This window comes from Mixophyes fleayi, chromosome 6 (genome assembly GCF_038048845.1).
Source record: "Mixophyes fleayi isolate aMixFle1 chromosome 6, aMixFle1.hap1, whole genome shotgun sequence".
Taxonomy (NCBI): Eukaryota; Metazoa; Chordata; class Amphibia; order Anura; family Limnodynastidae; genus Mixophyes; species Mixophyes fleayi.
The window spans coordinates 45,705,300-45,775,921 of record NC_134407.1 but is presented as its reverse complement, the minus strand read 5'-3'; the positions used below and the strand labels follow the sequence as shown (position 1 = coordinate 45,775,921).

The 70,622-nt window shown below is 39.2% G+C and overlaps 1 protein-coding gene across 2 annotated transcripts; it reads right to left on the bottom strand.

Moving 5' to 3' along the window:
• Window positions 1-13,455: 13,455 nt before the first annotated feature.
• Window positions 13,456-67,448, bottom strand: A1CF (APOBEC1 complementation factor). 2 transcript variants are annotated; one of them, XM_075216378.1, is made up of 12 exons: window positions 67,367-67,448; window positions 52,817-52,960; window positions 44,730-44,864; window positions 43,085-43,215; window positions 42,382-42,620; window positions 39,581-39,745; window positions 37,353-37,450; window positions 35,534-35,810; window positions 32,107-32,324; window positions 20,511-20,647; window positions 16,840-16,964; window positions 13,456-16,489 (listed from the first exon to the last, which is right to left on the bottom strand). In XM_075216378.1, exons 2-12 carry the CDS (start codon window positions 52,913-52,915, stop codon window positions 16,338-16,340), a joined length of 1,776 nt encoding a protein of 591 aa, XP_075072479.1. In that variant the 5' UTR covers window positions 52,916-52,960; window positions 67,367-67,448; the 3' UTR covers window positions 13,456-16,337. The 2 variants fall into 2 exon arrangements, with proteins under 2 accessions (XP_075072479.1, XP_075072480.1); XM_075216379.1 differs by having other exon boundaries at window positions 32,107-32,300.
• Between the last annotated feature and the right edge of the window lie 3,174 nt (window positions 67,449-70,622).

Here is a 70,622-nt window from a genome sequence, read left to right as displayed (position 1 = left end):
TGTGCACCGCAATAGGATTGTGGAGTGGACATGCCCTGGTCAGACCAAGCAGACGGTTACTTTGGAGGAACACGGTCTCACTAGGTCAATACAAATTTCTGCTTGGACCCCTTCTCTGCTCCGTATAACTCATCCTACGAATATCCCGACTCTGGCTCAATGGACAAAACTGAGACAATTTGAACACTCTGTTCACTATTATCTCCCCTGACCCCCTCACACACATCAAAGACTTTGTTCCAGATCTGACTCCTCAAATGCTTAGGAATTGGTGCATTGCTGGTCCTCTCCGTGTCTGCTGGCAGGTCAGTAATGGGGGAATTCGTCCAAACCTGGATGTCAAAGAAGAGTTGGCACTCGCAGACAGGTAGAGCTGGACATGTACAGCTTACACATTATCTTAATAGTGTAAATAATAACAACGCCCTGGGTAGAGAGCTAACTCCCTTTAAAACACGCTGTCTCCTCGATATACAAACTTTGGGTGACTGATCTCTGTCTATCTCTGTCCATATACACCCAAGCCTGGGAGTGGGACTTACAGATACAGTTAGCTGCCCCACAGTGGGAAAAAAGTCTTCTAGTTTACCTAAACTTCATCAAGTAGTGTTTCAGTGTTGGAGATGCAATACAAGGCGATTGCTAGATGGAACAGATGTCCCATAATATTGGTTATGAGTGAGTTAATCAACCTAGCAGTGATAAAATATTAGCAGTCTAATGATAATGACACTAAATAGTATAAGTTTAACTATTGAAACGTGGCACAACTGTCATACAACCGAATCAATAATATATATTAATCCAGATGTACAGCAGCTATCCTAAATATTACAAACCTCCTTGTGTGGGTCCGTGTCAGTAGCAGCAGCAGCTGCTGACAGGTTCTCGTCCATCAATTTCTAATGGGCTTGTGACAGCCAGCTGAACCAAGTTGCGGTAAACTCTGTATTTCTGTCTAATGCGGCCAAGGTGATATCCTCAATCGACATATATAAAAATTGAATCTATTAAACCAAGCATTGATTGACAGGGGGTTGTGGATTTCCATTTAACAGGATAACCATCTTTGCCGCGTTATTGAAGTGCTTTAGGAGAGATTTATGGTATGCTATGGGCAATAAGTACTGGAAACAACTCTCTTCTCTAAATTATATTCAATGTGTATTACAAAGGCTTAAAAACCTTTGACAATAGCAAAATTATTAGGAAACTGTCAATGGAGAATTGGGATTATAAGGGCTCCTTACAATTGAACTTTTCAAGTTCCCGCATAGCAAGAAGCATTTATGTCTTTCTAGGTTGAAACACTGCAGATAGGTGGCTGCAGGATGCTACAGTTTTAGTAGACATAGTGTATCAGAGTCGGATGACTGCTGAATTAATTTTAGTCAGGGCATGTCTTTCTGAGACTAGCAGATATGTCAGTACATCTTGTTTAGTTACCTAGAAGCCACCTAATGACTGTTATCTATCCGATGAACAGATGTTTGTAAGAGGAACCATTAAAATAGATTTGGTGGAATACAGAGCCGTAGCTTAGAATTCTAGCGCCTGGGGCGAGAAGGACAAATGCCGCCCCCCTAGCCCTCAATTTTAACCAAATTAACCTAAAATATTTCTAAATTGCGCCCCCCTAGTTACGGCCCTGGTGGAATATGAAATTGAAGAATCCTGCCTCTAAATGGAACGGCAAAATCATCCTACTTGGCTTGCATAAAAAACAAATGGTTGACAGGGATAGAAGTATAACCAAGGGCATAACTACCATAGGTGCAGGGAGTGCAGCTGTCATGGGGCCCACAGCTGAAAAGGGCCCACCTTCCCTGTCACAGTGGTTAAAGTGGGCTGGTACATTGGGGTATACCATGATTCCACTTGCTACAGATTTGGTTCTAAATACATTCACTTACATTTTGTATATCGCCACTTCTAAATGTCCACTTTGACCACTGCTCATACGTATATTTGTTTTTCATCACTGTACAATACATGCGGCCTTTATAAAATGTTTCTATGGGGCTCCACAAATGTCTAGTCGTGCATCTGAGTATAATAATATTGTTATGGACATATCAACATATCTCTATCAGGCATGAGAATGACTTTAGTTTTACTATCAGCATTTCTTATGAGGTACCAAGTGGAGATGTATTTCCGGTGTGAGGCAGATATTCCACCTGCATTATATCAAGAAGTAAAAAAATGTTGGACAATGGCGTTGTGTGAGAACAGGAGACCATGGGCTGCTCCTATCGTACTAGCAAAAAACGAAAGATGGTTACTGGAATTTTGTGTAGTTTTATGAGGGTCACCAGGGATTCACTGATTAGTAACTGAGGGAACTAACAGAACTGGAGAGGATGGGCAGGTTGGGAGAGTGTGTAATGTGGACTTGTCCTGTTCCAACTAAATCCCACATAATCTAACCAACCATGCCCACATTCGCTCAATGTCACTGTCTTATAAACACTGTCACTTTAGAGGACCGGTCATAACAGTTCTGCCAAGTCTATTGGGCGTATTCTCATCATCATCATCACCAATGTAATCCATGCTAATATATTTACAAGGGGTTAACTATTTGAAATAACATGAATCTCTCATGATGAAAAATCTATTCTGCAAATTTAATTTTGGGCACAATAACATAAGCTTTATCCCTCCATTTATGTAAACCTTATAAGTAGTCTTATATGTATTATGTGAGGTTCAGTTTTGTAACACTCTATCTGACCCCGTTGTCGAAGTGGACATGTAGTAAAACGTAATGGGAATGTAAGTAAATAGAATTTGATAGTTTTTTAATGAAGGCGGTAGGAGAAATTTTTATGTTTTGCCATTAGTGACGATGGGCCTGATTCATTAAGGAAAGTTAAGCAAAAAGTTGAGTAAGTTTTCTTACTCAAGTTTTCTGGCCAAAACCGTATTGCAATGCAAGGGGTTCAAATGAGTTTATTATTTTGCACTTAAGGAAAATATTGTCTGTTTTTTCATGTAGCGCACAAATACGTGATAGCTTATTTGTACACTGAAATTTAAAGTTGATCTAGGACATGGCCTACCCCAAATATAAATCTGCCATCGCATTTTAAATTTACCTCCTCTCCAATGCAGCATGGTTTTGCCTTACTTACTTTTGCCTAACTTTCCTTAATGAATCAGGCCCTATATTATTAACAGGTGACAGTCATTGAATACTTTTTATGTGTATTCTGCTGGGTCTTTATATTCCAAAAATGTATTTTATTGCAGTGTATTGTGTCTGTCAAAGCAGAGCGCACTTAGACCTTAGCTGAGAAATATCTTCAGATGCGCTTGTAGTTGAATCCGAATGTGCGTATACCCGGAATACGCATGTTTAAAAACACAAACAAACAATTTATTTTGCATGCCTTAATGAGTCAGGCCCATTATGCTTTTGCTGCGTTCATTGCAAACTATAACAGCAAGGAATAAACTGTTAGTTAGACTAAGTAAATCATTATTGTATTGTTTTTCTGTGATGTGTTTCATATTAGTGGTCATCTGCCTAATGTACACAATCACATTTGCTGATATTTATAAACTGCTTTTAAGTCTCAAAAAACCCAAAAACATAATATTTTGAACAGCATGGAATGTACATGAGACAATTCTGGGCCAAGACCCTCAATATTTCATGGCCTTGTGTAGACGAATATACAAAGAAAAATAAGATAATCGTGTCTGAGTGTATGATGTAAAATACTGTTATCTGCTCTGATTTACAGTGTAGGATATGATTATCATTAGGAGTCAGTGACCAGATACTCCCAAATCCTGAGAAAATTAATTATCAAAAAGTATTAAATTAATTTATATTAATATTATATCATGACATAATACTCCTATTATCCCAGCCATTTCATAGCTGATTTTTGAAAAGGAATTTGTTTTGTTGCTTTAAAGCGGAAACCACTATTTCCATGTGTTGTAGAGTGCTGGACTGTGCTGTAAGTTGCCTGTTACATGCTGCTTTATTTCTGTCTTAATTAGCACTTTACTAACCATATCTTATAGCAGTGAAAAGTGAGTATAGAATGGCTGTCAATGCAAAGTGTAAGTAGCACTGTCAGTACCTGTCTAGGAAGAATGTTACTTTGACAATGGGCTAGCTGGCTAGGGGAAATATGAAGAGTACTAGCCCCCCTTTGTGAGTATGTAAGGGGACTACGAGTAATGGGCAGCCAATATCACTTGGAGTGTGGGATCCAACATCTATATGGTACGGATGCAATTTGTTTTATCTGGTCATTGAAAACTTTCAAAAGGTAATAAGTACTATCTTCATAATACTGCAGTAGTAATTATATATGTATATTTTTTATGTGCCCCATGGTTTTTATATCCCATGAGGATTCTTCAGTCAATTATCCTGAGAAAGTGAATTATTTTGGAATTGTGAAACTCGTCTGGTACAGGTGTTGTGATGTGCGCACACTTAGTTGGGGTGTTCTGATGTTGCTTGGTACCACACTAGTTGTCGCCATCCTTTACAGCTCCGGCAATGGCGTAGGTACGGCATCCACCACCAGAGGGTCCCCTGAATACTCAGGGATCTAATCACAGTTACAGTGGAGTAGCCACTAGTGGCGGTGCAGTGTAAGTGCACATAAATATTGGGCACCAGGCCATCTCAGTTCAGAATAGAAATAAACTTTATTACACTCCTTTTCCTCCAGCACGATAATTATAACGGTTACAAAGTGTATATATGTGGAAAACACCAGACTCCTTCAACACTCACTTAGCATCAAGAAAATAATTCTGGTAGTTCATGTACCCGGTGTTGTTGGGGTAATTGTTGCACAGCATCAGTCAGAGCTAATTATATACACAGTCAGACGGTAGGCATGGTCCAGAGGTTTGTGCACCACTCTCGTGCCCACCATCCCCTACATCAGGCAGGGACCCTCCTTTACACCTTGAGCCACACTGCCTTCATGCAGTGAATCCTCCTCACGGTATGGAGGTACTTTCCAAGGGGCTCTTACTGCGGCTGTACAGAGTAATTCCTCACTATCCAGGGACCTTCCTTCAGCCCTCTGCTGAAGCTGATATTTGGGGGAACACTCCCAGAATATTTTCCGGGTAACACATCCCAGTTATCAGGGATTCCTCCAATATAGACTGGTAGTCTCACAAAATTTCACAGCACTTCCACGACTGCAGGGTCCAACTGTGCTGCTGTACAGGGAACTGTTATGGGCACATGAATCAGTCTCACATGGCATCTGCCCATGAACCCTCTTCCAGGGTACTGACAATCGGTGACTATATCCATGGGCTCTCACCCCCATTTTTCTCATGCCAATGTTCCTTTGTGGCAGCTGCCATGCACTCACCCCTGTCTGTATGCCACTCATGCATATGTCTCGTCTCCAAGCTGTATCAGGCCATCCACTGCAAAGGCTCCTCTATTCCTTCCTCCTTTGCTCTGGGGACTCTCCCCCTCTTGTTGTGCCCCTATGCCTTTTGCTGTGGTGTCTCCTCCATGGTACCCCTGAAGGTGAGGATCCCCTCTAGCACTGCCCCTCTTAATGGACTCTCTTTTACTATGGGGCACTGTATCCCACCATTACAGGGGCTCTTCCTAATTGTGCCCCGGGCTCCCCATCACTTGTCGGGGACCTGGGATCACCCACCTCCTGCCGGGTCCTAGATAATAATGGTTGCTTCCCTCCAGGACGGGAGGTCAGAGTCAGTGTAGACTTTGGCTCCCACCTGACCACTGTATACCTGGCACTGGAGCTTTCGCGACAAACTGTTGGCTACGCCCGACCCATGAGGCAGCAAACCACGCCACCGGCACTGCTTGCAAATGGGGCATTGGTCTTTCTGTAGTTAGATGTTCCCCTCTGGTGACCTCATCTGCCGACACTCAGGACGGGGCCACCAGACTAATGCTCTCAACTGTTACAAAAGTACAAATCAATGGCAAAGCCCTGGCTCCCTCTGACTAGCAGATTTGTTCTGAACCTTTACAACAAAACACATCTTGCAGACTGTACATTTAGCTCATTCATTCCAAGTGACATCCTACTACCTAGCGATTTAGGGACATGAAAAAGAAATGAAAGTGTGCACCACAGCGTAGTGCCATAGGTTCAACGTCCATAGCAATTTTAAATTATTCAGATGAGTCTTGGGCGCCCCATACTTCAGAGCCATGCCACTGGAGTTAGGACATGGTGTCAGGTGTGGTAAATAGCGTTGGTCTCTCCTCATAAAAGAATAGATTAACACACAGCAAGATTCTACTAAATACGTCCCATAGTATCAGTAGTGGACATTTTCGAAAAGCAAAAAGGCTGAAATGTTGCACAAAAATCCCTTTTGGTGACCTTGTGCACTTTGAGTTACGCTGCTGGGCCCAGTTTTCCATGGATTTGCTAAGGGTTGTAGAAGGACAGAACTTTCCAACTGCTGATGGGAGTAGTTCAGCTGGGTGAGAGTATAACAATTATATAAAGGGAAGGAGAAGAGTACATTTTAGGGGCGTTTATTCATTTGTGGAAGGTGCACAGCCAGGCTCACTAACTGTGTAAAAGTACTAGAATAATACACCAGCTCGTAGATCAGGTCTTGTCCTGTACTTTTATTGGGACGCACTATGCACTTCAAGTTTTGCTCAATATAAAAAAAAGCTTCAAACTCACAAATATATAATACATACATGAGACTAAACTGAGTAGTATTTTAGGAAAAAATTGAAAAAGTTTGATTTATTGAAAGGAGTGGATCTAATGTTGTAGGAGGTTGTGCCCTTGATGGGCTGTTGATGTGACGTTTACACTTACACAGTGAGAGTACTCAGACATCATCCCCTTCCTGCACACCTACTCAGTCTGCAGAGGCATTTCCTAAGGATAAAGACTAATTGCAGACCGTCTAGCCCCCACCTCCCCATGCAAAACCAAAGTCATTTTCTCATTAAATTCAGGAAAAAGGTACAATTTTGCACCTTGGCAAAACCATGTCAGGGGAAGGGGGAACTATAATTAATGAATCGCATTTCCATCCCTTGCTTTGCAGCATGGTTTGTCTAGGTTCAAATTTGCACCCTTTGCTTACATTGCTCTTAAGTCTAAGGGGTCTATTTAACATTGGTGCTCTGTGGGCAGCAGCAAGGTTTATTTTCCACCGCTGCATACTACAGCGATACAAAATGTCCTGCCGCTTGTTTTTTTTTTATCAATCTAGGGCTCATTGGAGAGCCCTGGTGAACTCTCCCCATCTAAACTAACTAAAACCTCCTTGTCACGGGCACTAGGAGTTTTACCCAGAATTCACCAGGTGTAGCTACACTTACCAGAAGTGCGGACCTCTGGGTAGTGTGGTGAATCAGTAGAACCATACAGTAGAATAAAGGAAAGGAATGTCAATAGTATGAATGCTGAGTCTTGGCACCGTGGAACTGTGATGGTACAGCAGTTTAGAAAACAGGATAAAATGAGGAAAGAGTCCAAGTGCCTTAGCACGCAGGTAGCATATAGCAGGCCAGTACTTGATAACTGGATAACGTTAGGCAAAGACCAATCAACAATATAGTAGAAGAGTCAGCGACTTGCAGCTACAATACAGAGGCACTTGTAGACTTTAGTCCAGCTAATAGGTACCATACAGAGTAGTAGCTATATCACAAGGAAACATGAATGGTCTACAGCTGGTAAGTTTCACCACGGATATGTAGAGAAGACTTGTCCAGCGCAGGTGTGTAACAGAATAGCGTGAGTGGTCTGCAATTGGCAAGTTGTACCACTGATGTGAAGGGAAGACTTGTCCAGGCATGGAACGGAGTAACGTAAATGGTCTGCAATAGGCAAGTTTTACCACGGATGTGTAGAGAAGACTTGTCCAGGCGCAGGCATGGAACGGAGTAACGTGAGTGGTCTGCAATAGGCAAGTTGTACCACTGATGTGAAGGGAAGACTTGTCCAGGTGCAGGCGTGGAACGGAGTAACGTGAGTGGTCTGCAATAGGTAAGTTGTACCACTGATGTGAAGGGAAAACTTGTCCAGGTGCAGGCGTGAAACGGAGTAACGTGAGTGGTCTGCAATAGGCAAGTTGTACCACTGATGTGAAGGGAAGACTTGTCCAGGTGCAGGCATGTAACGAAGCAACGTGAGTGGTCTGCAATAGGCAAGTTGTACCACTGATGTATAGAGGAGACTTGTCCAGGAGCAGGCAGGTAACGGAGGTAGCGAGAGTAGTCTGCAGCGGGTAAGTTCTACTACCGATGGGGAGAGAAGACTTGTCCAGAAGCAGGCAGGTAACGGAGGTAGCGAGAGTAGTCTGCAGCGGGTAAGTTCTACTACCGATGGGGAGAGGAGACTTGTCCAGAAGCAGGCAGGTAACGGAGGTAGCGAGAGTAGTCTGCAGCGGGTAAGTTCTACTACCGATGGGGAGAGGAGACTTGTCCAGGAGCAGGCAGGTAACGGAGGTAGCGAGAGTAGTCTGCAGCTGGTAAGTTCTACTACCGATGGGGAGAGGAGACTTGTCCAGAAGCAAGCAGGTAACGGAGGTAGCGAGAGTAGTCTGCAGCGGGTAAGTTCTACTACCGATGTGGAGAGAAGACTTGTCCAGAAGCAGGCAGGTAACGGAGGTAGCGAGAGTAGTCTGCAGCGGGTAAGTTCTACTACCGATGTGGAGAGGAGACTTGTCCAGAAGCAGGCAGGTAACGGAGGTAGCGAGAGTAGTCTGCAGCGGGTAAGTTCTACTACCGATGTGGAGAGAAGACTTGTCCAGGAGCAGGCAGGTAACGGAGGTAGCGAGAGTAGTCTGCAGCGGGTAAGTTCAACTACCTATGTGGAAAGGAGACTTGTCCAGAGCAAACGGATAACACGAGCAGAAACAGGAAGCACCTCAGAGTCTCAAGGAATGAGAACCAAGAGCAGGCAAAGGTAATAGGGCAACAGGTGCCTTAAGTACTGAGAGGTGATTAATTAACCAATGAGACTAGAGGCGAGGTGTTAACAGTTCAGGGTTTCTGCACATGCGCAATCTTAGTCAAGATGGTGGACGGCAGCGGCTCAGGAGAGGCACCGGCAGGAGTGAGAGAGACCCATGTCCCAACCTAGAGGCACTAACAGTCCAGTGAGTGACACTCCTTCACCGACGAGTGGAGGATCTGAACCCAGTGGCTAATGGACATGCGCAGCTAAGGTTGCGCATTGCGATGGGACCCAGCACTGGGTGAAGAGAGACTTCTCCAGCGGCGATGGAATCCATAGGACTCCATTAACAAGGTAAGCTAACGCCATCTCATGATGGTGTTAGTTTTTTAAAGCTTTGCTTTTTCACCACTTTGGGTGACATCATAGTCCCCATAGAAGTCTATGGGGACTACAGTGACCAGCGTTGGACAGGTTAACTTTAATCTCTGATTTCTCTTACTTTAACCCCTTCATAAATGAAAAGAACAGCTGATGGCCATTCTCTGGAGAAAACATTGCTCATCGCAGCTTAGTAAATAGGCCCCTAAATGAGGGGTGTGGTTGTTTTTTTTGGCTTTCAAAATCCCGGTTTTAAAGCGGCAATGTCCGGACCCGCCACCTGTATAATGCAATTCAGGCGGCGGGTCCGGCCATTGCCGGTTTAAAACCATCATTTTCACTCTGGCTATTAGAAGTGACGTAAATTGTTCATGGAGAGATTTGTGAAAGTCGCATTTTACATGTGCCGGTCATTCAGCGTGACGGAAATAGTGGCTGTCTGTTAGATAGTAAGTCTACATTTTGTGCTTGTCGCTCTTATAGTTTTCACTATTGTAACGTTGCTGTAAGGTGTGTCAGAATTTTGAGAACAGAGAAAATGACTACCACCATAAATGAGACCCTAACTGTACTTTATAAAGGAGTTCCACAGTACATAGGGTCCTAGCTGGCTGGATAAGCTGAGACCCAACACACTAAACCAGTCCTGCGCGTTTGATACTTTATATTGAATGTTTTCCAAGATGATGTAACCCAAACGTAGTAGGAGGCAGGATTAGTGTAAGGCACTGGTGTATCCTGGGGAAACTAAATGGGGGGAGGGGTGATGGCTGGATAAAATGTTATTGGAGACCGGAATTATATTATACATTTTATAATTAGAACAATATTTTTTAAACAACAATAAAATGCGATCACCCTTGTGACAGTAACACAATAACAGCCCTTTTAAAAGAAATATTTCCTTTATAGACCAACGTGGCTTTCCAAGCCCTTGCACTTGCAGTTGTTTTTGTAATAAAGTGATCTTCACAAGGAGAACTAAACTTAGCAGGCAGCTGACATCAATTTAAAATTAGGCTTTGAACAGTGAATGTTGTATACTTTATATAAATACATACATGACGTTGCCTGTATTAAATTCACCACTAGATGTCAGTGTTGGATCACACAAATATAGACGTCATCTCAAAATAGAGTTCATGACATAAATTTGTTAGTAGTTGGAGCTCATTAAGGTAGCAGGTCAGTTTTCACTGTTTATCTCTGAATAAGCTTCACAAGGAATGCCTTTTTTGTTTTGTTCTCTACCTAAGTGAATTGTACATTGTTTTTTGGGGACATATAGTACTTACTTTAGGTACTACAGTTTTCACTTATGGGCAATAACTTAGTATTGAATAAAATAGTATAATTCATAAAAATACCTAAATCCTTTCACTGCACAACTTTTACACAATTCATTAAACGCACAAAATATACACTGCATTTTATTTACTAATGTGTAACAATTATAGACATACCAAATACTTTACTTTATTAGCCCTGGGATGTAAAAAAAAAAACCTGTGTACACATTTCTATGTGTTTTTACGTTTTTTCTATTATTATTAATGAGGAAAATCTTCTTTATTTATTGCTTTTTTTCTGTATTTTTTTTTTTTACTAAAGCATGTGTTAACATATTATAAAATAGCCTTGGACATCAGGGACATCTAAACTCTGCTAGAATATTAAAAGACATGCTGTAATACAAGAGACGCGGTGGGAGGACTGCTCTGAGCCCTCTAAGACCCAGGGGTATTTTTACTAAGCTGCGGGTTTGAAAAAGTGGAGATGTTGCCTATAGCAACCAATCAGATTCGAGCTGTCACTTTGTAGAGTGCACTAAATAAATGACAGCTAGAATCTGATTGGTTGCTATAGGCAACATCTCCACTTTTTCAAACCCGCAGTCTAGTAATTCTAGCCCCCAGTCTCCTTCCAGCAGAGAATCTCCACAGATGAGATTAAAGAGAAAGCATGAGGGCCCTATTTGTATACATGCAAGTTACACTATATAGCCCACACATTTCATGAAGAGAACCATTATCTCCATACTTATTCAGCTATGGTCAGAGCCTGCTTGATGAGATGACCGGTGTTATTTAGCACTCATTAGTTGCATCATCAAAGACTTGCACATGTAACAGTTAGGCTGGGTACACACTACAGGGTTTTCAGCCGATTGTCGGGCCAATCACATAATAAACGAGCATTCGGCCCAATATTGCATTACTGTGTATGCTCCGATGAATGATTATCGTTCCAAAGCACATAGTATTGTTTGATTTGATTTTTAAACCAAACTAAAATTCTTGTTCCAATTCTGCAGTGTGTACGCACTCACGTCCAACAGTGTCCATAGATCTCCATACAGTTTACAGAGTCACTATCTTTTCAGCTGACGGTTATGACAGATGAAGAGCACAGATCTGAAGGTAAAGCTTGTAAAACGTATATATAGTGTGTGCACATGAATCGGCATCCTGATTGGGACTTTCAGTCGTTGATAAAATTGTTAACAATATCACATTGGGAGAAACCTTCTGTGGTGTGTACTCAGCCTTACTATGTAACAGAGTGTTCTCATTCTGCATTGAAACTGCAAGCCCTGCTGAGTCACCACATCACAGGGGATGGGGGATATTCTAAAAACCGAGTTCCAAAATATTTATATTTAAATGATTGAATGCATCATTATATATACTGTAAATAAAAAAGTGAAGGTTCTTTTTAAGAATGGTTCAAGATTATTGGACAATAGTTTTAATTCTTATACCCACCCCATACTCTATCTTCTAAACAGATATTTTTCCCCCCCATCAATATTCTATCAATAAATGGCAATTAAATGCAATCACAGCTTTATTATATAGCCTGATGACAATATTAAAGCTACCTCTGTTGGATAACACACGTGTATTAAGCAAAATAGGTGTTATATTCTATGATTTTTTTTTTACATTTAATTAAGAAATTGTGTAAAAACATCAGCCCCTCTAACCTCAATAAACCTAGTGAGGCTGACGTTCATTGATTTAAATAGCTATTGTTCCCTGTATATACAACACCTTGTATTGGATTCAGTTATAACAACTATTAGAGCATAAAAGAGATGAATTACTGTAAAAAGATGCGGGAGTTGAAAACGTTCTGTTTTTCCAAAAGGTCACGGCTAGTTAGTGTTTGAACTAACACTATTATCTGATGTACTTAAATGAACCTGGTTGCATGACGGTGGATAGAAGGCTGTCTCTGCAAGTGGAATCTTATTTGTTAAATGTTCTGAGCTGCCTGCACCCTGCAGAAATGGATTTTTTTTTACCAAAATAGAAAGCATTTGGGAAATCACACAATAGTCAGTTGCTGGTGATGTCATTTCAACATAAAATACATATTAAATGTCTATGTAAGAAAACTGTATTGTATAGTATGAGAGCATTCACTGAGCAGGAAGATACAACTTGTAAATGAGTAATGCATACTTGGTGCATGAACGTCATTAATCTTTTCAGCATTTTCTATACAGTATTTTTGTCATTCCTAAATGTCAGGGAATAAGAGGAACACAAGCTTGAGAGTCGTAATACAAATAGGTATTGCTGTATCTTTATTTAATTAATATCTCAAAAGAATTTAAATACTGCACATAATCCAAATCTAGTTCTGACTGATGTCAAAATTACACTGCAAAATGCCTCAATTGCTTTTCACACTGCAGATCAAAGCTTATAGTTAAGAATCGATTGAATAAATAAGCCAAAGTTCACATTTAGCAAGTTGTGTCAGGGTCAGGGGTGTTCCTAAGGGAGCCACTGATATTACAGCCTCATAATTCCTTATAAAAATTACCGTAGATATTTGTATGCGAGTGATGTGCACTTTAAATGACAAATAATGTCATTTATCTTATTTTTAGATCTACCAATAGGAAAAAAACACAAATTGAGACTTTTGTATCAAGTATATTAGCAAGTGAATTTAATTTACTTTAGCTGTACTGTCCTAACAAAACTGGAGCAAATTGTGGAGCAAATTATGTAGCACTAGCACTTGCCCTATTAGAGTTTAGAACCTAAATGGTAGGTTAATTTGCCAGAAGCCAATTAATCAAATAGTAGTACAGTGACCGATACAGGCTGTGCAACTTTATTTAAAAAACAACACAAACAAATGGTTCGTGTAAGTATATACAAGTTTATTATACGTTCAGTAATTCATAGCTCTCCAATTGTGATAATCATCTATAATGAAACTGTTAACCAGTATTTACACATGCATTAGAAGTATTAAATTGGGCGCCAATTTTGTTTATCCCCATAGTAAGTGTTACAAGTTCCAAAGTAATTAAAGTCAACTGAAATTCCCTAAACCAGGTCCCCGCAAGTGGTGTCAGCAACACATCACACTGGAATGTCTGATAACGCCCACTTGCAGGGAAGAATTTATAAGCAAGCTATCATCAAGATACATTTTATAACAGTAATATTATAGTAACATTCAAATAGCCCAAATATTGCATTCATCAGTCTATTTTACACAAAGCTAATATCTGATTTTTTTTGCCATAGATTATAATGCATTTGTGCTATGTACACTGTTATTAAATAAGTATTATTATGTTTGTTTTTATTAGCAATATTATTGTGTTAAGTAAAGTATAAGCATAAATGAACTTTGTAAATTTGTTATACATCAAAAAAATATTTTTTGTAGCATCTACAGCATTTTGGTTAAAATATTTTGTATAGCTTGGATATGTCATTGCAGCTATTACTGTGCGGGAAAAAGGTAATTTTAATGGCTTAAAGCTCACTCACTATACAACATACTCAAGCAACAGATCATCATCACAAAGAATGTAAAATAATAATTAATATCACTGCTGTATTTATCATGTAGGCAAAAAAGTCACACAACTAGAGCAGCATTGTTCAGGGGTGATATATTAACAGATTTAAGATACTTGTATTTATTTTTTTCCTTTTAATTCCATTTATTTGCACTTGGTCTGTGTAATATGTCAGCACTTTTTAAATAATAATAATATAATTATAATTATTATTATATTTAGTGTTTTGCGTTAATCCTCCCTAGTCAGTCTTACGGGCTGTGCCCTCAAGCTGCAGAATTCCTAAACTACATTTCCCAGCATGCAACTTGTAGTTCTCCAACAACTGGAGAGCCCGAGGTTGTCCAAGTCTCAAATTACCATGACAGCAGTAACAACCTGTTGCAACTTGACAACTATAGGTTATAAAAACACAGTAACCAAGAGACACAACGTAATACTAAAACAATGCATATAGTTAAAAAAATTCATTTTTAGTAAGTAAATTTACAAAGCTCACTTATACTTCTCTTAACGCAACATATTAAAAATATACTTTTATGATCATATATATCCTTTGAGAGAATGTATCTTGAGGATAACTGCAGTAGCTTTTCATTGAATGATTGTCAGGTAATGAAATAATTACCTATTTATTCACAGTGTGACAGTTCTTTACAAACAGAAGTACTATCTGTACAAAAATAAGTGTTTCAAGCCCATTTGTTTTAATACTGCTGCCTATGCTCTTTTATTGGCATTAACACACGTGGACTACCTTACAAAGGTCACGTAAGCCTTGCAATTGGAAGAAGAAAGTCCAACCAATAACATTTTTATGTTGTTTTTATAAAGTTAACATTATATTACGACATGTTAAAATCAATATTTTTTTTTTACTTTAGACTGGTTGATTGTGCTCTCATTAATTCATTACTCAGTAAGTTCTCCCACCCTTCAAACAGTACATATAAACAGAGTTATATATAAATAAGTATATATAACATATATAATTTTTTTCAAACAACCAAAAAAAGATACAACAATTTGGTTTGTACATTTAATTTAGATTGTATCTATGTGGCATGTGTACTTTATGTGCTTATGTTGTTTTGTATCTGTTGTGTTTCTATAGTGTGTAATAATTATTTATTCTATTGTAGGGAAAGCTTATTTGTTGGTAAAACTTAAAAAATGGACAACTCTATCAAGATGATGTAGACATAAAAAACACAACCTAACACACAAAAATGTTAAAATATAGGATTAGCTTGGATAATATGGCTTATGGAAATGTTAGGGAAGCAATGTTATATACAGGACAAGGTGGTCACTGCTCTGGATGAATGGTGCAAAAAATGACATTTTATAAACATGCCAATGTTATCTAATGCAGGAAACTTTTTAAATCATTCCCTTTGTGAATGTACTTTTAAATTGTGCTATTCAACTTCTACTTTATTTTCAATGTTGTGATAGTTGTCCTTTATCTTTACTTTAAAGTGTGTATGGAAGCAGTGATTTAAGACTAACTAGTGTATTCATCAAGCAGCATAGGTCCGGGTATCCGGTAGTTGGCTGGGGAATGCACTCGGTGCTCTTACTTCCTGTCTTGGTTGGTTAGACTACAGTAGGTTATAATGTAATATTCATTTTTATGTTACCAATTTTATTGTTAAAAACATGGGCTTTTTTGAACCTTTTAGGAACTGAGAAAATTGGATCCTAGTTTTGCCTTTTAAGTTAAACAAATATAATTTGACTTAGCCATCCAGACCTATGTACTGACCCCTGGAAGTACCTACCGTTTATAACCAGGATCTGTTTACAATAGTTACATATTCAGAGAGAAGAAAAGAAGGGACAAAATACAGGTACAAATACTCTGTGATAAAAAAACAAAAACAAATTTCCTTATGTTTTCGATTTAAGTTTAAAGTCCTCTAAATGAATCACACAAGGCTTAGTCTACTGAATAAAAGTGTAAACTAAATCAACATTCTTTCAAGAAGACCCATGAACATGAACTAAAACAATGCTGCATTTTTGATAAAGCTCCTAACTGCTATGTCATTAATTACCCATTTTACCAGACTAGACTGAATATCTATGGTGATGTTAAACTATTAAAAGAAAACAACAACATCAGAACCCACATAACTTAAACCCAGTTCTCAATCGCGTTCACCATCAACAGAACGGAATTCTATCTGAAGCAGAGTGAACTCTTAGTATGTGCCGTAAGCGTCTCCTCGGGCAGCCACAGCAAAGGCCGGATAGGCTTCATAAGTTGCGTAAGCTGCAAGGTCTTGTCCCAAGGCTACGGCTTGTTTCAGTTGTGTGGCGGCCACCGCGGCTGGCGCGCTGGCAATGGCATATCCTAGAAGTTTAAATTACAGAAGTCATTCAAGACACAGAGATAAATATGTAGTACAAAGTCAATTTTAAAATTTGGATGAACATATTTTAAATGGGGAGGGAATGGGTAGAATAAGTAGAACAGGAGGGTGGGTCGCATGTAAGTGATGGTATACGGTGGGGTGTTGTGGTAGAAGCCATATTAATCACTCATAAGGAAAAGGAATGCAGATTGTGAATGAGAGATCAATGTGTAGTTTCCAGTGCCTACCATAGAATGATCAGGAGCCGGTGGGAGTGGAGGTGTGTGTAGCCTAGGCCTGAGACAGACTTACCAAGAGTATGATCTAGCCTTATAAGTAATGACTTTACCTGCAAAGGCTGCTGGGGGCTCTGCGGTCTCTGTTTGGATTCCTAAGGTCTGAAGCGTATACTCTGCTGCATAGTTCTTTGCTTCATCCACTGATATACAAAGCTTTGGAGGTGTAAATGGGTGACTAGGAAAATAAAATGGAAAACAACAGTTACAGCTCATTAAAAGATTTTGAAATGAAAAAAAAGTGAAAATCCTAACACTAATCCTAACAAATGTGAAAGTGGGTGTGGCCACCCACCAGGGGTGTGTCTAATGCTTCTTATGTGTGCCCCAGTGGCAGGTGCACGTGGCACCATTCACCACTGCTCTCTGCAGAGCAGCGGAGAATGGGACAAACCTCCCAAATGTCTGACCTGTGCGACAGGACAACAGGATAGTGCCCTCAAATTGGGACTGTCCTATGAGGGAAGCTAAACACTGATGTCCTGTGGAGCCTGCACTTGCAGCAGATATATAGACACAAAAGCCACATATTTGTATATCTGAACTCCTTAAAATTCTTTACATACATTTCACTAAATGTACACGGACCTTGTCATGTATGCAGTCATGTCGTTTTATTTGTAGAGTGTTACACAATAATAAATATGTGTAAAGGGACATCTTAAATCCCTGAGAAACACTGGGCTCCATAATACTTGACATACTTGAGAATATTTGGCCTACATTGAGGAAAGTCTGCTTTGATAATACACAGCGAGTCCAGAGTATTGATATTGGTGTTATCAGTGTGTATCAGGTGTGTGATACCAGTGTGACCTGTGTATAGTGATCAGTGTATGTGTATCAGGTGTGTGATACCAGTGTGACCTGTGTATAGTGATCAGTGTATGTGTATCAGGTGTGTGATACCAGTGTGACCTGTGTATAGTGATCAGTGTATGTGTATCAGGTGTGTGATACCAGTGTGACCTGTGTATAGTGATCAGTGTATGTGTATCAGGTGTGTGATACCAGTGTGACCTGTGTATAGTGATCAGTGTATGTGTATCAGGTGTGTGATACCAGTGTGACCCGTGTATAGTGATCAGTGTATGTGTATCAGGTGTGTGATACCAGTGTGACCCGTGTATAGTGATCAGTGTATGTGTATCAGGTGTGTGATACCAGTGTGACCCGTGTATAGTGATCAGTGTATGTGTATCAGGTGTGTGATACCAGTGTGACCCGTGTATAGTGATCAGTGTATGTGTATCAGGTGTGTGATACCAGTGTGACCCGTGTATAGTGATCAGTGTATGTGTATCAGGTGTGTGATACCAGTGTCACCCGTGTATAGTGATCAGTGTATGTGTATCAGGTGTGTGATACCAGTGTGACCTGTGTATAGTGATCAGTGTATGTGTATCAGGTGTGTGATACCAGTGTGACCTGTGTATAGTGATCAGTGTATGTGTATCAGGTGTGTGATACCAGTGTGACCTGTGTATAGTGATCAGTGTATGTGTATCAGGTGTGTGATACCAGTGTGACCTGTGTATAGTGATCAGTGTATGTGTATCAGGTGTGTGATACCAGTGTGACCTGTCTATAGTGATCAGTGTATGTGTATCAGGTGTGTGATACCAGTGTGACCCGTGTATAGTGATCAGTGTATGTGTATCAGGTGTGTGATACCAGTGTGACCCGTGTATAGTGATCAGTGTATGTGTATCAGGTGTGTGATACCAGTGTGACCCGTGTATAGTGATCAGTGTATGTGTATCAGGTGTGTGATACCAGTGTGACCCGTGTATAGTGATCAGTGTATGTGTATCAGGTGTGTGATACCAGTGTGACCCGTGTATAGTGATCAGTGTATGTGTATCAGGTGTGTGATACCAGTGTGACCCGTGTATAGTGATCAGTGTATGTGTATCAGGTGTGTGATACCAGTGTGACCCGTGTATAGTGATCAGTGTATGTGTATCAGGTGTGTGATACCAGTGTGACCCGTGTATAGTGATCAGTGTATGTGTATCAGGTGTGTGATACCAGTGTGACCCGTGTATAGTGATCAGTGTATGTGTATCAGGTGTGTGATACCAGTGTGACCCGTGTATAGTGATCAGTGTATGTGTATCAGGTGTGTGATACCAGTGTGACCCGTGTATAGTGATCAGTGTATGTGTATCAGGTGTGTGATACCAGTGTGACCCGTGTATAGTGATCAGTGTATGTGTATCAGGTGTGTGATACCAGTGTGACCCGTGTATAGTGATCAGTGTATGTGTATCAGGTGTGTGATACCAGTGTGACCCGTGTATAGGGATCAGTGTATGTGTATCAGGTGTGTGATACCAGTGTGACCCGTCTATAGTGATCAGTGTATGTGTATCAGGTGTGTGATACCAGTGTGACCCGTCTATAGTGATCAGTGTATGTGTATCAGGTGTGTGATACCAGTGTGACCCGTGTATAGTGATCAGTGTATGTGTATCAGGTGTGTGATACCAGTGTGACCCGTGTATAGTGATCAGTGTATGTGTATCAGGTGTGTGATACCAGTGTGACCCGTGTATAGTGATCAGTGTATGTGTATCAGGTGTGTGATACCAGTGTGACCCGTGTATAGTGATCAGTGTATGTGTATCAGGTGTGTGATACCAGTGTGACCCGTGTATAGTGATCAGTGTATGTGTATCAGGTGTGTGATACCAGTGTGACCCGTGTATAATGATCAGTGTATGTGTATCAGGTGTGTGATACCAGTGTGACCTGTGTATAGTAATCAGTGTATGTGTATCAGGTGTGTGATACCAGTGTGACCTGTGTATAGTGATCAGTGTATGTGTATCAGGTGTGTGATACCAGTGTGACCTGTGTATAGTGATCAGTGTATGTGTATCAGGTGTGTGATACCAGTGTGACCTGTGTATAGTGATCAGTGTATGTGTATCAGGTGTGTGATACCAGTGTGACCTGTGTATAGTGATCAGTGTATGTGTATCAGGTGTGTGATACCAGTGTGACCTGTTGTGTATAGTGATCAGTGTATGTGTATCAGATGTGTGATACCAGTGTGACCTGTGTATAGTGATCAGTGTATGTGTATCAGGTGTGTGATACCAGTGTGACCTGTGTATAGTGATCAGTGTATGTGTATCAGATGTGTGATCGCCACTTTTTCAAACCCGCAGTTTAGTAAATATACCCCATAGTCTGTGTTATCCTCCTTGTCTCCATTCATCACCTCACATCATGACACTGACCCTGTCACATGCAGCCCTTTCCTTACTAGTATAATCACAGAGTTGTAATTTCACTTCCTACCACAAGGTCGGCAACACTCGCTGTTGCTAATAACATTCCGATGACCAGACTCCAGGTTGTTCTAACCTCACGCAGTTCACTGAGTCACATGTCACTGAGTCACATGTCACTAAGTCACATGTCACTGAGTCGGATGCTTTAGAGACTCAATGATACAACCTACATAGTTAACACCCCAGAGGACACAATCCGGCACTAAACAGTACAAGTGAATATGACAAAAACCATCATAAGAAGAAGAGCATAGTGGTGATAGTGTGTAGTGTACCAATGGATGAGCAGGCTGAGTCTAACCTGTCTGACCTGCTGAGATTAGGCCGGATGAAATGGTATCTAGTGTGGGGATGGGGATGGAAGAACAGTTGGATGCACCCAATACACCGGGGTATACGATTGATGGAACGCACATACTCACATTGCAGGGTTTTGGCTGGCAAGGACAGGAATAGTAATCTTATATAGAAACAGCTGCCTTTGGTCTTGTCCAATTGCAGAGTGTAGCTGGTAAACTGGTTGTCCCCAGTTATTTTTTTGACAAATTTCTTCCAGGATCTAAAAAATAAAATATACTTTATATTCCATGCTTATCTACAGTAACATTTCATTATTTTAGTAATAATATTTTATTATTGCCCTTTAATAGATGTGCTCTAATCACTGACATGCAAAGGATATACTAAACATAGATATAGGACATGTGCATTGAGAAAATGTGTTAACTCGTTGTTTATATACATACATTGGTGGCATACATTATCATCATCTATTTATATAGTGCCACTGATTAAGCAGCGCTATACAGAGAACGCACTCACATCACTGCATTTAATAAATGTAAATAAGTAACAGTCTTTATGCCACAAAACAGGATTTTATAAAATAACATGATTTCCTTATGCAACATCAGGACTTTTGTCAAATTTCAATCTTTATTTGTACTAATATTATTATTTATACTGTTTTTGCAGTATTGTTTTGTTGCACAGTATAGACCTGATTCATTAAGGAACGTAAACGGAGATTTTGTGCGTATAATCTGCACAATTATTCTGAGCGTGTCCAGAACTGGACCATATGCCACAGGAGCAGGAATTCATTCATCTTCAAGCGCAAAGGACACTTACTACAGCCTATGATGGGGCAGGGAGGGATGGGGCAGGGGAGGGGCGTTTGGACTTTGTCAATGTACAGTAAGAGCCTGCCAATCTCAAGGGCCCGCTGCAGCGTCCGATCCAAGCTCTAGATATCTCAAAGATCCTTATATTTCAGCTGCGTCTCTTGCTCCAGCTACAGGTCTAGTCTAACTGCTGATTACTAGTGATGTATGTATGTATGTATGTATGTATGTATGTATGTATGTATGCATGCGAGGCAGGGCCGGACTGGCCATCTGGCACTTCAGGCAAATGCCAGAAGGGCCGATGGCAGTGTGGGCCGGTCCGGCTCCCTGCGATCCCCCTATTAAATTATATTAAATAATTTTTTTTAGCCCCGGTGGAGCCGTCATGATGTCACACGTCATGACGGCTCAGTGGGCTGGCCCGGCTCCCGTGCTGTAATAAAAAAATACACTTACCATAAGCAGATTTCAAGAATCCACTGTGCGCCCTCTACAGCCAGTCCTACACGCCCGCGCGTGACGTCACATCGCGCGGCCGCGTAAGACTGGCTGTAGAGGGCGCACAGTGGATTCCCGGAGGCTGCTGAGGTAAGTGTATTTTTTATTTTCTCAGGGAAAATGGTGCTGGGGGGGAGAGGAAGAGCACCCGACAATGTGTGCAGGATGGGGGGGGGAGAGGACCCAAAACTGTGTGCAGGGGGGGAGAAGAGGACCCAAAACTGTGTGATGGGGGGGAGAAGAGGACCCAAAACTGTGTGCAGGGGGAGGGGGAGAAGAGGACCCAAAACTGTGTGCAGGGGGAGGGGGGGAGAAGAGGACCCAAAACTGTGTGCAGTGGGGGGGAGGGGAGAAGAGGACCCAAAACTGTGTGCAGTGGGGGGGGGGAGAAGAGGTCCCAAAACTGTGTGATGGGGGGGAGAAGAGGACCTAAAACTGTGTGCAGGGGGAGGGGGGAGAAGAGGACCCAAAACTGTGTGCAGGGGGAGGGGGGAGAAGAGGACCCAAAACTGTGTGCAGGGGGAGGGGGAGAAGAGGACCCAAAACTGTGTGCAGGGGGAGGGGGAGAAGAGGACCCAAAACTGTGTGCAGGGGGAGGGGGAGAAGAGGACCCAAAACTGTGTGCAGGGGGAGGGGGAGAAGAGGACCCAAAACTGTGTGCAGGGGGGGGGGGGGGAGAAGGGGACCCAAACCTGTGTGCAGGGGGAGGGGAGAAGAGGACCCAAAACTGTGTGCAGGGGGGGGGGGGAGAAGAGGACCCAAAAATGTGCGCAGGGGGAGGGGGAGAAGAGGACCCAAAACTGTGTGGAGGGGGAGAAGAGGACCCAAAACTGTGTGCAGGGGGAGAAGAGGACCCAAAACTGTGTGCAGGGGGCGGGGAGAAGAGGACCCAAAAATGTGCGCAGGTGTGGGGAAAAGGACCCAAAAATGTGTGCAGGTGTGGGGAAAAGGACCAAAAAATGTGTGGGGGGGGGGGGAGAGGACCCAAAAATGTGTGCATGTGTGGGGAAAAGGACCCAAAAATTAGTGCAGGGGGGGGGGGGGGAGAGGACCCAAAAATGTGTGCATGTGTGGGGAAAATAACCCAAAAATGTGTGCAATACAGTAAAATTTTTGCATTTTCAATACAGGACTCCAAATTTCCAGAAGCCAGCGAGAAGACAACAAAGCAGCAAGAGAGATGAGCAAGAACAGGTAAGAGATAACAGCGCAATCAATCTAAATTTGAATGCTGGAGAATATTTCGGAGTATTCCTATACATTGGGGGGGGCAGGGGTAGGGAGGTGCTGTTGGTGTATTTGCCTACGGTGACCGAAACCCTTAATCAGGCCCTGGGTTTTCTGTAGTCGTTTTATGTTTTCGCACACAGTATGCTTCTGTAATTCAAGCAAACTGATTTGCACAACAAGGGAATAGATCAGGCTGGGCAGAAGACAAAGTGTGATACACAAGTTTGTGCTGCTGCTTAACATGTTGGACTGCACCAGCAACGCCACTTCATCGTGCAACAATATTGCGCATGGAGCCCACAGCAGGTGGGCCTGTGTGTTTTGAAATGCCAGGGCTGAATTTTAGTCCCAGTCCGGCCCTGATGCGAGGACATGTGTTTACAATCAGGAGCAACTGTAAAGATTTATTTTAAGTACAGTAGACATTAATTACATCATAATAAATGTATAAATCTATTTCATGGGGAAAAAAAAGTAAACACTTTTTTATTTTGCCATTAATGACTATTTTATAACCATGAAACATTAATAGTGTACTTTTATGTGCTGTGCGTTCTTTTGTGAGTTTATATTCCTCATATGTATTAAACGTATCCTGCAGTGCCCTGTCTGGTAGCGCAGAGCCGACCCACACCCGTATTCACCATATGTATTTTCTCATCCACTCCTTGTTGTATTGGGATGTGCGTATACCAGATTCATGTGCGTTTTAAATAAACACACATTATGTTAAGTGTGCGTGCCTTAATGAATCAGGCCCTATATGTTAACATGGCTCAATAGTGATAACAATTCCCAAATCATCAATTTCTCTCTCAGAATTAAATTATGCCCAAATCATTAAATTTGTCTGCAAAAACATTATCCCAGACTCTTTTGAATTTTGAAGCACTGTAAAATATTTTGTGCACTTCCGTTGTCTGAATAGATAAAATCTTTGTTGAATGTTTGACTTCACTTTGTGGACAACAACTATATGTGGACTTACTATATGCAATTAATATTTTGTTCCCAGGTTTAACCAAATAAAGTTTTCAATACCATTGCAAAGTATTTGATCATTTAAGAACATATTGTAGTTGTACTGTAACCCATAGCAACCTGTTGGTTACTAGCATTGATCAATCTCGTTATTGGCCAATGAAAACCAATGTCTGATTAGTTGCCATAAGTTATTTGCATCATGGTAATAGGTGAACATTTTAGTTTCCCTATATTGCAACTAAATATGGGGGAATATTAATGTTAGGAGGTAGCATGTCTGAACATCACCACTCTATCTCAAGCTATGGGTATCAACACCATTTGTTTATATAGCGCCACCAATTCTGCAGCGCTGTATAGAGAATATTTGTTACTCACATCAGTGTTTGCCTCATTAGAGCTTACAGTCTAAGGGGCACATTTATCAATGTTCGGCAAAAGTGAGAAATAGTTATCAATCCTTTTTGCATAGATAAGGATTGAACTATTTCTCAAATTAATGAACAACAGATCACAGAAACAGCAGTTCCGAAAAACTGCTGTTTCTGTGATAAAAAAAATCATACTTACCCCCCTCTTTGGAAGCGCTGTCTCCGGGTCTTCTCCTCGTTCTCTTCATTCTTCAATTGCGCATGTGCAGTTCCAACAACTGCACATGCGCACAAAGATCCCCTCTCTGTCTCTGCAATCGTTGCAGAGAGAGATCGGTCAGTGACAGGGAGGGATCATGTGATCCCTCCACACATGCGCTGTCCAGCTCTGCTCTTTATAGCAGAGCTGTCAGCACTGAAAACTTTCAATTATGATAATGTATGCCAGCTTCAGCTGGCGTACATTATCAAGACAAGTTCCCGAAAAAAAAATTTTTTCGGGAATTGTTCGATTGTGGCCAGAGCAGTCACCATACTTTTGAATGGTGACTGCTCGCAAAAACGATCAGGAGTGCAAAGCAGCAGATATCCATGATATCTGCTGCGATGCACCTTTAATAAATTTGCGGAGGGCACATTGGGACCTGATTTCCACGGTAAGTGCACGATAGTGCACTGCCGTGATTTCTTAAATATGCCCCTTTATTCCCTAACACATACACACAGACTAGGGTTAATTTTGTCAACAGAAAATTAACCTACTACTATGTTTTTGAAGTGTGAGAGGAAACCCACGCAAACACGGGTAGAACATACAAACTCGATACAGATAAGGCCATGGTTGGGAGTCGAACTCATGACCCCAGTGTTGTGTTGCAGAAGTACTGACCACTGAACCCCCGTAGACAATCTAATGACCTAGACAAAGGCTGTTATGCAGGTCTATACATATAGTTGCATTATAAAGATAAATATGTATTTAGTATACAGTGAACAGAGGGATTGGAACTAATGTCTGCAACAGGTTGATATTACATGAGAAACAATATTATATTTTATGTTGATATTTAGCCTGCGGCGTCTTTAGAACAATGTCAGCTCGCATCGACGAATTCTATGCGTACATTAATTCCTGGTCATTTACGCCCTGCAGCTGAAGTGTTTCTATAATTTACTGTCTAATTTCAGGTTATAGAACGTAAGGTTCTGTTCCCTATCTAATGGTGCATTGCCTAATCTACAAACTAAGGAAAAAAGCTTCTCAGCAGATGTAGATGTGGTTGATGTGGTCAAATAAATTACACAATGGAAACATCATATTTGGTAATAGTCAGACAATGTTTTGCTAATTGTACTTCAGGAAGCTAAACGTTTTATTGGTATTTTATCAAAATCATATTTTTTATGATTCATATCAGACTACTTATTATTAGACTTTCAGTCTCAGGAATTATATTTGTAATTACCACTATGGAAGGTAAAAGTTATGGAGTCTTATAAGAAGGGCCGCCAAGAGAAATTTTGGGCCCCGGTACAGCAGCTTCATGGGGCCCCCCTACAGTCGACTAGAAGGGAAACCCATGTGCTCCGGAGGTGCACTGAAAAAGGGGTGTGTCCATACCATTGGAGGTTTGGCTTGTGTCATTGGGGGCGTGCCTAGGAGGTAAAAAGCGCAAGGCAAGAAATAATTTAATATATCCTCATTAGAGGATACAATCATTTGGTGCTACAGGGCTCCCGTAGTCTAGGCATGGAGCCCTGTAGCACTGTCATTAAAGAAATGCCCAGGAGCTTTACTCACACATGTGCCAAGCAGCTATACACACACACATAACCCCTCTTCCCACGTGCTTTACACACACATGCCCCTCTCTGCCCAGCAGCTTTAATCACACACGTCCCTCTCTGCCCAGCAGCTTTAATCACACATGCCCCTCCCCAACACATCACCCCTTTATCCAGCAGCCTGACTGCACTGTGGGTCATGTGACTGTGTGGGGGTCGCTACCCCACGTACCCACGACCAGGAACGGAGACACTTGCTCGATTACGTCTGTTGTCACCCCGTGTTACTCTAACCTTGACACATGGGGCTGCGAGTATTTGGGACAGAGAACGTTCTCACCCAAACTCTCTACTCACCCAGCAGTTTAAGTGACAGGGCTACACTTGCCATCAAAGCATCACCGGGTCTGGCGGTTCCCACCTGGAACCGTCAGTGCACAGTCGGAACTCAGGTGAACCACGCCCTACCCCACGGTACACTGCCTGCCCTGGAACCTTCAGGCTAACCTGCCAGAACTTAGAACAGGCAATCAAATGGAATTGCGGGTAGCTCCCCCCAGAACTCTCAAGGACTGTGTTGCAATGTCAACGAGGAACCTACCCACTACCTCTGGAACCTACAGGTATGACGGGGACTTACTGGGCGGGAGGACTACCGTGTGGCTTTTCCTCTGGCATGGTGCTTTGCACATTCTCCTTGCCCCTTCCAGGCCTAGCGTGTGGCCAGAGAACAGACCGAACACCAGAGCCTATCTGCAACGGGACGCGGACTTCTTACTCCAGGAGAGGAAACGCAACCCAACCCCACAAGCACACAACAATACAATACCACAATGCACACAACAATACAGTACCACAATGCACAGTATACCTTCTTACGCTGCCTGGAGCCTGCTGCCTGCCCTAGAAGAATGCTGGACCTAATGCCCTGCCCTTACTAGGGACCTACATGGCTGAGGGCCTTGCGCCCTGCCTGTGGGGCTGAGTCCCCTACCTGTCGATGGGCCTAACGCCCAAACCTAACTAATGGCCTTGTGCCCTGTTGTGGGGCTGAGCCCCCTACCTGTGTTGTGAGCCTGAACTTAACTAAGGGCCTTGTGCCTTGTTGTGGAGCTGAGCACCCTAACTGTGCTGTGGGCCTAAAGCCCGGAACTAACTAAGGGCCCTGCTTCTGGGGCTGAACCCCCTACCTGAGCTGTGGCCTTCAGCCCAATAATCAGCCTACAGTGGCCGCCCCTATCTGCTGCTCAGGTCTAGCATCTGATGTGCCTCGTGGGCCTTGTGCCCAGAGAAAGATGGGTGTTGGGCAAAGGAGGAGTTACAGAGTGCGGGCGAGGGCCCAGAAGAGGTGATGCCCAGAGGGCCTTACCTGGTCCAGGGATACCTCTGGCTACTTCGGCGTATGTCCTCTTCCGTCCACCGGCGTCCTCCAGAAGAGGCCTCCGGAACTCTCCTTCCCTCGGTGTGGCCGGGTCTTCAATAGACAGAGTAGCTCTTAGCCGCTGCTGGCCGCTGTTCTGCGCGCTGCTCCAGCTGCTCCAGTCCCTCAACGTCCTCTCAGCAGTCTCTCCGCCACGACTCACTTTCCGGGCGCCGAAGCGGGCGACTTAAATAGACGCCGGCCCGCCGATGCCTGATGACGTTAGTGCGTTGCTGCGTCATCCCGCTCCTGTTGCTGTGAGCCCGGATGGCTCGCGGTTGCGCCAAAATTGAATGGCCGATCGGGGAGCACTGATTGGCTCCCTGACCCCGCGACATGTACAGCGGCTCTCACATCTGCAACAGTCATATGACCTGCTGATGTCACAGTGACCGGGATTTAGCCAATACCTAATGGAGATGGATGCAGCCTGTGTGGTCCCTGCATAGACTGTCACAGCGCAAAGTATGCGACTTGACAGCCTATGCAGGGATCGCATAGACTGCCTACCCGACACCACAACACCTCTACGCCCTCCCCCCTCACCTCCCAGAAAACAAAACAAAAAAAAAAACATTAAAAAAAAAAAATCTTGCTAGTCTGCAGTGCGGTCCTGGGCCCCCTGGCATACCCGGGCCACGGTAATCAGTACCCGCTCCCGTCCCCGCTCAGCGCCCCTGTTTATAAGGCAGAAAACCAAATGGATAGTCTAAAGTCAAAGAATGTAAATGGGCACATTCTCCACTATCTCCTGTACTTTTTTTTAGCTTCCCCTCATATACATATTTTTCCCCACAGTCCCATCATCATCATCAGCTATTTATATAGTGCCACTAATTCCGCAGCGCTGTACAGAGAACTCATTCACATCAGTCCCTGCCCCAATAGAGCTTATAGTCTAAATCCCTAACATACACACAGACACAGACTGAGAGAGACTAAGACCAATTTGTTAGCAGCCAATTAACCTACTAGTATGTTTTTGGATTGTGGGAGGAAACCGGAGCACCCAGAGGAAACCCACACAAACACGGGGAGAACATACAAACCACACAGCCATGGTCATGGTCAGGAATCAAACTTATGACCCCAATGCTGTGGGGCAGAAGTGCTCATCACTTAGCCGCCGTGCTGCCCTTGTAATTTATAGGTCATCATCTCAACAAACAAATATCACAGTGAGAAGTAGCAGGTTCTCTAACAGGGCTCCTTTATCTGATCATTAATCTCTGAACTTAACTAGCTTGTGACATTCTCTCTTTGCAAAACCTACATGTGTCACTGTCACCAAACACAATAAAGATCATTTACAAAGATACAAAATGCAATCCTGCAGTGCAATTGCCAGATCATCCTCCCGATTTTAAACAAATGGTCCTGTTTATAGGGCATGGCTCAATGCATCAATGTAGTAGTGTAGTGGGTGCATCTTCTGATGGTAGGAGCTTGGTGAAACTGAATCTGGGCATTCTTTGTATCTTGTACTACACCCACGTGCAAGAATGAAATGTCATTGGGGCAGGATACTTAAAGAAGCTTCAACGTATGGAGAGAGCACATTCCCAGGGCCGTCCTGAGTTAGCAGTAGGTTGCACAGCCTCTTCCTCCTACAAAAGGACTTTATTTGTACCAGTAACTGGAGGTGACAGAGATTTGACCTATATTTTTGTGATGTATTTTGCACCAGATGGATATGATATCTATGGGAAAACGTTTAACTGTATGATAGTGACATATGTAATAAAGTCAGTTCTAATGTTTCCTCAATCTCATGAGATATTTAGGTTTCACATTAATACATTTTCCACCATTTCTGTCCGTACCTATAATCCGGCAAAGGTTAGCAAAGTGCAGTTTTATGTGGACAGCTCCAATAACAGACGGGACCTGCACCTTTGTATATAGCAGCTGGACAAATAGGCAGATTTACATATACTTTAATTGATCAAAACTGCATATTTGCTACTTCTGGTCCTCCTCTGTTCCTCCTTCCACTGTCTATATTCATGGATATTATGAGTCAGTACAGGAGTTCGTGTAGGACAATGGGTTGACCCAAGGAAAGGATCTGAAGGTTAAAGAAGAATTGTAGTAAGTTTACATACAGAGGGATAGTGTTTGGTTGAGGGAGACAATAATTAATATATAGAAATATTAATATATGTCTTAGTAATTATATTTGCTCATTCACAGAAGAAGGAAAGAGGCCAGAGTAAAATGGCAAAAATACTGATAAAAAGGAGATAGATACAAGTCTATTACATAGGAGAACATTCCAATGGAAACTCTCAAAACTGAAAGCGGACAAGTCAATGGGGCCACATCCTATACATCGAAGGATACTTAAAGAGACGGAAGGGGTGCTGGTAAATAGTTCCAGAGAATTGGAAAGGAGCAAATGTAGACCCCCTGCAGAGAAGTGGAAATAGAGGAGAGGCCGCCAACTACAGACCAGTGACCCAGATGTTGGTACTGGGGAAATTAATGGAAACTGCTGAAATAAAGAATTCCAAGCAGCATGAATTTACTGGGGTAAATCATACAAACAATACAAACTGATAGACTTTTGACTGGGTGACTAAGGCAATAGATCACAGTAGAGTCATAGATATAGCTTGTCTAGGTTTTAGTAATGTTTTGACACTTTCCTATATCGAAGACTGATAATGAAATTGAAAGTTTAGAATTGGTTTCAAAGATAGTTGAGCGGATACAATACTGGTTGTAAGATAGACCACAGAGAGTTGTATTACATGGAACACATTCAGAGGAGGGAAAGGTTATTGAAGGGAAAGTCTTTGCACAAAGATATGCGGCAGAGCAGACATGAGGGGGACAGTGGGGACAAACAGCATTATTGATTATCTAGATAAACTAGAGGAATGGTCAAGTGATGTGAACTACAGTTTAATATGAACTACTGAGGAATAAAGGGAACTATGGCTCACTATTTCAGATGAAATATAGGCAGGCATTCAATAGGAAGCTGTCCCGGCAATGACTTGTTTTTAATGAAGACTCCAGGTTCTGGCTCGGATTCATTATTGTGCATGTGTCGTTGTCACTTCCAGTACAGAGAGCAGGGTAGAGCAGCAACGCTGCTGGATAGAGGGATCCGAACATCCCTCTTCTGCGATGCTCTCCCCATAGGATTGAATGGCTTACACCCTCTTCAGATGGAGTCAGCCATCGAGGTCAAACTTAAATGGCTAATTTACTTAAAAATGCTAAACCTTGTGGAAAAAGTAGTCTCCACATGGTTTAGGGCTTCATAACTAGGCCCCTAAGTCAGGTGCTAGTTTGCATAAGGAAAGGAATTAATGCAGAAAGTGAGAGGTACTAATGCCACTACTGTATACAGGTCATTGCTACAAAGTCATGTAGAATACTGTGTCAGATCTGGAGGCTAGATCTACAGAAGGATAGAAATAAATTAGAGAATGTGCAAGGAAGGGCCATCAAATGGTGACAAAACATTGGAGGAAAGATCAAAACATGTATAGATCGGAGCAGAGGGAGATATGAAAGAAACTTTCAAATGTCTCAAGGACTTTAATAAGCAGGGAAGCATTCATTAATTAAATATGTACTGGGCAAGCACTGAAAATACAGTTAAGTTAAGAGGAAAAAATAATTCACCAAAGCAGTAGTGGAAGTCTGGGATAGACACAAGGCTAAATAAATGATGGATAGGGTCTGGGGTTATCGGGGATAAAAAGGAGAACAATAGATGGGCCAAATGGTTATCATTAAATTCAATGTTTCTAACTTTAAAGATCAGGATACCGGTGTCTGAGCTGCAGTTTCCATTGAAATTAAAGATCTCACACCACCTTTGTATAATATCATAGAACCTGGACCATATAGATTAATTGTCCTGCATGGCACTTAAAGAGAAAAACTGTTAAGAGACAGTTATCACATGGGTAGAGCTGAAGCAACCTGTTCAGTGCTCCTTATTATTACGAAGGGTTCTATCCATACAAGGAGGCCGGAGAGCTCCCTGACCGTTCCCCTCACCTCTCACAGACAGAAAGGGCATCTAACCTGCAGGGGAAATAAACTCCTAAACTGTGGGCTACAGACAGGACACATAAACCAATGGTACTGCAGTGATCTCTAACATCTCACATCTAGATAATAAAAAATAATAGGAATATTCCGTAGGGTTTATTAGGTATGTCTGGAATAGTTGCATTTCTTAGCTCCCATTTGTTGAAATACAGACAGAAAATGTCTCTTCAACTAAGCCCCTAGTCAGACGTGGTCCATAGGTATTCCATGGGTTGTGAGTGTTACTGATACCCACCTAGTTTACTAGAAGATGTCTTAACATTTAGAGGCATATTCCTGATAGTGTTCTGTCAACAGAGCTAATAGTGCTCGTATATGGCTCCAATGTGTGTAGGTGCACTGAAATGATGTACAATAACATAATTTGTTTCTCTGTAGATTTTTATTAAGAGACAACTTTATTCCAATTTTACTGTCAATAAATTTTATATTATTAAGAACAATACATGTTATTGTTGCTGTTGTTTTTTTTTTTTTTAACAACCTCACCAGTACAACAAGAACCCTTTTGTGTATAACGTGGGCCTACCTGTGGCGCATGTTTGATGCCTTGTGGTTTTAAAGCGACAGTGCTCATTGGCGTGAGCTCCATTCCTGGTAAGATGTCATAAAGTTTCTCGTCTCCCCTCTTGTCGCCTTTCATTTGGTATCCCATACATCCGCGACCCAGACCAGTATATGCCAGGTATCCTCGTCCTCCCAGTCCTCTAACTCCCGCAGCCCCTACAGGTACACTCATGTAAATTTCTAGGAATGCAAGAAGGCATCAAACTGTATCAAATCAGCAGAAAATCACCCAGATCCATGATATAATGAAGAATGTTGGCCCATGTACACAGAACGTGCTTGAAACAATGGAACTAGCATTTTTATTTCATTGCAGGTAGTTTTGTAATAGAATGAGTACAAATGAGTTGTCTGTTGTTTTTGGTGTGTATATTATAAGCATGCTATGTTTTTAGAAAGTGATATTACACATACCACATTGAGCCCAGCATAACACCCTCATGTCTATGACATATAATTTTGTACCTACATTTCTGCTGGCCTTGGAAACCCCCTCCCAAATTGGTGTGTTTGTCTCTGTAAGTGCCCTCTGTCGGAACCTGGGTATAACAATCCAAATGGTAGCCTTGGATCTCAGTGATTCACTTCCATATTTAGCATTAGGTATCCACGCTTATCCCAGTATAGAAGTTCATCACATACAGAGGCAAATGTACAGAGAAAATAGTATCTATGAATGTAATAAATCTATGTCAGTGTTTCCCAAACTCAGTCCCCAGATACCCCTAACAGTGCATGTATTCCATATCTCCTTGCTGGAGCACAGGTGTGTTCATTACTGACTGACACAATGTAACAGATCCACAGGTGTTATAATTATAATGTGTAATCAGTAATGAATACACCTGTTCTCCAGCAAGGAGATGTGTCAAACATGCACTGTTAGCTGTACCTGAGGAATGAGTTCAGGAAACACTGCTCTAAGTTCATGGGTTTACTACCCATAAATCTATTCATAAATATCCCTCCTATTATGTAAATGGTAGTAAAGCAAAATTATTTGAAAATATACATTCTTACTGTTAACATTTACACTCAATGAAATAATTCTCCTCCATTGTTTATTACCAGTTCCATATACATTGGCTTTAAATTTCTATTAAATTAATATACAAATTATAACCTTTTGTCTTTGAATTGCTTTAGACTAATTTATAATGTACAATGACATCCAACATTATATAAAGAGAAAACTCCTTTAGTAGATTAAATTAGTAAAGAATTACATGACAAGATATTACATTGGTGTACGTGATCAGATGATACTAAATTGATGTACTTGATCCCACGATACAACATAAAATACACAATTACATGTTATTATTTTAGTAATACATTTTGTCTAATCTAGCATGTTAGTTATTATTAGTATACTGACAGCCTGTGAAAATTAATTTGTTATTCAGCAATGATAATTAAAATAAGTGATTGACATGAGCAGCCCTGTGCCATTCACTGGGGAACAGGATAAGTTGTTTATATGAATGAACTTCATTTAAACCTGCATTTTGCCTTAAATGATTCAACTATATACTGTATGTTCAAACTTAGTAGCCAGTGACAATGGTCTGTCTGTTCTGAACAAATAGGAAAACAGATGTATCGGAATATTCCAATAGATGCATCTTGCCTTTAGCAAAACACACATATAAGAAGCAAATCATTATTCTGCACTCAAACATGAATCGCAGCCGTTTGCTATGACACCCCTAGTCAGAAATATATTTATGATAAAAAAAGTCAATGCACATGTTAGGTTTAGGTAAATCATTGATCAGCTTAAGCCCAGAGCTACTTTGTCAGAGATTTATATAGCCATCCTTGGCACTGTACATTACCAAAATAACAATCACATTCTTTCATTGACTTATCTTGTTCTAATTTATTTATATATTGCTAGAATTTAAAACAATACAGTATAAAATAGGACAGAATATTAAAACGTAAACCTTACAAACGAGTCATTATAGTACCTGAGCACAATGCACGACTTAGTGGATTCTTCACAAGTATATGAAAGGTTCTATTTTAAGTATTGCTTTTTATTGTAATCACCCGTTCACAAGATTTACGTTTGACAATTCTGTCCCCATTTTGTGCTGTATTAATTTAAATTCTAGCAATATAGAAATATTTTGACCAAGATGTTTTAGAGAATTATTCAGATATAAATGAGAGGTTCTATTTTAAAACACTGTTGCTACCACCAAGAGAGGGCAATGGTGTAAATTATGCTACTAGGCTTGGACTTAACAGTGAAGTTACCAGGGAATCCACCAGAAGGTCCCTAGCCTGACTGGACCGCTGTAGCGCAATCCCAAGAGATTAGTCCGGTAACAAAGATCACTTGTTATGTAACTCATTGTTTCCTGCTACACAAGCAATGAATCACTTTGTAGAATGATGATTTCTTTCAATAGCGTAATGCTGCAATTTAATCGCCTCTTGTGAAGTTCAGACAATTAATCTCCTCAATGGAGATTTTAAATGACTCTGGGCAAAAAATGCTCTATGAAATAAATAACACAGATAAATAATATCATTTAAAATTGGATGGTGCATTCTAAGTGATTAATCTCATGAAATGCGATTAGTAAAACTAAAAGTTGCACATGTAGCTCAAGCCAAAATGAACATCCTGCCACACATTGGGGAGAGTTCAATTGGCCGCGTTACGGATAAAATTAAATGCGGCCTGCACGTTATTACGGTAATAAGGATTATTACCGTTATTACGGTAGTTTCAACGCCAGCTTTTTGCTCGCAGCTCCGCAGAAAGCCAGGTTAAAAATACCGTAATAATGGTAATAGTTTTAATGTCGCGCAAATTCGGGGGGGAATTGAATTCCTCCCATTGTTACCCAAACACCTTTATATTTTATGTCATTTTGCATTTAGGGTCTACAATGTGTGTGCTACTTATATATATTGTGGTAGGCATTTTGCAGACATTTGCTGTTCAGATGGAGCGGCAGTGACTGCAGAGGTTGTCTGTGAAGCAATAAAAATAAGTATTTACAGTAGTTACAGAGTATATTACTGCTTCTTCTTTGTAATTGTAAAACTGCATCTACCTATACTGCAATTTATTCTGTCCCATGACATGATTCATTTTGTAGCCATTTTTCACACTTCCCCTAATCTGTTTACAAAGTAAGTACTATTGGACACACATTACCCAGCTCTTCAGGTTGGTAACTGCTCCCTGTACGTTACAAGAGTGACTGATCCTAATGAAATTATTTGTGTAGATCTAACTGGCAGTGGGAATCTAAACAGCTAATTTAATTTCCAAATTGCCATGTCACGGTCTGCCTTCTCAATTAGTGATGATTGCCAACACATATTACATAATGCAGATTCATTTCATTCATTGACTGTGCTGTTACCTCTAACAGATGGGGGTCGGATGAGGCCCCGGTTGCTGACATAGCCTTTGGTAGGAGGGAAGTGGATGCTCGGTATGGCAGCGGTGTAGGCTGGTGGTGCGTAGAAGACAGGTGCTCCAAGATAAGCTGTGGTTGGGTCATAGACATGGCCAATCGTGTACGTGTATTCAGGTTGTACGGCCCCTCCTCTTCCTCCTGTTCCTCTTGTGTACCTTACATAACTATCCTTGTCTACCGGCTTAGCCAAGGTAACCTCTATGGGTGAGCCATCTATTATCTATAAACAAAGACATACATACGTATATATCATTAAGCATAAGATTGTACTCTACAGCTATAGTTTTATAGCTATGTTTATTTAGTATCAATAAATTATTTGACCTTCGTCAGATATTGTAATCTACCATCTTGTCTGTGCAATGTATCTGTAACATTTTAATCATGTTTATACAGTACATGATAGCCCATTCTATTGACTCAAGGCTTATTTAATACCATGGAGAAAATGTTACTGTTATTACCAATAGACTAAGCATCTCAGGATCAGCTTGTTTAGAATGTATGATGATATCTTCTTTCCCTCTTCTACCACACCCTTTAACTGGCCTATAGTGTTACTGGGTAATTACCCTAGATAAACAAATGACAATCATCTTCTCCCAAGATCATAGAGATGAAACAGTGCCTGTGAAATGGGTTGTTCACATATATGTCCTTGTCTATAGTATGTTTACTGTAGACTAACCACATAATAAACCTGACCATAAATACAGTTCTCATGGGAATTAATGATCACTAAAGCATCCTCTCCTCCAGTTCTCATCGAATCATCCATTAAAGTGTACCTGTTAGTTACACAATAGGATCAGCCATTTTGTGGGCTAAACCATTTTTCATGACAATGCAACCTAGGAACCAGTGACATCACTCTGACACAAATACTGTAAGCCAATTGGTGGAATTTCTGGAAGCCTTAGGTGTCTATTAACGGTAAAGCCTTTAAATGCATGAACAATTTTGTGCAATTTGAGGTAAATACAATGTGATGGCAGAGCAATTCAGCTACTGTTTATTAACAAACGTTTTTAAACAACGTTTTTCAAGGAAAGACACACCCTATCTATATAAGTAGTGTTTATTTTACTTTTCTATCATTTTTAGAAACACATATAGGTATAGCGTATTCAAAATAGTGGATGTTATTCCTCTCCATATTTGTAGTATTTACATATTGGATGGGCAATATTGAATCCTTTTTTGAGGTAACTTAAAAGGACGCTATTATCAAATTGTAAGTAAATGCATGTTTAAACCTAACGTTTAGAAGCATATATTTGGCAGATATGTATGAATAACATTTTTTCACAAAAAAGTCTAATTTTCTATGTCATTTTATTGGAGCTGCAGTTGTTTTTGTTATTACTTGTTCTTGTCAGCCTCATTGGCCGGTCACTTCTCACTAAGCTGCAAACCATAAATGTGTAGTATGTGGTACATGTCGTAACAAACTGTGTTAATAAACAGCCTACTTATAATGTTTGTTTAACGGGATTTTAAACATTCACTACCAAAGGATCTCAGGAATAATTATACATAGCCCAACACCAGAAGTGTATACACTTTCCACACATGCTATCTGTCACAAAGCACAATAAGATATTTAAGAGGTAAAAGGGTCTAATGTAAGGGCTTAAAGCAAATTAATACTCTCACTATAAACTCTCACTATAAACTTTAAATTGCCCCTTTAGTCTAAGCATTGCCCTCTAAGACTATCTTCATCCTAGGATTACATATGTGATTTTAGTGTATGTCCTACCTTGCCATTTAATGCATTCATTGCTTCAACTGCATCAACACGATTGTTAAAGTGTACAAAGGCATAGTCTCTAATTTTCTTTATGCGTTCAACTGCTCCTACAAAACAAATAATATTGAAAATAGTCTTATGACACAACTTTAGATAATGAGTCATAATATTGAAAACATTTATCAATACTGTACTTTCATGGTAAACAGGGGATAGAGAGAGAGAGAGATTTGCTGTTATTTATTAGAAGATTTCTAGACTCATAAATAAATGATGGTTGCATTTATCTTTACAGTGTTGTAAAAATAGCTCTTTGGTTGGTTGCAGGGATAGACCTTTGAAGTCAGAAGGGGATTATACATACTGTCATTCCTATCTCCCGTATTGATTTGAGAACCACATAAATAACCATTTTTATTACCTAGTGGTTTATCAAGTTGTATAGTTCACAGTTCAAAGTTTCAACCTTCATTTAACTAGATTAAATGCTGCTGTGTGAAGTAACATTTTGTAACATTCACAGGTGTTCTAAATGCTAAATGACTAATCAGTTTTAATCATGTTTCTTATTTTAAAAAAAGGGGTTTGCACCTTAAGATAACTTTAATGTGCTGGGATGTGCTCTCCTGCAGCTTAGACCATACTTGCCAACTTTTCCTCGTTGGTTTCAGGGAGATCCCGGGGCAGGTGGGCGTGCAGGGGGCAGGGCTTGATGAATCGCATCATTTTGGCCCCGCCCCCTAAACGATTGTCACAATTTTGGCGGGGCTTAGATGACACAATATTTGCTTGATTAAACCCCGCCCCTGCCACTTATTGCGGGGGCGAGAACTGGGAGGTTGCCCTGCTCTCCTGGGAGCCCGGGAGGTCTCCCAGCAATGCAGGAGTCTCCCAAGCATTCCGGGAGAGTAGGCAACTATGCGTTAAAGAAAAGCAGCTAATAAATCTTTAGAGACTGAAGTGTCTTTTACATTTCTGTCTCCATTACTGAAGTCATGTTGTCTTACCTGTCAGTCTTTGATTAAATCTTGGTCTCCATGAAAATGGCCACCTCCATAGGCATCAATACATGGACATAGGACACAATTTCTGAACTGTGTCATCATGCTACAGATGGCGAAGCCAACCACGTCTTGTACTGGCTCAGCATCAGGGGGAATGCCAGACTCTTCAGGGAGTGAGGGAGATCACCCCTATTTCAGGGAGTCTCCCTGACATTCAGGCATTCATTGGTAAGTATGGCTTTGACTAAATACATTGTTGGCAAGCTTCCTGCTGTTTATTTTGCTGCTCTGGGAAAGCAGCTCCTTGGATATAAGTGTTTCCAGTATGGGGCAGAGCTGTGTTGTATGGCCCAACACAATGAAATATTTTATTTTCCTGGCTTGATTGTCTGCTTTGCCATGAATTTAGAATATATTGCAGGAAAGTCTGTACAAGCCAATTAACTGACGTCATTTGGAAGAAAATAAACCTTTGCCTCTTATTTTAATGTTTTCCTTTGGTAGCAAAAATGTTTCTAGCTATTTATAGGTATTTAACTTTGGCCAAAATGTTTTTATTATATGACGAAAAAATCCCTGTATGTATAGGATATTTCTGTCTAAATATGGACTACATCTTCCTCACTGAAAATAGATCATATCTATCCTTCAAACACTGGCAACTTTATTTAATTCTTGCTATTGTCAATTCAGTAAGACTCAGTGAATGGAGAACCACCCAAACAGTCAAATGTGTTTTAAACCATTAAAACTTGTAACTAACATGAGCAGGTTGTGGAGCACTTTTTTCTCAACAGTTAATCAGTTATTTGTGATATGCAATTCAAAGAACTGTCATTGTACGGATTATCCCTGAAACATTTACCTATCAGATAGGCTTTACTAGAGCGTGTTATCGACGCAATGGTTGAAGATGGCTGGGCTATTTTGTTTACAAAGTAAATAAATATAAAATGTTTCCAGACATGCCTTTAAGGCTGATGTGCTGAAGAGCTACCAACTGGCCATGTTTTCAGGATTTCTCTCTGTAGAAACAGGTGGGATAATTACTGACCCAGAAAAATAGATTAACTCACCTGTGCATGGTTAAAGCAATCCTGAACTGTTTGTAGCTTTTGAGAACTGAGTTTGAGCCCCTCTGCTTTAAGAGGTTTAATGTAGATGTCATTTATATTTAGGTTATAGTTATTGTACTGATGCAGAATTAGCAATATGATAAGTTGCACTGTGTACCTGGTTTGATGTTGTTGAATTCTTTCTCTATTGTCTCCTCTGTTGTTGTGAGCATAAGATTTCTTACATATAGAATCTTAACCGATGACATTGTATCTTCATCAACTTCAACCTCTGGTTCTGCCCAGTCCACTGCAATAGGATGACCCCATAATTGAATGCGACCTGTAAAGATTACAAGATAAACAAAGCAACAATATATTGGTAACTGTCAGGACATAATGTATATTAACAATGCAATACACACCATGTGCCATAAATAGACATATAGACTCCTGTAAATAATATTCACCAGGCTCTGGTGAATGTTCTCTTTCCCTAAACGACCATGGCCCAAGTCTGCCTTATTCTGTCATTCTAAGCTCGGGTCTATGTGCCCTTTCTACAAACCTGGGCCAGGCAGGGGCGGATCTAGAAAACTGGTGTACCCGGGGCGATTTAGGCCCCACCCCTTTCTAACATCTTAGGCTGCCGACGGCTGCATACTATGTGCAGGTCCGTCCAGCCGTGACAGGCAGGGACAGTGTGCTGCCCGGCTGCTCTGGTTGTGCACAATCAGAGCAGCCAGGCAGCACACTGTCCCTGCATGTCACTGCTGGACGGACCTGCACATACTGTGCAGCTGTCGGCAGCAAGTGATCTACGCCCCGATCGCCCCCCCCCTGGATCCGCCACTGGGGCCAGGACATTATTGATATTGATGAAGGTAATTTTATCTGTCTCTCTGGTATACCGCTGTGTTTTTTGTATTATTCTATAACTCTGCCTCCTTATTAGATACAGGTAATATTGTAGTTCCATGTTCTCGTTGGAGTGCTGTGCAGTGATGACAGCAGGGTAGCACAGTAGTTAGCACTGCTGTCTCACAGAACTGGTTCATGGGTTGGATTCTGACCAGGGCTGTATCTGTGTGAAGTTAGTATTTTCTTCTTGTGTTTGCATGGTTCCAGGTGTATCCTCCCACAGTCTAAAGACATACATGGGAGATTAATTGGCTTCTTACAAAAATTTGTCTGTGTGGTAGGAAATATATCTTGTAAGCACCACTGGGGCAAGGACTGATGGGAATGGTTAAAATATTCTCTGTATATTTATCATTATTATTTATTATTATTATTATTATTATTATCATCATTTATTTATAAGGCACCACAAGGTTTCCGCGTCACCGTACACAATACAAACAGTGGACCATACAGGGTTAAACAGTACAGAACAATAAACCAGTAATACCAAGACTCTAGACCTCCAGGCATAACAATTATAGTGAAGTTGGAGCACAAGAAATGGAATAGAGACCGGAGGGAATAGGGCCCTGCTCGTAAAGCTTACAACCTAAAAGGAGGGCAAACAGACAGCAGGCACAGAGGGATTTCAGGGGATCAAGCGCAGAAGGAGCAAGTATGGGGCGGAAAGAGAGAGATGAAGAGACGAGCATGGAGAGAAGGTTAGGTGGATGGCTGGTAGGCTTTGAGGAAGAGGTGAGTTTGAGGAACAGAAATTAGGAGGCTGGAGTATGGGAGGTCATTCCAGTGGAGAGGGGCAGCTCGGGAGAAGTCTTGGGTTCGGAAATGGGATGAGGTGATCAAGGTGGAGTAGAGGCGGCGGTCATTGGTCGAGCACAGGGAGTGGGACGAAGTGTTGATGGAGAGGAGGTTGGAGATATAAGGGGTAGTTGAGTGGGAGCCTTGTAAGTGGAGGTGAGGAGTTTGAAAAGGATTCTGTAGAGGAAGGGGAGCCAGTGTAAGGCAATGCAGAGAAGGGAGGCAAAAGAGGAGCGGCGTGAGAGGAAGATGAGTCTTGTGGCTGCGTTAATTGTAGAACGAAGGGGTTTGAGGTGAGAGTGGGCGAAGCCGGTGAAGATCAGATTACAGTAATCAAGAGGGGAAATGATGAGTTCATAGATAATGGTTTTGGTGGCATCATGAGATAGGAAGGACCAGATGTGGGCTATGTTACAAAATTGGAAGCAACATGATTTGGCAAGGGATTGAATATGGGATGCAAAACAAAGGGAAAAATCAAGGGTGACGCCCAGGCAGCGGTGGTGGGGGACAGAAGAGATGGTGGTTTTGTTAACACTGATAGAGAGGAGTACTGTATAATATATAGGCACTATATAAAACGCTGTGATAATAATAATATATAAGTATAATAATAAAAATAATAGCACAACACACTGCTCCTGATTTCGATAACTTCCTATAATCACAGCCTAATAGGCCATATTGGTTCTTTTACAGTCAAAAAGAGAGATAAAGAAACATATAGTCTTCTGAGATCAGACACATTTTAAATTTATTTATATGTGTATCATTTGCTTTGAATAGCACTAACGCTATCTGTAGAGTTGTACAATATGAGGAAGCTCATTGTCTGGCAGCCGCTCTCTTACATGTAGGTTTGGGTTCCTCATCATTTTTGTTCCCTGCTTCTGCGTTACATACTTAGTGACATATGGGAAGTTTCCAAACATCTTAAGCCTCATATTATACTGGAGCAAATGACAAAAGTATGGTTCGCTTTTATATCACACCCACATAGTGGTGGAACGCGTTGCGTGGACAGTACTCGTGTGATCCAACATCATCATGTGGGAGAGGAAGAGTTAACCCCCTAAGTGCAGGACTGTATACATACTGTCAGTAGTTTGTCCATGATAGAACACTCAAAGATTTTTTTGGAATGATTTTCAATTTAGACCTAGGAACATACATTTTCTTCATACAGTTTAAACATTCAAGTGCTTAAATTATATCTGAATTTCATTATATTTACATAAAAGAGTTTGTATTTCCCACCTGGTAATAATTTCCTTCTGGCCATAGCTGCAGCGCGGTGACTTTCATATTCTACAAAGGCAAATCCACGATTTTTGGATTTATCGGCAGCACTTGGGTAGACAATCACGTCGAGAACGCCTTCTGTCACTTTCCTCATCTCCACCAAGATTTCTTCTCTCTTCTTCATCTTTGGAATGCCACCCACAAATAATCGGCAGTTGTCTACACTGGCACAGACTCCCAGCAGTCTCCCATTTCTACAGTAAAAAAGTAAAGCAATAAATGAAGTTACAAGTCGGGTGTTTTGTTTGCTTACTTTAAACTCATTTGATATCAGAACTACACTAGTTATGAAGCCAGAAGAAAAATTTAAAACTTTTTACATATAAATCGTCAGGTGTATTCATCAATTCTTGGCAATGGATTTCATAACTATTACTAAAGGTGTTTCTATAATTTAATTTACTATGCTGTAATGTACCTATAGTATAGTTGTTGGGTTCTGGTTTAGAGATGCCCCTCTATCTCCCTGTTGGATAGCACTTGCTAGTTTGCTGTGCATGCAAAGCATTTAATCATCTTTCTTGTAGACAACAAAAGCAACAGTGACAAGTTACTGCCTTAAGTGTGTTTTCCAAATATTCTTTGATGAACAGAAATATCATGGACATACTGGATTATAAATCATGTTCACAAATAATGCCACAGTCATTACCCTTACCGAATTTCATAATTATTTAGTTGTTTGATCGCGTTCCTGGCCTCCTGTCTGTTAAAGAAAGTTACAAATGCATATCCCCTATTGTTTCCATTGAAGTCCATCATCATTCTCATTTCGTAGATTTTTCCTATCTGTTAAGATAAAATTCCAAAATATGAATGTAATACAGAAACAGTAAACAAGTTCGCTTGATGAAAGGGTGGAGAGCTGGGGTGCCGAATTCTCCTTTTTTTTAATTAGATAGAGGTACATTGTTCAGCAAATTCCCTGTATTGTTCCCCATGGGATTCTGGAACTTACAGCTCTTCACAATTTTTAATGCATTCATACATAGGGCCTGATTCATGTTTGCATAGTGTATCTTGCGTGATTCAGCACTGCACATGCCCAGAAACAGATCTTACACCAATGAGAGACATTGCATGCACTCTAAATCAGCGTGCATCTGACACTTGGGACCCCTTACATCCTGAGAGGTACAGTCAGGGCGTGTTTATGCAGATGTGGGCGATGCAAGTCTTGTGTTTATGGTAAGTATGCTTACATTCAGCTGCGTCTTGTATACCTCCTACAGGCAGTAAATGCCAGATGACATTGATGACCAACACAGCATAGTCTTTGAATTAAAAATGACTTGTAAGCTTGTCAGTAGCTATCACAGAGCAACCGTATGCAACTAAGTTATACTATCTAAATGCATTGTATGTACTGTACGCATGAAAGTCATTTTTATATATATATATATATATATATATATATATATATACATATATATATATATATATATATATATATATATATATATATATATATAAAATGTAAAAAAATATATTTCAAAAATAATTAATTTGAAAATAATTCTTTTTTAAATAATTATACTGTTAACAGTTGTTATTTTAATTTATAATATAATAAAAGTCTTATGCATTCTGATGTGAACTTTTATTTTATACGTGTGGGCATAATGCAGTCTTTTATGTTTGTCTATGTACGGCAAGTAATGTTTAGACAGAACATATATCCACCCATATTCAAATCGTAACATATCTTGGGATTCGCTTGGATTTGAATACGGACGGAACTACACACCTGCTCTTTTTAAATACGGAACTTCCATCCAAGTTGTGTTCGGATCTTCAAATTTACTAGACTCTTGTCAATTTTTCTTTGCCCTTATTTGAGGGCTGTCCAAGGGGTAGCCATGAGCTAGAGGCTTAGCCTCCTTTTTTTCCACTGGAAATGCCTACGCTGGATTGGTTACTGTCCCAAAAATCAGACTAATATGCAAAATGAACAGTGGGTTGTACTATGTGGAATCCAGAACAAAGCAATGGTCAGTTGTCATGGCTTCAGAAAACTTGATCTTAAGAGTTTCCAGGTTTTAGTTTCAAATGTATGGTAGCCACACAAGCCATTTATGACCATTCAATAAATGTATTTGCTTATAATCTACAACTAAAGCTCAACTGCCTCTATTATATGAGATAACTAACTTTATTTGCTCTTCAAACATGCATTTATGCAATGTATGTCCCACATTAACTTAGCTGTTATCTGATTGGTATTGATTACATCACATCATTACTCCTTATACCGTTTAAATAATAAACACTTGTTTATATTTACTATAGACCTGTCATTTTACCTTTTCACATATTGGTATGAGTTCATCCTCAAAAAGGTCTCGGGGAAGCTTGCCAACAAAGATCTCACATCCTCGCTCTGGTGGTGGGCCATCCCAACCAGGAGGTGGACCTCCATATCTTCTCTGTCCATTTTCCTGTTGAAGACAGACAGCAGAAGTCGTGAACGACTTACCAAGTGTACAAGTGTTTTCAGTGCTAGATTTAAAAAACAGGAATTGTTGGCACAGAAGTCCAACCAATGACTGGTGAAGCATTTACACAACATGCTTGTTAAACAGAGAGGACATCCCTAATCCCCACACACTTGAGATATATGGAAACTCTAATAGTAATAATGACTCTTCCATAGAACTATACAGGGGAGGGCTGGCAAATTTTAGCCCAAGGGGCAAGATTTGACTCAGCAGCCTATTAGGAACAATTTAAAGGAAAAAAATGGAGGTGGCCAAGTGACCCAGCCCAAGGTAGTCCACTATGGGACTGACCCGAGAGACAGATTCCCCCTTGTCCCCCAGCCTATACCTGGGATTATGAGTAGGCATTACCAATGACAGAATTTTGCTAATACATTTTCTTATTTCTCTACGGTAGTAATACTGTATTGCTTTATGTAATTAAAGTATAAAAATCTAACATGGATCCATATCTTAATACTGTACTGCTCAATAATATTAACATGCCATAATTACTACCATGTAGAATTAGTTTGATTAGTTGGCTGACTATTTACTTACAGGGTGGTTTAATTATTGTCCTAGTTTAACTTGGGGCATAGGAATGACTTTCTCAGAAATATGGCAGCATGCATGAGCAAAAATAAATTGTTTCCTGAATAACCTGTTAGATATCAAAGAAGAGATTACAAAATTTTGCATAAAATCTATTTCTATACGCAATAATTCTGTAATAAAAAACAGTATCTGAAATGTGCATTTATGTAAAGTTTTCATTTGCAGAACAGTCTGCAAGCTCCCTTTTGCATATGGATCAATATGTATAAATATAGGTAAGCGAAAACAAAGCATATTCTCTGAACACAATACAATATACCATTCATCATATGGCACTGGGAAATTACCCATAAATTGATACACAATGAGTGCGAAAGTACAGGAGGATGTTAGACAAATATACTATTGAATAAACATTAAAAACAATGGGGTGAATAGATCCTGGCGCCACCAATCCGGGAGAGGAGAAATCCATTTATTGAGTCATAAGTAAATCAGTTACATATGGGATAACATTTAGGAGTTGTCACCACACCAATGCACGATGCACAATTTTAGGTTCTATAAGGCAGTGATTGTGTGAAAAATAATTCCTAACTATTAAATATACAGAATTTAATTTTGTGCATTAGATCTTATCTACTGTACAGTTATACAATTATAAACTACTGTGCTCCACACACTTGAAAAAAACATCTCTTGATGGCAGTACTGCTTTAGGCTTTATGTAATGTTTCAATTGCATTTCATACATCTGTTTATTTTATAATTGAATTAGGTTTAATAGATTGTATAACAAGCCTGATTTTTGGGCTGATTTATGACATGTGTGTCCAAAATATATAATTTTATTCTATAATATGACATTTTAATAAAGGAGCAAAAGAGGCTTCATCGACCCTCTAGTAATAAAGCCTAAAAAGAGGCCTATATTTGGAGAACTCCAAGCTTCATTCCTATGGCAGCTAAGAACTAGGAGATTTTCGTCAGCCAGATAGAATGATTTGGACCAAACTGGATCCATATTGCTGCATGTATTGGAGTCTACTGAAACCAAGATGGCTGAGAATGATTGACGTCTGTATGCATGGACTATGGACCTAACTAAGCTCTACAACTACCTAACAGATCTCTAATTGGGTCTCACCAAGTTGTGAATGATAATAAACACTCTTATATTGGCTTATACTACTATGAGATATTTGCCCTGGGACCAACATTGTTATAGAATGGCCTGGACTGTACTGACCCATTCTGGTGTTATTTACCAGTAAGATAGGATTATAAGCCCGAAACTGTCTCTAATGTTGGCATTTTGATAGCATGAATTAAGCTTCATATCTCATAGCTCACTCTCACAGAATAGACCTCTTTTAGTCACTACATCAGCTACGTTGCACATTTCTACCTTAGTAGAATTGTAATGTTATTGATGTTGTACACTGTGTATTTAATCTTTGTAACCCCTTTGTTCCCGCTGGCAGTTATCATCGGCTGCCTTTCTATTCATTCTAGTTTCTCACTACATCTCAGTTCCAGTTTTTTGTAGGAAGGTGGAAGATGAAGTACCAGTGTTGCTAGGTTCAATATCTTTTACAGTAGTATGAATTACGATCAGTAAATCATTGTAGAATATATGCATGTTTTATTGTATTTCTGAATTATTGTTCTATAGCAATACAAAGGTAGACATAAATTTATGGTATATACCAACTGCTAAGTCCATTTACCTTATCTATTCATTATCTTTTTATTAAATACCAATACATATGTAATCACTTCCTCTTATTTAAATATGAAGTTACCATCACTTCTATTTTGTTTTCTTCCCTGCTCCATTTTAGTAAATTTATTTTATACATGAGCATGTTTCTCTAGCTGTTATTATTTGTGTTCAGCATTACTGGTTAACATGTGTATGATTGTTTATCCTCTTTCTGCCTCTTGCCTCAGTGATGTCACTAGTTTCTTGTGAACTGGTAAGCTAAATTCTCATAGATGTTGGTTCAGTCCATGAAGTGGCTGCCACTACTGTGCTCATGTGATGGGTGCAACGTAAATAAATACTTACATTATTTTTACACGTTAATAATGCTTTACCAGCTAAGTGTATAAAAATATAAGTTCGTCACTTTAAACGACTGCAGATTCGGTTAAGCCAGAGGACCAATCAGAAGCCACCACAAAATCCAGTAATGATGCTAAAGGATCAGATGCAGCATCTAAACTGGGTTCCTCCGAACATGTGGAAGCACGAACATAGCCTGTTTAGTACATATTGAAGACATTGTAGTCCTCACTTCCTGCAGGAGTGCTGTGTAGTGATAGAAGGTCTCCTTTAACTTTTAAAGTGGCTGTGCTGGAACTTCTAGGAAGCCCTGACCCCTTGAAGCACATTGGGAACAGCGGGCCCTCAGAGCCATTATACGCTGGTGTAGTTACTACTTCCACAACCCCTATTGTTGCATCATTGACAACAATCCATTCCTAATACTAGCAGAATGCTGCTGTAACCCACACACTAACGGAGATAACTGTTCCTGTCAGAGATATAACTAGACCTTCTTCCAGGCCCGACAGCTAAGAGGAGACTATGATAGAGAAGTCTGGAAGTATATTTAGGGCAGTCCTCAATGACACAGCTTGTCCATTTGGGCAGGGCTGTAACTAGAGATTTTAGCGCCTGGTGCAAGAATGAAAACTGACGCCATCCTAGCCCTCAACTGTAACCTAATGAACCTAAAATACTAATTTATCTATGTCCCATTTAGCTTTGCTCCCTGGGCAGTTGCCCCTCTTGCATAGCCCTGATTACAGCCCATTCAATGATTGAGTACCCTGAATTTACTTTCAAGCTTCATCCGTTGGACAGATCTAAGACTGGCAATCCAAAACATTAGCGTTTTAAAGCATTTTTAAGGAGTGGCCAGGTGAACAGCCTGTAATACAGTATATTGGGATGCCAATAACTCTTGAACTATAATATTGAACTGCATACTGTAACTTTCAATGTGTTTTACTAAAAGTGCTGACATGATATGTAAAAATGTCCCATTCTCACCCCTATCACTAACATGTTAGGATACAGATATCATGCTATGCAGGACTATAGAACTCAGGAGTTGCACATGTACAGTACCAACAATGTTATATTTTACAATGGTGTATCCTGCAAAATATTTATATTATTTCATCATTTTATAAGCATACCTTCACAAAGTGGATGCTTTTATTATCTGTTAAGGCTCTCTGTTGAATAATCCTCACTAATCTAAAATACCTCATTCAATACATACTAAAGGAATTTAGTCTCCTCAGACTACACTTGTTTTAAGAAACAGTAACAAACAAGCAAACAATGAGTAGTAACACGAAAATAAATGTGCTACAAATAATTCTGTGCACAGGAGCTGACTGTCTGCAAGGCCTGCGGTAGATCGATAAAACGCCTTGAATTCCTAACAATTGAATTATATAATCTGTCCAAACTCTCAGTAGAGATTTATATCTAATATATAAATGTCTAGTGGCGTCTGTGTGTGGAAAAAATAAAACCGAGCTGCAGCGCCACCTGCTGGCCAGAGTTATACACTGACCTACTAAATTCTTAGTGTGTGTGGGAAAAAAAATTTGGTAGGGCTCAAACTAATTTTCGTGAGGTAATTTTACCTCATGAACACACATGTGTAGAGGCGTGCGTTAGTGTGTGTGTGTGTGTGTAAAAAACTATTTTCTCAGAAAGGGCTCATCCAATTGACCTGAAATTTGGTATACTGACATTATTTGACAAAAAAATTAGAATAGTCAAGTCAGTTAACTTCCATCATCCCCCCTTCCCCCCGTGGGAGGGGTAGTAAAGGCTAAATTTACGAGTTGAGGGGTCAAACTCATTTTCGTGAGGTAATTTTACCTCATGAACACACATTAAAAAGGCTGCTTGCGTCGGGAACTAACGCTCTTCCCCTGAGGAGGCCTGGGCTAGGCCCAAATGCATGACAAGAACCTTTTTAAGACCTTAAGTAGCTTGATTTGACTAGAGTGCATGAGTATCATGCACGGGTTAACTTGTATATATATAATTAATTAGTGGTCAAAGTGGAAATTTAGTGGCTGTTAATGACCATCACTGGGTGCCTGTAAACTTGACCTACAGCTAGTTTTCTAAACCTTGTATCTGTGCTGTCCGCCCTGACCCTGGGCCTATCTACACCCACAATTGTGCCTTCCCTTCAGTCTTTATCACGTGTCAGCTGCCGCACAGCCGACAGAACTGGCTGTATCTCATCGCGAGGCCCATCACATACTTGCAGGGATCTCTGGTTTAGACCAGACAACTGTTAGAATCCATGTTCCAGGTGTCCCAGCGTCAACCGCTAGCTATTTTCACTAATAATGATACTTTTAAAACCAAACTTTCCTTAAACATAGATTAAAATGAAAAAATTGTTCCATTCTATGTCTTCTGTGGGAGCTTATATCATCATAGGCCCAACGCTCTGAAATCCATCTGCTATTCTCCATCTTATCTATGTATTAGTTTGAGCAGTTGAGCAAATAGTGATATTAGGGGTGGGTGTTGGGTGTGGGTGAGGAAGAAGTCTGTGGGCCTGATTCATTAAGGAACTTAAATTAAGAAGTTTCTTATTTAAGTCTCCTAGGCAAAACCATGTTACAATGCAAGGGATAAAAATTAGTTTTCTATTTTGCACATAAGTTAAATACTGACAATATTTGTGTGCTACATGAAAAAACAGTCAGTATTTAACTTATGTGCAAAATAGAAAACTAATTTTTATCCCTTGCATTGTAACATGGTTTTGCCCAGGAGACTTAAATAAGAAACTTCTTAATTTAAGTTCCTTATTGAATCAGGCCCTGTATGTCTAAATTTATATCAATACCACAGACTTAGACATAGGTGTATCAACTGAAGTACTGCTGAGCCAAATAAAAGTCTAAGCTAATGTATAATTTAGCAGTGGGCACATAGAACCCTAATGTCTGTGAGTCATGTATGTGAAAGCTGCCAAAATACAGAATGAGACGTAACATTACTGGCTGCCACCAGGTAGACAAGCAACAAGGGAGAAAAGACAAATCGGGACAAATAAAGTGGAGTGACAGACATGAGATAACAAGGAGACAGAGATAAGCGAGATGACAGAAAATATATAGGGAACATAGGCATGAAGGGGAGGGCAAACATGATTTAGCTCAGATTTAGGAACCATTGGAACCAAGGAGAATTTAATTATGCCACTAATTAAAGATAATTTATGCTAATGTTATTCGCAGTTTGAGGAGGTATTAAAAAGAAAAACACAATGGGGTATATTTACTAAACTGCATGTTTGAAAAGTGGAGATGTTGCCTCTATCAGCCAATCAGATTCTAGCTATCACTTATTTAGTACATTCTAAAAAATGACAGGTAGAATCTGATTGGTTGCTATAGGCAACATCTCCACTTTTTCAAACCTGTAGTTTAGTAAATACACCACTATGTGTATTAACCAATATATATTTGGCCCAACCTATTAGAGAATCTGAAATGGTTAATACTCTTACATTTACTAAATTCTAATGATGGTACTCCTACCACTGTGATTACTAACCGAATCCATAAAAAGCGAGTTTATTGAAATAAGGGGTTAAGAGGCAGCATTTTAGGGGCTTTCCCTATTGTACATAGTGGACCCAGCTATTTCCACTCATCTAGTGCACATTGTAATAGAGGTCCACATTTGGTTGAATGACAATACTGTATCCATGAAATCTACCACATGTGGATATGATAATTCCTATACTATATAAGTGTTCCTAATGAATACCAAAGTGATGACATCACTAAGTTATTACTAAGTCACCACTAAGTCATCACCAATTTATTACTAAGACATCACCAGGTTTTTATTTATAATAGGGGAGTTCTACACTTTCACTAGGAAAACTTGTGTATTATATAGACCTATGTGTCTCCTACTGTAAACTATTACAAATATTAAAAATGAAAGCCCAACTGTGCTTCACTGTGCTTGCACCGACTGCCATACCTGTCCAAAAGGGCCAAGCTGGTACCTTGGCTGCTCTGGCGGTAATTCCACCACTGGTCTGCTGCCCTCATACCTTTATATGGCCATGGATCTCTTCTATCCTTATTGTTTACTTTATGGGTGATATTATGGCCACATGTATATCATATATAAGATAATAAACTCTATATTATATTCATTTAAATGAAAAAAATATATTATTGTGTGACCATACCATGATTTAAACTCCATAGAGTAAGTGCTTTGCTATAGGCCATGGCAATGGAAATGACCTTTTAGTATCTTTTTAATTTTGTGTTGAGGGTATGTTATTCCTTATAATGCATCAGTGCCTTCAGAAACTCTCTCCTTCTAGAACCATGGGCAGGTAATCATTACCATTAGATATAAAAAGTAGAGCTAAATTTGTAATTGTGAATATTAGACACCAATATTCAAATAATTGCAGTTGCTACTTTTTATCTCAGTTTATTTATAACTCCACTCAATTAGATGATAATTATAATTATTTGCAGTGGTTGAAGTAGAAATTTAGAAGTGGCGGTAAGGAAATGTAGAAGTACCCGTATGGAAAATATATGTGAATGGAATTTGATAGCTTTACAATCAAATCGGTAGGAGAAGTGGCGGTATGGCATACCACTGTATACCAGCAGTAGGAGAAGTGGCAGTATGGCATACCACTGTATACCAGCAGTAGGAGAAGTGGCGGTATAGCATACCACTGTATACCAGCAGTAGGAGAAGTGGCGGTATGGCATACCACTGTATACCAGCAGTAGGAGAAGTGGCGGTATGGCATACCACTGTATACCAGCAGTAGGAGAAGTGGCAGTATGGCATACCACTGTATACCAGCAGTAGGAGAAGTGGCGGTATGGCATACCACTGTATACCAGCAGTAGGAGAAGTGGCGGTATGGCATACCACTGTATACCAGCAGTAGGAGAAGTGGCGGTATGGCATACCACTGTATACCAGCAGTAGGAGAAGTGGCGGTATGGCATACCACTGTATACCAGCAGTAGGAGAAATGGCGGTATGGCATACCACCGTATACAAGCCTACTTCCACCACTGTCCTCTCAATGCTGTGCGGACAGGGGTACCCTCATAACATTACCCAGACCTGGCACTTACAAGAATAACATTTTGTTTGAGGAACGTATTTTTGGATAAACACATCAGTAACTGCAAATCACATGACACTGTATTAAAGCTTCACAATATGTTATGTGATATCATTAACTCAATAAAATGATTACAGATTAAACCTGTAGCTAGAGCTTTCAGTGATTTCCTACCTGTGTCAAACTATATCCTGTGCGCTGAATCAGTGCACGCAGTGCAGCTTCTTTCTGAGTGGTGGCCAATCCATCCCCGGATTTTTGATTTGATTCCATTGTGAATGATTATCAGCAAAAAATCAGGTTAATTAGGTGTGCTCACTGCAATCAAATTTAAGATAAATTAAATGAATTAATATTGCTAGAAGTAAAAAGGTTATATATCATTTGAATTTCATTTATTATTTGTTACAAACTGTATTGAAATTAATTGTTTGGAGCTTAAAATCATAGCCTTTTTATTACTCAAATAGCCATATGTTGTATAACACACATTAATTACTGGTCTTGAGCTACTGGTATAAAATCTGTATGGTTTACAGCAAGATGAGCTGTAATATATGATTTCATTGTGAATCAGCACACAAAGAGAAATAAACATTTTATATTTTGACTTCTGCATGAAACTGCTAAACAAATGTGCTTATGGAGCTGAGAATGTTGTAGAGGTTTCTCTATTTATTGATTTAGGACTTCATTTATAGTTAAGAGAAAAAAAATGTGAAGACATATTTAGAGTTGGGAACAGGTTGCGTCCTTGTTCATCTCTTCAACAAAAGGCCCATTTATCAATGGGTGAAGAGCGAAAATGGGAGTCCTCTATCTCAGGATGGTGATTGCCGGGGTTCTGAACAAGAAAAGATTCTTTATTATTAAAATATAGCATTTAAAAAAAAAAAAATTATAATAAACTTTTTATGGGAGTAACACAAATCAAACTTTTTATTTTTTTAAAAAAATAACTTTATTATTTCATTTTTTTACAAATCTGGAACTGGAATCACAAGTTTGGCAAGTTGGCCTTCAGGAGATCTGGGGGGGTGGGCATGTGGGGACAGGGCTCAGCGAATCACGTCATGGGAGCATGATGACGTGTGAATCGCGTCCTCAGCCCCGCCACCACTTAATTAATGAACTGGCCAGGAACCGGGAGGTTGACCTGCTCTCCCGGAAGTCCGAGAGGACTCCCTACACAGTAGGCAACTATGGCTCAAATAAGTATAGAGGAATCCTGCACTGTCCTGTTGAGCGGTAAGATTCCTGTTAGCGCAGTGAAACTAAAGCTGGTCAGAGTGCCACATGTAAAAGCTGACAGCCCTTTCCCTGCATGCATGCACCTTGTTTCACAAAATGCTTTGTCCAGGTGCAAATTCACACCCTTTAGCTGGATTTGCTCTTCACACAGAAACAACAAATAGAGAAACACTATGCAAAAATGAAAATAAATGTCCAATCTCCTACAACTTTAGTAACATCTATTTCAATAAAAAAAACCTGTTGTTTTCTAAAAATACAGATGGATTTAGCCTTATTTCTGGATTACATTAATCTTGAGAGCGAGAGAATATGAGGCCTGTCTTTATAACTTGTGGCAGTTTTGTGTGAGTCAAGTTTTTTATTACATTTCTCAGAGAGCGCCTGAAATAGCCTTCTTCACAGAAGTGCGACAATGCTCACATTAAAGATATAGGAGAAGACCCGAAGACCGCCAGCTTGAAGGAGAAAAATTCAAGTCCCCTTGCGGAGTGGAAATAACTGTGCACACCTCTGCGCAGAAAGGTAAAATACACCCTCTTCACGCCTTTTTCTCATTACAATAACTCTGTTCAATAAAAAGAGATCTTGCTGCTTCATTGCTACAGGTGAGTCCACTCTGTACCATGCATGGAACTCCCTGACCACGCACCAACTCCTCCCATCAGTCTTTGCAATTTCTGCATCTCCTCAAATGCCATCTTGCTTTGTTAACCCATTTGCGAATCAAGGTGCATGTCTGGTCCAAAGCTGGTTTTACATTGTGCAGCAAATTTCTAAATGACCTACAGTAGGAACAGCTATTCTGTGGCATGAACCATTATTTATGCAGCCTATGGATTCACGAGGAACCAGAGGGTTTCTGAACATCCGCTACAAAGTTCTTCAATGCTTATTAAAATATATATGTGCTGGGAGATCATAGCAAAACACTAGGGGGTATATTTACTAAACTGCGGGTTTGAAAAAGTGGAGATGTTGCCTATAGCAACCAATCAGATTCTAGTTGTCATTTTGTAGAATGTACTAAATAAATGATAAATAGAATCAAATTGGTTGCTATAGGCAACATCTTCACTTTTTCAAACTCGCAGTTCAGTAAATATACCCCTAAATGTAAATGAAACTCTGCTACACATTACACATGTATTTTGGTTTGAATAATGGAAAGACAATTCTGGTTATACTTAAACAACATTTTGTAAAAAATTAAAACCTTGACACATTAAGTAACACAGACTTAAAATAGTTTATCTTGATATAGCAGCATATTGCTCTGATGTTATGTTGAATAACAAAAAAGTGTCTACATGATTTCTTTCATATCTGGTATGTTATACACTAGAACCATGAAAGTATTTTGACTATGTGATGTATATTTTAATATACAGTTTTAGTATTAATTGTAGATGTCCAATTACAATAAGGTAATTCTAGACAGTAATTTTAAAAAGTTATGAATTACGGCAAAAATAAAGAATACAGTTAATAACTCAACTAGTCAGCTAAAACTGGAAAATGATCAGGTAATTGATCAACCTAGGTCTAAAAATTATCTGGTAATTTATCTAACAGAACTGAAAATTATTTGGTCATTTATACACCTAGAACTGACAATTATCTGGTCATTTATACACCCAGAACTGACAATTATCTGGTCATTTATACACCTAGAACTGATAAATATCTGGTAATTTATACGTCTAAAACTGAAAATGATCTGGTCCTTTATATACCTAGAACTGAAAACTATGGTGATCTATACACCTAGAACTGAAAATGATCTGTCATTTATCTAACAGAACTGAAATTATCTGGTCATTTATACACCTAGAACTAAAAATATTCTGGTCATTTATACACCTAAAACTGAAAACTATCTTGGAGTTTTTCCAGCTAGAACTGAAAATTATCTGGTCATTTATTTATGTAGAAATAACTGAGAATTCTCATGTAATGTAATTGTATTGGATTTTAGATGGGGTAACTTAGAGAAGTGCTCTACAAGACTCTGTAAACCTTACTAATGCTACAAAACCAGTGTGCGATTGCGGTGATATAGGAAATATTCAGAGTGTATCAGCAGTCCTGAAGTACACTATTACCTGAACCTTTTGTTGTATCTTTGGTTGTATTTATGTTATTTCCCAATATTCAATATTCATAGATTTCATTGTGTAGTGTGTCAGAATACGTCACACAGATATTGTGATTTGGACTATTTGGTAACATTATGCTTTCAAGGAACCTAGCTACGGTTTCAAAGATAACCATATTATCCTGTGCAGATCAATATAGTGTTGTTTGAGTGTATTTGCTGAAGCACAAGTCCATATGGTAATTAGTCTCTGTCTAGCCCACATCCAGGGTACACTAGATCTTACAAAGACATATTTACCATGCAAACATATGTGAATTAAGTGCATGTATTCTCACTTAATTATAACTATGTAGTTTGCATATTTGCACCATCCTTGCCTACAGCAACTGATTGATTCATATAGGAATATACAGATTTAAAAAATACCACAATTTAGCAGCAGTTTGTATCCTGTTGTGATATGAATACACCATTTAAAAATAAAATCAAGCAATTTATTTGTGCTATGGAATCAATAAACATTAGCAGTATAAATGCATGTTAGTTTTAGTATTTTTCTGTTCATGTGCTCTATGTGCAAGGATTGAAGTGTTAGCTGTTATGACATCACAAAAGTGTTTGGTGGAATTTGCTTCTACTTGAACAAAACTACCTTATGAGGAGCTAGTACATTTTACACTGGGTAAAGAGAGACCTGGGCAGACCAATGGTGGTAGGAGCTTCTGTGTAATAGACACAGTGATGAGTCTAAGCCAGGGTATATCTATTATTAATGACAAATTATGCCCATTAAGTCTTACCAAAGCTTTTTGCAATGATAAGAGATGAGTTATCAGACCAGTTTACATATTGGGACAGTGCCTCTGACTTACATCGAGATGCCTTTTGTCGCTTGCTGAACGCAGAGGCAAAACTTAATTTCCAGGTTCTCTCCTGTGTGTACTGAGCATGCAGTCCTCTCCGGCGGGCTATGACACAATGGCGTTAGCAAGCTCTGACAAGCAAAGCTTTCTGGAGCTTAATAAATTGGCTCTTTTTGTCTTTACCATAGAGAACTATGGGGACGGCGGTAGAGGTTGAAACTGTAGTGAACAGATATCTCTGGTGTTAGAGTCTTTATAAATAGCCGCCGTACTTTTATTTACCATAATCCTGCTAAAATGGGTGTTTTTGTAGGTTTTAAAGCACAAATGTGTTTTAGAAATAGGCCCCTAACAAGAGCTATAAAAACAAGATTGCCGTACTAAAATTATCTGGAAGGGGTTGGAGGTTATTCATATATGATTGTGCAGCACACAAACTATCAGAATCTTACACCATCTAGGAAGCGGCAAATCGCCGTATTTTATGTAAGTTCTTTGCTTCATGTAAGTGCAAGTACACCATCATCATCAACAACTTTTTTTATATAGCGCCAGTAAAGTTCCGTAGCGCTTTACAATTTACACCAGAAGTAAAGCACAATGCACAAACATATTCACATGTAAAACAATTTAGTAGTAATAATTTAAAATATTTCAAACTTAAAGGAAACCCTCATGTCTCCCTATTATCAGGAATTATATAAAACATGTATGAGGTCAAAGAGTACAGGTAATACAGAAAGGGTAGTGGATAAGTGGACTAGCCTCCCATCACAGGTGGTAGAGGCTAATACAGTAAAGCATTGAAACATGCTTGGGGTAGACATAGGGATATCCTTACAAAAAACTAAGGATCAAATAGGGTTTGAGGTTACCATAGGTTAAAAAATGGGCAGACTAGATTGGCCAAGCGGTTCTTATCTGCCATCAAATTCTATGTTTCTATGTTATATTAAGATAAATATGTGAAAGTTAAAATTTATATAATGCTCCATATTATTATTATACTTTTCATTAGTTCAAAAGCATAAATAAAATTAAGTACGTTAAAAAAAAAGCACATTGTCCAAATGGAAAAGCCCCTCACAAACATCCCTATAAAAATAAACATATCCACACACTACAACTGACAGAAAAATGAAAAGAAATATACTTTTTTTTCCCTTAGACTATGATAGATCAAAAAGGGAGGGAACATTGTAAAAAAAAAAGTATTTTTATTTATTTTTTTAAATTGTGTATATGTGGTTTCCTGTGTTACTACTTTGTACTTCTTTGATATAATAGACAGGATTCTTAGCTCCGTCCTTTCTAGAACCCTGCCCATTGTACTGGACCTACTGTATAGGTAAAGTTGCCAGTCCAGCGGTCCCAGTCTTGTAGAAGATCTCCATTACTTTTCAGTGGGGAGACTTGTAACTTTTGGGAGGGGCGACATGCTGATTTTTTGCGGCCCCATCTGTGGGTCTGTAAGGTTTTCACTAAAGCTGGAGGATCCAATGCTTGTGGTCTCCTTGTCATAGTGGGAGACCAGTCCAGGCTTTCTGTCACTGAGGCTGGTAGAAAAGGACACACTGCCATTTTTATTTTATTATTATTTTATACAGTTCACTTTGCAGGGGAAAACTTTTGTCTCAAAGGACGAGACTTTAGTTTCTACAGTGCTCTGAGACATGAGGCTCATCTGCCAGTGCAAGGATTGCCTTCTACTCCTCTCACCTCCTCTCATTAGCCTGTGTGAGATGCGGCCATCTTGTTCTATGACCCTCTCTGACAGGAATCTCGGGCACTTGCCCATGCTGAGGCACAGCGCAGGTGTAAAGCTACATTTGTGCTGCAGATTTCATGTTTTGCAAACCACCTCCAATAAGTCTAAAAAAAATCACTGAAACCATTTAAAATGAGCATTTTTTTTTTTACATATACTTTATTATTATTATTATCCTTTATTTGTTAGGCTCCACAAGGTTTCCGCGGCGCCCTTCTCTCACTTATAGTCATCTGCGACTATGAGGCAGATTTTTCTTTATGTAGATTTAACTAAATATTTTTGCACCAGGACCATCTCATGCCTTGATCTATCAATGCTGAAAGCCATAAACTGGGCCGCTCTCTGTACATAAAATGTCATGTTAGTTCTTCTAGTGGAATTTCCCATTCCCAGCCCCAATAGTCACTGTGTACACAAAGGAGAAACACTAAACTTTCAAATAAATCCCTTTGTGCAGTATACAGTCTTTTTCATTGTATCAACACCACATGCAGTCACTTAACTAAGTAGAATCAATATTCAGGTCAGGCTTACTGCAGAGAAGCTCAGTGGGATTGCCCACAACAGAAAAGGAGATCCCCTCCTTGAATTTGATTAAGTTGGGTTATTTACCAATAAACATTAACCCGATGTTGTTATACTGGCATTTACAAGTCTCTCTGCACATTTATAGCACGGTCATCAATCAAAAAATTATACTGCACTCCATTTACAAATAATTATTATTAACTATTATCATTATTGTAAAATGAGGCCACATTTCTGTGACTGAATGTTTGATAACTGTTGCGCTAACTAACATGATTTTGAGAATTCTCCCCTGCAAACTGCTAATAGCAGCAAAAGTTATATATCGTAGCGATGATTAATCTATAAAGTTTGTGTATCAGTTCTTTTAAGCAAAATTCATGTAGTGGATTTCGATATTTTGGTAATCTCTATTTCACTGCTACTAGCATTAGGCAGGAAATCATCATCATCATCATCAGCAGCTATTTATATAGCGCCACTAATTCCACAGCGCTGTACAGAGAACTCGCTCACATCAGTCCCTGCCCCATTGGAGCAGACTAGGGTCAGCCAATTAACCTACCAGTATGTGTTTGGAATGTGGAAGGAAAGCCACGCAAACACGGGGAGAACATACAAACTCCACACAGATAAGGCCATGGCTGGGAATCAAACTCATGACCCCAGTGCTGTGAGGCAGAAGTGCTGACAAGAAATGTGTTCAGAATTAAATTATATTGATTTCCACAAATATTAGACAATAGGCCGATGAAGATAATCGCCAGCTATATCTGTGGCAGTTTTCACCGGGGGTATTTATCTACCAAGGAGAGGATAGCCAGTGGTCAGCCCAATAAAAATGCTTGATTATTAAGTAAAGCATTTTATTTTGTTATGAATCTGGGACTGGAAGTCCTGGGCGTCCAGTTCCAGTGTTGATGTGCGGCTCACGCCTGCGCAGAGGGACTGTGCACTGCCCTGGTGAGTGTCCTCTTACCGCTGCCAACCAGTGTCGCAGGGGAGCTGAGCATCACCCAGCCATCCCAGTAACATTTTAATGACAAATTGTGCAGCCAAAGATTTCTATTGCTGGGCTGTGGCACTGTAGTTAGCATTACTGCCTCACTAGGGTCATGAGCTCTATTCCAACCAAGGCCTTGTCTGTGTTAATATGTTGTGTGGGCTTCCTCCTTAAATATTCAAATAACTATAATTTTTAGGATATACGACAAGCATGGTGTACAGGTATTTCTTGTGACATAAAAGCATTGCTGCTATCCAGAGAGTTTTAATTCTTTCCACAAGACTATCATAAAAATAATGATATCTGCTTACAGCTGACGTAAGGTAATATACAAAGTAAGGAAAATCTACTAAAGTACAGTTTTCATAAAAAGTAAATTTTTGCAGGATTTAGACCGTTTCCTATTTCCCAAAGCTTCCAGCCATCACTGAACGGGGAGGGGGGGGGGCGCCTGAGAACACCATTTCAGGATGACGTTCTTAATGTGTCCAAAGGAAAACATGCTTAATTAATTTAGTTGCTGAGTTTAGGCTCAGTTACCCCCCTCACATTTTCTTAATAAATTGCAAAATAAAAGATTTTCTATCGCTAGGATATATGGAAAATCTAGTTATCATGGGGTTTTATTAACTAGACCCCATAAATTGCCATATTAGCAATTTAAATGACTATTACCCTCTTAGATTGTAAGCTCAGTTGGCCAGGGCCATTTTTACCTTCTGTTTCATGTTATTGTATGTAATTTGTTTGTAATATGATCCTTCTAATGTACAGAGCCGTGTAATATGTAGGTACTTTATAACTGAAGTATAATAATAATAGTAATAATAATAATAACTGAAGGATAATAATAATAGTAATAATAATAATAATGATATATAGTAACAAATAGATTCATATTTTTAAAAGGTAATCAACATAGAAATAGTTTTTTAAACATTCAACCAAATCACATATGTCTGCAGCATTTATAGTACAGGGGTAAATAAGTAAAACATTGGCCATCGTGCCCCCCAAATCTTCAACCTTGGCTGGTTTCCACTATAAGAAGGAGACCAGACCCTGGCTAGTTAACGCCCGGCGACTACCAACCATCTGGCTATTCCTACCCCCTTTGCCTGTGGGGGCAGAGTAATGACAAACAGTGGGACTTATGAAGTGCCACCCCAGAATAATGAACCAGACTCCGTAAGAACCCTGTCCATTACTAAGATAGGAAAAGTAAGTAAAACACACACTATTTTAAAATTAACTTTTAACTTCAAATATGTAAAATCTTTGGTCTTGATCCATCATAGTCCAATTGGAAAATATTTTCCTCTCTCTTGAATAAACAGTAATAATAATAATTCTTGTTGTCCAATAGGGAAATAGCACAAAAAAAAAATATCCTCACACTAACATTGTCCGCCACTAAATGTTCAAAGTGGTAGTCCCTGGGACTTCAATGAGCCGCCAGCCAATCACAGGTGGTTTCCCACACTGGCCTCTTGTAATTGGCTGGTGGTGAGAGGAGTGGATGGAGCGCCCTGCATTTAGTGGAGTCTAATTGGATCGCTATTAATGTGGACAAAAACAATAATTAACAATGCTCTGGAGCTCCAATAATTTCAGTAGAGTTTCTATAGGTAGTGGTGTATCCTACAGTAATGAATGGGATATTGAAATAAAAGGGAAAAGCTCGGTAATCAAATATACTTTCTTTTTTAAGTGGTTCAAAGTTGACAAAAATCTCCACAAATCATTTAATTTTTAAAAGAAGTTTGTTTTTGGCAGATTAAAGTTTGAACAATGAATTTACAATTTTTTGGGTGAAGTGTTTCGATGAAATTAAATGAGTGACAGTAATCTTTAGATTCCCAGGAAATCATACAATTTTCCTAAAAGTTGTACAGTTGTATCTATAAATTATGTGATATTATATTACTTATTAATGTTATCTGATTTACAGTTATTTAAAGGGAAGTATTGCAACTGCAGGATAGGTACAAGGATTTATTTGAATTTGATTTTTTTTTTTTTTAAAATTGGTGCTGTTCTGCAATATGGGAATAATTTATATGTGTAGTCTGATAGGGTATCCACAGCTGAATAATGTATATTGTATATGTATGCGCAAATGGAAATAATTAAACTTGTTCTATCACAAATAGTCTGGAATTACAATAGTTTATATGGAAAATGATCTATTCGTAATTGACAGCTTACTTCAAGCATTACAAATACTATCATCATCCTCATCATCATAATCATGTTTTTCTGCTAAGTCATATTTAAATATATTTAATATTCCATGATGATATCAGCTCTATTACGATCTATCTTATCTCACATCAGAAAGGTATTTTCCCACTACACCCTGGTCTCCATGTGGAGATATCTCCAAGCTGTCCATTCTGATGACCTCATCATCTCACTGTGGAAACTGTTTACCCTGCTAATATCCATAAATCCAGTACCATGTGGGCCTTTGGAGATAAGCTACCCTTCAGAGAACACCTCTTTGTGTCTGTGACAAATAGTCAGAAACCTCTTGAAATGCTGAAACTTTAGCATTAATGCCACTGTTTCCCAATCAGCCAAATGTATCTTTCAAAACCGTGACTAAGACACCATGGAGGTATAGTGATGAGCAAAAATGTGACAACATCTCATGCAAATCATTTGCTTTACAGAAGTGCGAAGATCTGGTGATACAATCTTCCAGTTACTCTTTTGCTTCCCCACTGGCATTTGGCACTGTGTTTGTACAGTGAATAAAGCTAGGCCAGAAGGTGGTAAATTCATTCTGTTATGTGATTTGACTGGCATAGGTCTGTGAAAACTCAAAGCCAAATTCCATCAGCAAAATGTTACAAAGTTTGCAAGCAAAGGTGGAAGCAGGCGCATATATCGCTGAATAGTTTTGAAATTGTTGTTTATCTCTAAGTGATTTTGTGGGCTGATCCACAATTCATGAGAATGCATCTAGCAATTCATTTGTCCATGCCAATGTGTAAATTAAAAGATACAGAATATTTCTTACCATCACTGAATGATTTGAAATCTGGACATAGGTTGCTAGAAAGTTTAACAACAATTCCAACATAAAGTTCAGGAGAAATCCTGCTTTAATAATACACATATTGCGCTAGTCACAACCTCATTTTCTGTTTAAGCCATATCATACACTAATTATAATCCAAAGCTCATTCTGCTGAAATCACTATATATGTTAGAATAACAATGCTTGCCATTTCCCTCTGTACGCTGTTATGTGTAATTGTATAGGTTACATAAAGGGTGATTTTTTTTTAACTAAAAGCATCTTGGCAATAACTTGTTTACTTTGATTGTGAATGTAGTAATGGTCATTATTTGTAAATAAATGCAAGGATGTAAACAATGCATTTGAAACGTTTGAAATGCAACAACTCATTTAAGCTTACCCACAATTCCTAGTTGTAAGCTTTTCCTCTACACTGGGCTTAGTGTGGGGAATTCTCACATCCTAGCTTGCTGGATTTTTTTTAATATCTCTTTATTTAAGGGAAGTGGAACATTTACGCCCCAGATGGTTACAATTTGTGCGGTTACGTTCCACAAGATACTACAGATTGGAGAACAGTTTTAATGTTTGCAAAGGATTGTTCCTTGTGAACGTTATCCACAATAAATAAATAGTGTAAAACAGTGTGGTGCTTACAATTAGCTTTCTATAATGGGTGATATGGTTGTAATGATGTAATGTGTGAATAGTGGGCAGGTATAGGGGGTTGCTGGTGGGGTACAGAGTAAGGAAGGGATTGGGTAGGCAAGATGGGAAAGAAGGGGGAAAGTAAATTTTGGGTTTAAGTGGTACTCGGAATTGGGGTATTGCAGTAAGTGTACCATGGTTGCCATATTTTATGAAATTTCTTTATTGTTATTTTGCAGACTAGTTACATATTCCATGTTGAATATAAACCATACACAATTAGTTAATTATTTTCTTCCAGTCGCGTGCTAACCAGATCTTAGCTGCACAGCATATGCATAATAAGTTTATAAGTATAATAAGTTATACTTATCAATATACCCTATGGGTGCGCATAACAGCAAAAAGGAAAGATTCAGCTGTCGGCCATCTGGTGGGTGGACGTTCCCGGAGGCACCTCACAGCTAATTGAACTCCCCCCTATGAGTTAACCCTGGCTGACTTTTTTTTTTTTTTTTTTTTATTGCTTTGTCAATAAGGTTTTTGATGCCCAGATAATGGACAATACTACGAAAATAAAACCCGATGATAATTTAGGTATTATGGCATTTTATTTGGTTTTCATTTCACTTGAAATATAAAAATTAAACCACGCTCAGAACCGTGTTTCTAGAACACAAATAGTATTAACAGAAAATCATTGCAGCAACAACATAATTAAAATAAAATATTTTTTAGTGGATACAAGTTGCTCAATGTTTAGCTTTTAAAGAAAGATCTTCCCCAAGGTTCTGGGAACAGAATATCATAAATGTAATACAGTTATGATATTTTGCAGAAATTATTATCATATATAGAAAACTTCTGTGAAATATGGAGCACAATAACCTTATATTTGCTTGGTTCTCAAGTCTGAACTCATAAGTAATTGGGAACTACCCTGCTGGCTGGAGAAGAAGCACAGAGAATGGACCATGAGATAGGAGTGAGTGATTTAGGCCACATACCCACTGACATTGCATTTGTATTTTAAATGCTAGTAAAAACACATGTGAAATGCTACCGTGTTTGTTACCAGCATTGTACTGGAGCTCATTGTAGGCTTCCCCAATGCGTCTATCTGCGATAAATGCAAAAACTAAAACACAGTAGAATATATTTCCTTATTGGCGGTTACGACAAATCTCCGATTCTCTGTGTTTTGCCGTCATTTTTTAAAATGACAATTTTATTAAAGACAAAAATCAAATTGACAGTTTTAAAAAAAATCACGGCAAACCGCCGTTTAGTAAACATACCCCAAAGTGTCCCGTAAATAGAACATTACTGCAACACTAATAAATACTAGTAATAGTGGTAGTAGTGTAGTGATAGTTTTAGTGTAGTGACACTAAAAACAATGGTCACACCAATATACAGGCATTATAGTAGCATTAGAAAACAGGTAAAATGCATGTAATAAACACCAATGGGTATAATCTCTTACTCTGTTTAGCATAGTATTTGTGTAGTGTGTATACAGTATCTGTGTGTTAGCCTTAGTTCTTGTTTTTGTCTAATGTGTGCTGTTCGTATTTGCTCTTTCTATATACATCTGTGTGATTTAATGCGCAACAACATTATTGCTTCTATATACTATTATTATTATTATTATTTTTATTATTATTAGGAATTATGTACTTAATTTTAATGGTTATCTTATATATAATTACTAACCATAGCAAATAAATTCCTGAAGACTTTCTTGTTTTCTGTATAATAAATAATTTTAACAGAACTCCAGACAGCATTTGATATACCCTTTACTGAACACATTATTATTTTCTTATATCTACAACTGTTTTGTGAACTGTACACTCATACAACTGTCTTACATTGTTAAAGCGTATCAATGAATATGCAAAACTAACTAAAATGAGGACTGTCCCTTCCTTCCTGAAAAAAATATATTTTCAACACAAAAAATATATAAATTTTATAAAACAATTTTTAGGTAGTGCCAGATGGGCACATTGCATTTTCCAGCTAGAAAAGTGATAGCATCGATAGCACTTAAATGACTCCAAGCTGACACATAGAAATAAATGTAGAATGCTCCCCTACACAGTAGCGATTGTTTAATTCACTGTCTACAGAGCTTATTCACTCCCATGTGCCCAGTGATGAGCGCTCCCCATTAATTGAGGACTAGTGCTTTTCTAGCTACGATAGTGTTCAAAGTGCCAGAATACACTCCAAAATATTTAAAGAGGCTTAATTACAGTCCAGAAATATAGGACAGTGTTGTTGATACCATGGCATCACATTGTAATTCTAATTCTCTGCCTTTAGCCTTGACATAAGGTAAAATGTCAACATGTTTCAAAGGCCCTGTTTTGAATGCAACGTTATAGCGTTGTAGACAAAATTACAGTCAGAGTAAAAACAACAGCTGTTAAATACATAACAGTATCTGTGTTCTGCTTGTAAAAAGTTATACTTACAATGTTACAATATGATAAAAAAAATGATTAAATACAGTTAGCAAATCATATCCTACTGCACCACTGCCTGCATAAATCTACATGTATATACAAGTAGCTGCCAAACGCAATGCAGTAAATACAAGATAAATAATATAAAGGGTGTGATAAAACACTGAAATAACTGCCTGCTACATTCATACATGTTAGCATCATACTACCAAAAAATTAAACGAGGTTAAAAAAAGTCAAAAAAGATTTTCTTTTTATTTATTATTAATAATAATAATAATAATAATAATAATAATAAAAAAAAATATTAATAGCTATGCAGTGTAGTTGACTGCAACAACAATAATAATAATAATAATAATAATAATATTAATAGCTATGCAGTGTAGTTGACTGCAACAATAATAATAATAATAATAATAATAATAATAATAATAATAATAATAATATTAATAGCCATGCAGTGTAGTTGACTGCAACAATGCAACAGTTAACATAAATACAATATATATATAACACATACACGCATGTTTTGAAGCAAAGTAATACAATCATGGGTTTTGTCTACATTCATTACAATATAGAAATAACAAGTTGGTTCACACTTGTTTTTAATATAAAAAGTCACACAAATGTCACTTCTTTTACTAGCGGTTTAAATTATTAACAGCTGTTATTTTAAAGCAAACAAAATTGGAAACGTACTGATACAGTAATGTTTTATCTGTTCTCCTAGTAATGACATATAAATAATGACTTCTGATATATTTATGATACGCGGTGTTCCCCTGTGATAAGTTTATAGTCTGCCACCTGCTTCCTGCATCACCACACTTGTTTGTTTTCATTGTGACAAAACTGGAATGCTATGAAACCTACGAGCTATTTACCAATGTATACGCTTAAACAATGAAGACTATCTCGTAAATTTTGAAGCTGGAGTTTACAGCAGCCATAGGTCTCATTACTTGGCTGCTCTGTTTAACAGATATTTATTGTTAGCATTGCAATGTTACAATCCTTTTTACAGGTCAAGAAAAGCCACTACCCTTACCTGAGCAATTTCAGAGATCACCACCAGCAGGTTCTGCTTGATTATGACGAATTTGAGACGTGTACCTCTGGTTAGCCCTTAATCATATCAAACTCCAAAGGTTCATTGGCCCCAGGTTTGGTTTACAATCCTTGCAGGTTAAAATTTAACTTGCTCTATCTCTTAGCTGTATAGCCCTTTGACCAGATAATTAGGTTGTGGCACAGACAGCATCATCTCACCACTACACTACTTACAAGCCTCTAAAACAGGTCAACAGTCTAAGAAAATACTTTTTTAAAGCAAATATTTTAATTATACAACTTTAGGGGAAAAAACACAAACACGTCAAATGTGCTTTATCAATGTAGAAAAAGGAAAGCTATTTTGCCCATGCAGATTTTATTTAAGCTTTTGAGAACTAGAATTGAGTATTGAATTATACTAAAATTCAGATATTGACAGTATTTTAATTTATTAACTTACCTTTATTTTCCCTGAAGATGCTTGCGGACAATTTGGTTTTAGATCTTACAATGAGTGGTGCTAAAAACCAAACAAACTCCAGCTTCCGCCTGGGGTTCAACATCTGTTGTTGAACTACCTCTGGCAGTGACTTCAAGATCACACTGGGAGTTGTAGTTACAGTAACATTACATATATTCAAAGTAAATCATGTTGAAATCATATTACATCTTGTATAGTAATGTAATTGTGGTGCTAAATTACCTAGGGCAAAGTTATTATGGATTAAGCTTTATTATCCATTTTTGTCTTTGAACATGTTGTAAATGACACTATTGTATGCTGCGTGTGCATGTATCTTTATTGTGATAAAGTGATAAGATTACAAAAAACACAAGTAGAAAATTGCACAAACAGAAAATCGAGCAAAGTTTCTTTTCAAACTATCTTGCAATAGGCAACATGGTGGCACAGTGGTTAGCATTACTGCCTCATGAGTTTGATTATAGTATGTATGTTCTCCCCATGTCTGTGTAGGTTTCCTCCCACAGTTCAAAACAGGTCAATTGGCTTCTGACAGTATTGCCCCTAGTGTGTGGCAGGGAGTTTAGAATATAAGCTCTAATGGGGCAGGGACTGGTGTGAACGGTTACATAGTCTCTGTACAGCGCTACATAATATAGTTGGTGCTATACCAATAACTGCTAATACATGTGTGTAAAGTATATTTACTAACCTGCGGGTTTGGAGATGGAGATGTTGCCTATAGCAACCAATCAGATTCTAGCTGTCATTTTGTATAATGTACTAAATAAATTATAACTAGAGTCTGATTGGTTGCTATAGGCAACATCTCCACTTTTTCAAACCCGCAGTTTAGTTAATATACACCTGAGACATCTACAGACGGAACAAGCTGAATGGCGCGATTAAGTGTCTGTCACACAGTACATTCGGTTTAACATTTCAAGTTTAACCCAAACACACAACCTTTGAACTACAATGTAGGAGATATTCAGTTGCCGGATTGCACAAATTATCTCAGAGAAAACGTGTATCAATGTTCCATCTGCTCATAGGATGTTTGTGATCTTGTGCAGGTGGGACTCAAACAAGCCTATCTTACACAAGTGGAAACATCACCACTGTCACTATCACTGGTCCACTATCACATTCGGCCTACCCCAAAACATTTGTTTAAACTTTTAATCTTTTCTTTTAATATACTTCTCGTTTGAACATGAATTGTGTTTCATATCATTGCTGGAACCAGGTAAGGGTAAATTATTTTACTTTCACATTTTTAAAAATAAATGTGTTTATCTGTGAAATATTTGTGTTTATATTTGTGCATTGCACCTTGTAACATAGTTGGGCCTACGTGTAGCAAGGGACCTAGGGGTAGATTTGCTAAAACATTTAAATAGGAAAAGTTGGGGTGTTGCCCATAGCAACCAGATTGTAGGTATAATTTTCTAGAATGTACTAGGAACATAATAGCTACAATCTGATTGGCTGCTATAAGCAACACTTCCACTTTTTCTTTTTAGAAGTTTTAGTAAATCTACCTCCTAAACCTTTGTGTGACTTTAATGCCCAGCGGCACTGTGCAAACTCAGGGGCACCTTTATATATGCACATTCTCCACTCCTGCCAGCTGATTTGATTATCTTGTCCCATAAGTTTTTGTGTTTCTACACTATGTAGCAGGGGCGGAACTCTTCTTCACCACGCCCCATTGCAAAGTTTGGATAAGTGCCCATTGATGCAGCTATAATACTGAAGAAGGACCAGTGGTGGACTCTGAAATAACCTTAAATGATTTTGTTCGGAATGCACTAATTAATGAATGTTAAGGCTAAACACAATCTCTTTTTTCAGAGCATATCACGAACCAAAATTTTCCCTATCTATAAATGTAAATGCTAATGCAGTAAATTGGACAGTTATAAAACCAGACACACAACTGAACAGAGACATTTTAAAGAAATATCACCAAAGCTAGATAAAGTTTCACAACAGTAGATGTGTCTCTGCATACATAAATGTATCCCGCAAATAGCGGAAACTCATTTTATAATACAGTTATAAATAATTTAAAACCCTATTCCTAAACAAGCCATTAGTGATGCTATTTTACTGATTTTGGCTACAATTATGGAACACCGAGTCACACTTATAGGTTTTGTTAAGAATAATTTGTTAAGCGCATCAGGCAAAATACAAAAATAGCAGCCGGTAACAATGGTATCTAATGAGACAGACAAGCTGACATACAGCGAATTCTGAAGCACACAATACAAAGGATATTAGAAATACCATTTGCCCATCATAGATGTTAGAGAAAAATTAAATTAAGATTGAATGTAAAAGTTGGTGATTTCGTCATTTTTAAATAAACAATAAGATTGGGGACAGAGGAAAGAAAATAAGGACCACAATGGGATTCGTGAAAGAGGGGTCGAATGCAATGGCCACAAAACAGAAGGTTACAGAGGAGTAAACTATAAACTTAAAAATTAAGCAGGGGTTGATTATGGCATGAAACCCAAGGAACCCAAACTTTTTGGAAAGATTTAGGGGGGGTTTCTTAAAATGCGTTTCTATATCATTAGCGAGGTCGAAATGCAGAAATTTGACAGATGGCAGCACTGAGAATATGTCTGCTCAACTTGTAGGAATGGAGACATTTGAAAGGCGAAAAGGTAATCAGATGTATTTGGTGTCAGGGGGAAGGAACACTGATACCAAAAATAGTATAAATAACATTTCTTACATTTCTATGTGTTGCTGAATTGTGAAAATAAATTAT

Bases quoted from the DNA above. Each gene is read 5' to 3' on its own strand.
- A1CF (XM_075216378.1), bottom strand. From the start codon at position 52,915: ATGGAATCAAATCAAAAATCCGGGGATGGATTGGCCACCACTCAGAAA. The intron at 20,648-32,106 runs GTAGGCCCACGT...TTTATTTTTTAG, and splicing joins GCATCAAACATGCGCCACAG to ATCCTGGAAGAAATTTGTCA. The intron at 16,490-16,839 runs GTAAAGTCATTA...TTAAACTTCTAG, and splicing joins GCCCCCAGCAGCCTTTGCAG to GATATGCCATTGCCAGCGCG.